A 70592-nucleotide genomic window follows, 5' to 3' on the forward strand; every position below is an offset into this window, starting at 1 on the left:
CTACAGCTTTCATGACCATCGATTCCCATCCCTTGTGATTAACGAAATCTGTTCACGCCAAAAGGGCGTTTAATTTCAGGAGGCAGTGTCGAGCCGCAGTTTTATCCAGATTTCTATATCTCGCGCGCTCGCACTGCCGTCCGCTCTCCCTCTCCATCTCTCCCCTAAGTCACCGCTCTGCTCTGGAGCGCTTAAGTTAAGTTAGGCTTAAGCAGTTCATGTTTCAAAGTGTACTAATAAACACCTACGCACGTCGCGTAAAAACCCAAAAGTACCCGCGTATTTTTATGCGTACCACTCGATCTTGGGGCTTCAATTATTTCATCGATCAAGCCGCACCGCCCCAACATTTTGGTCCTTCGAGCCGGATTTCAAAATCTTTGGACTTTCCTCTCCTGGAGTTTCCTTTGATTTTGTCCCAGCAGGCTTGAAACACTCCAGATAAGTTCCGCTCACTATAATTGCCGGTCATACAGCCAGTTTTTCGAACCCTATTTCGACTAACTTTCTGTATGATATATTGTCTAAATCCAAAAGAGATTAATCCGACGCAACGGCATTTAATATATGTATTTCAATTCCGTTACTTGTGCCCGACAATATTCCAGTTTCCTTTGCCCACAGTTGCACACTTGAAACAATTCCAGTAAATATTTCAGTGCTACTATTCAACGAAAATATTTGTCAAATATATTTTCAATTCCAATCGTGTGTAAAATATAACTCAGCCGCAGTAAAAAATTCCCGGTCATAAAATTTTCCCTTAAGATTTGCACTCTTTATTTTTTACTGTGTTCCAGCTGCATGTGTATATTTACAAAAACAATCTAATACAGTCCACTCCAACTACTTTTCTCGACCTACAAATACGGCTAAACTATTTCTAAAATTAAAAACAAAGTGACAATATCCACAAATTTACTCCAGCAAATCGTTTGCAATTTAGTTGTGCAGGTGACAAACAAACGCACCGACATACAAACATAAGCGAAGTCTTTCCCATTCCCGCAACGTTATTCTGCTATTCGCACCCCACATATATACATACGTACAGTGTACATACATACGTATACCGTATATCACCAGTGCACAGTGGGTCAAGAGCTCACAAAAAGTGTTCCTTTCAAACAAACAATATTAAAGTCCGTAATTCCTTACATATGTCCGACCATTCGATATAATAAATATTTATTGCCTATCCGACAGTGTGACCGTATATATTTACAATCTTAATTGGTTCCTAAATTCCAATTTGATTCCAATCCGTTTCCTTACATCTGAAGTAAAATTCTAAATTATTTAACGTCATGGCAACATCAGTAAAATCCGCTTTAACCCGATTTATGGTGACAGCTGACTGTCTGATCCACTTTGAGGCCACTGTGAACGCTCCAGGTGCTCCTACACCAACGTTATCCGCCTATAAAATCCGTCGCGATCACCTCAATTCCTTGTGGCAATCGGTAAAGGCAGCATACGACATATGCTCCGACTGCATTATAGCTGCAGGCGAGAGCGCCGCAGACACAAAATCCATACTAAAGTCCAAGTATTACCAAACGTACTCCACTTACGAAATATTTGCCGCGCAGCTGATGGAACAAATCCAAAAGGGCTCCTCCCAAATACCTCAAGCTCCAGTAACTCCGTCCCAAAATTCCACGTCTTATGGCTGTCGGCTCCCTCCTATCGACACAGAGGTTTTCTCTGGCGATTATCTTCGCTGGCCGACTTTCCGGGACCTTTTCACGGCAATATACATAGACAATCCGAGTCTAACGCCCGTTGAAAAATTATTCCATTTAAACTCAAAAACAAGTGGCGAAGCTCACTCCATAGTTTCGAGATCCCCACTCACCAATGATGGCTTTTGCTCAGCCTGGAATAACCTTACTGAGCGTTTTGAAAATAAGCGATTGCAGGTGAACAGTCACCTGAAAACACTTTTCAATGTACAATCCATAGCACAGGAGTCGGGAGCAGCCTTAAAGGAACTTCAACGCACTTTTCAAGGTTGCTTAACTTCCTTAAAATTTTCCGGTGTTAATATTGAGAATTGGGACCCTATCCTAGTTTATATGTGCTCGACAAAACTACCAAAGCTCACTCTCTCATTATGGGAGCAATCCATCCAAAATAAAGCCGAAATTCCTACGTGGCTTGAGCTTGATGCATATTTGACGGAGCGCCATCTAACTCTTGAGGCCGTCGATAGCTTCCGATCTGCCAATTTCCACCACGTTCAGTCCAAAGACACAAATCGAGAGGCAGAATTTCCAAAAATAAATTCCTTCAACACAAGGTTAGTTCCGATAACCAAAGGCTGCGATCTGTGTTCGAAGAAGAACCACCCCGTGCGTATATGTCCACGCTTCCTACAGATGACGGTAGAAGATCGCTTAGCCTATATCCAAAGGAAGCAGTTGTGCTCCAATTGCTTTGCAAGTAGCCATCAATTCCGGGATTGCACAAGCGCTCACAACTGTCTCACTTGCCAAGATCGGCATCACACATTGCTGCATCGAAACAGCGGTCCTACTACTCCGACGATTCCATCCGACCCTCCAAGGCTAGTATCCGCCTCAGTTCCACACATCATTTCGTCCTATTCAACGCAAGTTTCCGTACAAAAAGTTCCTCCTAAGAATACTCCATCCGAATATTGGGTTCCATACCCCGCCTTGGATGGCAGACGTACTCGAGGTATTAAATCCTACCAATGCCGAGTCTGCCAAAAGATCCATCCTCTACGGAAGTGCCACCACTTTCTACGGCTAAGCCCCCAGAATCGGCTTCAGGAAGTACATATCCAGAAGTACTGCTCCAATTGCTTGGCTCACAATCATTCCAAGGACTCCTGCCGCAGTGGTCATCTCTGCCACAAGTGTGGAAAGGCCCACCACACTCTCCTACATACGGACGACCGATCTACACCTCCAACATATTCCTGAGCCTACTATCCTGAGGTTCTTGCTACGGGTGTCCTCGCAAGGGGGGGGAGAATGTTCACGCCAAAAGGGCGTTTAATTTCAGGAGGCAGTGTCGAGCCGCAGTTTTATCCAGATTTCTATATCTCGCGCGCTCGCACTGCCGTCCGCTCTCCCTCTCCATCTCTCCCCTAAGTCACCGCTCTGCTCTGGAGCGCTTAAGTTAAGTTAGGCTTAAGCAGTTCATGTTTCAAAGTGTACTAATAAACACCTACGCACGTCGCGTAAAAACCCAAAAGTACCCGCGTACTTTTATGCGTACCACTCGATCTTGGGGCTTCAATTATTTCATCGATCAAGCCGCACCGCCCCAACAAAATCCATGTAGCCAATCTTTGGGGCTCTAACAGGAATGTGTGTTCCTAAATAATTTTTACAAAGCGTTTATAATTTGTAATTAATATTCTAAAAGGCATTTTACCATCAATAGCTCCAATCACGTTAGGAATGTGACACATTTTTTGAAATGCACCTGCATTTTGAAAGCATTCATCCAGTTTTGGCAATGAAATTAATACACTCGTAAGTTTCACCATTGCTTTAACAACAATATGAAAGTACTTGTACACAGTACTTTTATGTACTCAAAATACATCCCCAATCACTCGATACTCGGCACAGGTCGCCAGTTTGTATACGCAAATCGCAACTTGTTTCTCCAGAGGAACTGGAACGGTTAAAAACATGCTCTGCCCCGGACGTAGCAATTCGCACAGTTCGAAAAATGAACTCTTTGACATCCTTAAGTTCTCAAAAAACAAATTTTTCATTTTTAGGCTCTTGCATAAGTGACAAAAATTCATTGCTTCTTGGCCTGCTCCTGAATCTTCGCACTCTAGGTGTCCTCAGGCTGAGAGTCGCGGTTGCAGTCGGGTACACCTGCATCAGCATCCTGTGACTCCTAGCCACCAAAAACCGCCTCACTTTTAATAAAGCCATCGATCTTCTGTGCCTCCACACAGCGACTTTGGAAATTAATTTTCCGGTTCTTATTGCAAATGAAGAATTTAACGTTATCCATCGCGTTGTTTGGTTTGTTTACTTTTTGCGAAAGTGTGACCAGACTAAAATACCTAATTTTTTACGTCTGGCATCTCTACTGAAATCAAATCATGAATTGATATGTGTAGCATAAACAGGGATTGTTTTTATATCGCGCTTTAAAGAAATCGCGATTCCCATAGCATAAACATAGTAATAGAGCTCCTCGTGAATATAAAATAGGTGATTATGTGGCTATTCGTAATGTCGATACTACAGCAGATGTAAACAAGAAGTTTGCCCCAAAATATCGTGGGCCATATATGAGAAGCCGTGTTTTTGATAATGATTGATATGAAGTTGTTGATATTGATGATTGTCAATTAACTCAATTGCCATTTAAAAGCATGTTGGATCTGTAGTCATGTTGGCCGAATGTAAATAGTGAAAATATCTTATTTTAATAGACGTAAGAGAATGCCCCATGTAAATATCGATAACAAGCGTTGAATAATTCGATGAAGCACGAGAGGGAAAGTGCGATCACTAAGAAGAGGACGAGGATATTGACAAGACACGAGAACCGGGAATAAGTTAACATAAAGTGAAATTAAAAGCTTTACATATCGGGTGCGGAGTTGAAAGGCCGTAAAAGCGGTAACAACTCGGCTATGAGATACAAGGACATAATAAAGAGTTCGAAATCTGAGTTTAAAGCTATCCAAGACCGAAACAGCGTGTTAGCTGTGAAGGCCATTATGGACCGTCTGGAATCAGCAAAACTGGAGGGGCTGAACCAGGGGGAATCGGGGCTGAGTGAAATCTCGCCTGGGGAGCCAACATTTTCGAGCCCGGGAGATGACGCTTGTGTTGGTAGTGAAAACAAACATGAGCAATAAAGGGACGACCATAGTATACCGGCAAAAGGCGACAAAGTAGTGGCGTCTGAAGAATATCTGGAAGTTTCTGGCGTGGCGGCTGCGGTCGTGCAGCGGCGTGATCAAGTGGTGGCGTCTGAAGAATTTTTGAAAGCTTCTGGCATGGCGGCTGCGGACGTGCAGCGGCGTGATCAAGTGGCGGAAAACGTTGAGGCAGAAATCCAACATTTGCAACAAATCGAGAAGCTGTATGTTGCGCGTAAATGGGTGGCTGACTTAGAAAATTCGTTGAGCCAAAATGAATCCGCTCGAGGATATGGCATCGACATGAATAATTTGGGTGCGTTAATTCAACCTTTTTCGGGAGACAGCGGATACCCTGTGATGCGTTGGATTGATGACATTGTTAATATCATGGATACATACAGTGTATCGGAGAAACAATGATTTATTTTCGCCATACCTTTGCTTAGGAGATCTGCGAGGTCGTTCATGATTGAGACGGCAGCCCTAACTTGGCCAGCACTGCGAACCGAATTGATAGCTGTATTCGACCTCAAGGTTAAGGTTTAAAACTGGTTAGAGAAATTATCATCCGATTCATCATGGAAGGCTTGGAAGAAAATTCGGGAGCCGCGTTTGCAATGGCTAACTGTAGTTCTTTGGACGACTTGCGGAAGAAATTATGATCTACGATAAATCAAAGTAGACGCTTGGAAAGATTTCAAAGTTGGAGAAGCAAACTAAACGGAAGTCCAATTTCCAGTCGACCAGAAGGCAGGATTCTGAAGCCTCTCGCTGCTACAACTGTCGGCATATGGGACATTTTGATAGATTGTAGACAACCCAAAATGCCGGAAGGGGTCTGCTTTAACTGCTACAGCACAAAGTATCAGTAACGCCCCAAGCGGAAGACGAAAACTATGGTGGCAGCCGTGCAGGAGAACGCGGGATCTGGTTCGTAGGAGTTGGCAGCAATTCAAGCAATTGAATTATGACGATTGCGAGGTGAAAAGGGAAAATACATACGCATTGCCAGCACAGTGAAGTGCTTTGATCATTTTTGTTCAACAACGTACTAGATCTTGTTAAAAATAGTCGATGATAATATTCTGCCATTACCTGTGTTATTAGATAGAGACTCGCTAAAGATAATCGAAGTTCAATTAGTTCATAAAAAAACAAGGAAGAACGCTAAAGTCGAGTATCTCGACTATCAGATACCCGTTACTCAGCTAAAGGGACCAAAGGGAAATGGAGATATGCAAGCAGCAAAGCGAGATTAAAATACGCCACCCACCGGCGGTAGACAGATTTAAGCGTTATGGGCGTTAGAGTTGGCGTGGATCAATCTATAGGTATTGACGAGACCAATACATTTCAGTTAAAATTTTTTATCTAGCATGAAAATTGTAAGCGTCACAGGCTTGGGCGGTTTGTGGGTGTTAAATCGATGGCTTCGATGACCTGGCCAATGAAGTCTTCTACTGTTGATGAACCTGAACTCCTGGTAGAGACATCTATGCCTAGGAGCCGCCAAACTTCAAGTAAGCATATTAATTATCATTAACGGTAACACGATGGTAATTTTTAATGATTTCACTTCATTTTTAAATAAGGCAATCGTCGTGCAGATGGTTCAGAAGATGTCAAACGACAACAAGGAGGCGTTGGACATGCTGGAGGTGCAGAACCAGGAGTTCCTTGAGGCTCAACGGGAAATCGACGCCACCTTTGTGCAGAGCATGCGCGATGTTCTTGCGGAGGATCGGGCCGAGACCCAAAGATTCATGCGAGTGTTCTTCAACTCCAATTAAAGCTGAAATGTTTCGAAACAAAACTAAAAGTGCAATTTTCTTTTATATTGAACTGCTTCGCAAAGGAAAGTTAGATACAATGTATTCCTTAATGTGTTCCCTAAGATCAGATGGATCTCATTCAGGAGATTCCAATACTTGGTTACAATGCCAGTCTGGTGGTTGCTGGTTACTTTCATATTCGTTGATTGGCGTAAACTTCTGCTTTCTTATTTCCACGAAGTTATGAAGTACATATCATGTTTATAATCGGTATCTACTCTTTTGGCCAGGCACCTCCAGCGTCCTATCAATCGACCAAAGGCATTCACCACTACAATTCTGCCCGAGCTAAGGTAGCAGTTGAACGACTCTTCCTGTTAGGTATCCAGTATATGGTTTTAGAAGCCACGGTAGCAATGGGTATGCAGGATCTCTTAGGATAATGAAGGGAATCTTTTTGTTGCCCATCAGTTTTACAAATTCCGAAATAATTCGGCTATGGTTCTTGAAAATTCCAGATTCTTTAAAGACCGTCGCGTCGTGGACACTTCCTGGCAATTTCATGCTGACGTCTCTAAACCTAAAAATAAATAATATTTGGAAAAAAAACCAATACCTAAATATGGTTTTACTTACAAGTAATTGTTGTCAACTACAGCTTTCATGACCATCGATTCCCATCCCTTGTGATTAACGAAATCCATGTAGCCAATCTTTGGGGCTTTAACAGGAATGTGTGTTCCTAAATAATTTTTACAAAGCGTTTATAATTTGTAATTAATATTCTAAAAGGCATTTTACCATCAATAGCTCCAATCACGTTAGGAATGTGACACATTTTTTGAAATGCACCTGCATTTTGAATGCATTCATCCAGTTTTGGCAATGAAATTAATACACTCGTAAGTTTCACCATTGCTTTAACAACAATATGAAAGTACTTGTACACAGTACTTTTATGTACTCAAAATACATCCCCAATCACTCGATACTCGGCACAGGTCGCCAGTTTGTATACGCAAATCGCAACTTGTTTCTCCAGAGGAACTGGAACGGTTAAAAACATGCTCTGCCCCGGACGTAGCAATTCGCACAGTTCGAAAAATGAACTCTTTGACATCCTTAAGTTCTCAAAAAACAAATTTTTCATTTTTAGGCTCTTGCATAAGTGACAAAAATTCATTGCTTCTTGGCCTGCTCCTGAATCTTCGCACTCTAGGTGTCCTCAGGCTGAGAGTCGCGGTTGCAGACGGGTACACCTGCATCAGCATCCTGTGACTCCTAGCCACCAAAAACCGCCTCACTTTTAATAAAGCCATCGATCTTCTGTGCCTCCACACAGCAACTTTGGAAATTAATTTTCCGGTTCTTATTGCAAATGAAGAATTTAACGTTATCCATCGCGTTGTTTGGTTTGTTTACTTTTTGCGAAAGTGTGACCAGACTAAAATACCTAATTTTTTACGTCTGGCATCTCTACTGAAATCAAATCATGAATTGATATGTGTAGCATAAACAGGGATTGTTTTTATATCGCGCTTTAAAGAAATCGCGATTCCCATAGCATAAACATAGTAATAGAGCTCCTCGTGAATATAAAATAGGTGATTATGTGGCTATTCGTAATGTCGATACTACAGCAGATGTAAACAAGAAGTTTGCCCCAAAATATCGTGGGCCATATATGAGAAGCCGTGTTTTTGATAATGATCGATATGAAGTTGTTGATATTGATGATTGTCAATTAACTCAATTGCCATTTAAAAGCATGTTGGATCTGTAGTCATGTTGGCCGAATGTAAATAGTGAAAATATCTTATTTTAATAGACGTAAGAGAATGCCCCATGTAAATATCGATAACAAGCGTTGAATAATTCGATGAAGCACGAGAGGGAAAGTGCGATCACTAAGAAGAGGACGAGGATATTGACAAGACACGAGAACCGGGAATAAGTTAACATAAAGTGAAATTAAAAGCTTTACATATCGGGTGCGGAGTTGAAAGGCCGTAAAAGCTGTAATAACTCGGCTATGAGATACAAGGACATAATAAAGAGTTCGAAATCTGAGTTTAAAGCTATCCAAGACCGAAACAGCGTGTTAGCTGTGAAGGCCATTATGGACCGTCTGGAATCAGCAAAACTGGAGGGGCTGAACCAGGGGGAATCGGGGCTGAGTGAAATCTCGCCTGGGGAGCCAACATTTTCGAGCCCGGGAGATGACGCTTGTGTTGGTAGTGAAAACAAACATGAGCAAGAAAGGGACGACCATAGTATACCGGCAAAAGGCGACAAAGTAGTGGCGTCTGAAGAATATCTGGAAGTTTCTGGCGTGGCGGCTGCGGTCGTGCAGCGGCGTGATCAACTGGTGGCGTCTGAAGAATTTTTGGAAGCTTCTGGCATGGCGGCTGCGGACGTGCAGCGGCGTGATCAAGTGGCGGAAAACGATGAGGCAGAAATCCAACATTTGCAACAAATCGAGAAGCTGTATGTTGCGCGTAAATGGGTGGCTGACTTAGAAAATTCGTTGAGCCAAAATGAACCCGCTCGAGGACATGGCATCGACATGAATGATTTGGGTGCGTTAATTACAGTGTATCGGAGAAACAATGATTTATTTTCGCCATACGTTTGCTTAGGAGATCTGCGAGGTCGTTCATGATTGAGACGGCAGCCCTAACTTGGCCAGCACTGCGAACCGAATTGATAGCTGTATTCGACCTCAAGGTTAAGGTTTAAAACTGGTTAGAGAAATTATCATCCGATTCATCATGGAAGGCTTGGAAGAAAATTCGGGAGCCGCGTTTGCAATGGCTAACTGTAGTTCTTTGGACGACTTGCGGAAGAAATTATGATCTACGATAAATCAAAGTAGACGCTTGGAAAGATTTCAAAGTTGGAGAAGCAAACTAAACGGAAGTCCAATTTCCAGTCGACCAGAAGGCAGGATTCTGAAGCCTCTCGCTGCTACAACTGTCGGCAAATGGGACATTTTGATAGATTGTAGACAACCCAAAATGCCGGAAGGGGTCTGCTTTAACTGCTACAGCACAAAGTATCAGTAACGCCCCAAGCGGAAGACGAAAACTATGGTGGCAGCCGTGCAGGAGAACGCGGGATCTGGTTCGTAGGAGTTGGCAGCAATTCAAGCAATTGAATTATGACGATTGCGAGGTGAAAAGGGAAAATACATACGCATTGCCAGCACAGTGAAGTGCTTTGATCATTTTTGTTCAACAACGTACTAGATCTTGTTAAAAATAGTCGATGATAATATTCTGCCATTACCTGTGTTATTAGATAGAGACTCGCTAAAGATAATCGAAGTTCAATTAGTTCATAAAAAAACAAGAACGCTAAAGTCGAGTATCTCGACTATCAGATAACCGTTACTCAGCTAAAGGGACCAAAGGGAAATGGAGATATGCAAGCAGCAAAGCGAGATTAAAATACGCCACCCACCGGCGGTAGACAGATTTAAGCGTTATGGGCGTTAGAGTTGGCGTGGATCAATCTATAGGTATTGACGAGACCAATACATTTCAGTTAAAATTTTTTATCTAGCATGAAAATTGTAAGCGTCACAGGCTTGGGCGGTTTGTGGGTGTTAAATCGATGGCTTCGATGACCTGGCCAATGAAGTCTTCTACTGTTGATGCACCTGAACTCCTGGTAGAGACATCTATGCCTAGGAGCCGCCAAACTTCAAGTAAGCATATTAATTATCATTAACGGTAACACGATGGTAATTTTTAATGATTTCACTTCATTTTTAAATAAGGCAATCGTCGTGCAGATGGTTCAGAAGATGTCAAACGACAACAAGGAGGCGTTGGACATGCTGGAGGTGCAGAACCAGGAGTTCCTTGAGGCTCAACGGGAAATCGACGCCACCTTTGTGCAGAGCATGCGCGATGTTCTTGCGGAGGATCGGGCCGAGACCCAAAGATTCATGCGAGTGTTCTTCAACTCCAATTAAAGCTGAAATGTTTCGAAACAAAACTAAAAGTGCAATTTTCTTTTATATTGAACTGCTTCGCAAAGGAAAGTTAGATACAATGTATTCCTTAATGTGTTCCCTAAGATCAGATGGATCTCATTCAGGAGATTCCAATACTTTGCTGGTTACTTTCATATTCGTTGATTGGCGTAAACTTCTGCTTTCTTATTTCCACGAAGTTATGAAGTACATATCATGTTTATAATCGGTATCTACTCTTTTGGCCAGGCACCTCCAGCGTCCTATCAATCGACCAAAGGCATTCACCACTACAATTCTGCCCGAGCTAAGGTAGCAGTTGAACGACTCTTCCTGTTAGGTATCCAGTATATGGTTTTAGAAGCCACGGTAGCAATGGGTATGCAGGATCTCTTAGGATAATGAAGGGAATCTTTTTGTTGCCCATCAGTTTTACAAATTCCGAAATAATTCGGCTATGGTTCTTGAAAATTCCAGATTCTTTAAAGACCGTCGCGTCGTGGACACTTCCTGGCAATTTCATGCTGACGTCTCTAAACCTAAAAATAAATAATATTTGGAAAAAAAACCAATACCTAAATATGGTTTTACTTACAAGTAATTGTTGTCAACTACAGCTTTCATGACCATCGATTCCCATCCCTTGTGATTAACGAAATCCATGTAGCCAATCTTTGGGGCTTTAACAGGAATGTGTGTTCCTAAATAATTTTTACAAAGCGTTTATAATTTGTAATTAATATTCTAAAAGGCATTTTACCATCAATAGCTCCAATCACGTTAGGAATGTGACACATTTTTTGAAATGCACCTGCATTTTGAATGCATTCATCCAGTTTTGGCAATGAAATTAATACACTCGTAAGTTTCACCATTGCTTTAACAACAATATGAAAGTACTTGTACACAGTACTTTTATGTACTCAAAATACATCCCCAATCACTCGATACTCGGCACAGGTCGCCAGTTTGTATACGCAAATCGCAACTTGTTTCTCCAGAGGAACTGGAACGGTTAAAAACATGCTCTGCCCCGGACGTAGCAATTCGCACAGTTCGAAAAATGAACTCTTTGACATCCTTAAGTTCTCAAAAAACAAATTTTTCATTTTTAGGCTCTTGCATAAGTGACAAAAATTCATTGCTTCTTGGCCTGCTCCTGAATCTTCGCACTCTAGGTGTCCTCAGGCTGAGAGTCGCGGTTGCAGACGGGTACACCTGCATCAGCATCCTGTGACTCCTAGCCACCAAAAACCGCCTCACTTTTAATAAAGCCATCGATCTTCTGTGCCTCCACACAGCAACTTTGGAAATTAATTTTCCGGTTCTTATTGCAAATGAAGAATTTAACGTTATCCATCGCGTTGTTTGGTTTGTTTACTTTTTGCGAAAGTGTGACCAGACTAAAATACCTAATTTTTTACGTCTGGCATCTCTACTGAAATCAAATCATGAATTGATATGTGTAGCATAAACAGGGATTGTTTTTATATCGCGCTTTAAAGAAATCGCGATTCCCATAGCATAAACATAGTAATAGAGCTCCTCGTGAATATAAAATAGGTGATTATGTGGCTATTCGTAATGTCGATACTACAGCAGATGTAAACAAGAAGTTTGCCCCAAAATATCGTGGGCCATATATGAGAAGCCGTGTTTTTGATAATGATTGATATGAAGTTGTTGATATTGATGATTGTCAATTAACTCAATTGCCATTTAAAAGCATGTTGGATCTGTAGTCATGTTGGCCGAATGTAAATAGTGAAAATATCTTATTTTAATAGACGTAAGAGAATGCCCCATGTAAATATCGATAACAAGCGTTGAATAATTCGATGAAGCACGAGAGGGAAAGTGCGATCACTAAGAAGAGGACGAGGATATTGACAAGACACGAGAACCGGGAATAAGTTAACATAAAGTGAAATTAAAAGCTTTACATATCGGGTGCGGAGTTGAAAGGCCGTAAAAGCTGTAATAACTCGGCTATGAGATACAAGGACATAATAAAGAGTTCGAAATCTGAGTTTAAAGCTATCCAAGACCGAAACAGCGTGTTAGCTGTGAAGGCCATTATGGACCGTCTGGAATCAGCAAAACTGGAGGGGCTGAACCAGGGGGAATCGGGGCTGAGTGAAATCTCGCCTGGGGAGCCAACATTTTCGAGCCCGGGAGATGACGCTTGTGTTGGTAGTGAAAACAAACATGAGCAAGAAAGGGACGACCATAGTATACCGGCAAAAGGCGACAAAGTAGTGGCGTCTGAAGAATATCTGGAAGTTTCTGGCGTGGCGGCTGCGGTCGTGCAGCGGCGTGATCAACTGGTGGCGTCTGAAGAATTTTTGGAAGCTTCTGGCATGGCGGCTGCGGACGTGCAGCGGCGTGATCAAGTGGCGGAAAACGATGAGGCAGAAATCCAACATTTGCAACAAATCGAGAAGCTGTATGTTGCGCGTAAATGGGTGGCTGACTTAGAAAATTCGTTGAGCCAAAATGAACCCGCTCGAGGACATGGCATCGACATGAATGATTTGGGTGCGTTAATTACAGTGTATCGGAGAAACAATGATTTATTTTCGCCATACGTTTGCTTAGGAGATCTGCGAGGTCGTTCATGATTGAGACGGCAGCCCTAACTTGGCCAGCACTGCGAACCGAATTGATAGCTGTATTCGACCTCAAGGTTAAGGTTTAAAACTGGTTAGAGAAATTATCATCCGATTCATCATGGAAGGCTTGGAAGAAAATTCGGGAGCCGCGTTTGCAATGGCTAACTGTAGTTCTTTGGACGACTTGCGGAAGAAATTATGATCTACGATAAATCAAAGTAGACGCTTGGAAAGATTTCAAAGTTGGAGAAGCAAACTAAACGGAAGTCCAATTTCCAGTCGACCAGAAGGCAGGATTCTGAAGCCTCTCGCTGCTACAACTGTCGGCAAATGGGACATTTTGATAGATTGTAGACAACCCAAAATGCCGGAAGGGGTCTGCTTTAACTGCTACAGCACAAAGTATCAGTAACGCCCCAAGCGGAAGACGAAAACTATGGTGGCAGCCGTGCAGGAGAACGCGGGATCTGGTTCGTAGGAGTTGGCAGCAATTCAAGCAATTGAATTATGACGATTGCGAGGTGAAAAGGGAAAATACATACGCATTGCCAGCACAGTGAAGTGCTTTGATCATTTTTGTTCAACAACGTACTAGATCTTGTTAAAAATAGTCGATGATAATATTCTGCCATTACCTGTGTTATTAGATAGAGACTCGCTAAAGATAATCGAAGTTCAATTAGTTCATAAAAAAACAAGGAAGAACGCTAAAGTCGAGTATCTCGACTATCAGATACCCGTTACTCAGCTAAAGGGACCAAAGGGAAATGGAGATATGCAAGCAGCAAAGCGAGATTAAAATACGCCACCCACCGGCGGTAGACAGATTTAAGCGTTATGGGCGTTAGAGTTGGCGTGGATCAATCTATAGGTATTGACGAGACCAATACATTTCAGTCAAAATTTTTTATCTAGCATGAAAATAGTAAGCGTCACAGGCTTGGGCGGTTTGTGGGTGTTAAATCGATGGCTTCGATGACCTGGCCAATGAAGTCTTCTACTGTTGATGCACCTGAACTCCTGGTAGAGACATCTATGCCTAGGAGCCGCCAAACTTCAAGTAAGCATATTAATTATCATTAACGGTAACACGATGGTAATTTTTAATGATTTCACTTCATTTTTAAATAAGGCAATCGTCGTGCAGATGGTTCAGAAGATGTCAAACGACAACAAGGAGGCGTTGGACATGCTGGAGGTGCAGAACCAGGAGTTCCTTGAGGCTCAACGGGAAATCGACGCCACCTTTGTGCAGAGCATGCGCGATGTTCTTGCGGAGGATCGGGCCGAGACCCAAAGATTCATGCGAGTGTTCTTCAACTCCAATTAAAGCTGAAATGTTTCGAAACAAAACTAAAAGTGCAATTTTCTTTTATATTGAACTGCTTCGCAAAGGAAAGTTAGATACAATGTATTCCTTAATGTGTTCCCTAAGATCAGATGGATCTCATTCAGGAGATTCCAATACTTGGTTACAATGCCAGTCTGGTGGTTGCTGGTTACTTTCATATTCGTTGATTGGCGTAAACTTCTGCTTTCTTATTTCCACGAAGTTATGAAGTACATATCATGTTTATAATCGGTATCTACTCTTTTGGCCAGGCACCTCCAGCGTCCTATCAATCGACCAAAGGCATTCACCACTACAATTCTGCCCGAGCTAAGGTAGCAGTTGAACGACTCTTCCTGTTAGGTATCCAGTATATGGTTTTAGAAGCCACGGTAGCAATGGGTATGCAGGATCTCTTAGGATAATGAAGGGAATCTTTTTGTTGCCCATCAGTTTTACAAATTCCGAAATAATTCGGCTATGGTTCTTGAAAATTCCAGATTCTTTAAAGACCGTCGCGTCGTGGACACTTCCTGGCAATTTCATGCTGACGTCTCTAAACCTAAAAATAAATAATATTTGGAAAAAAAACCAATACCTAAATATGGTTTTACTTACAAGTAATTGTTGTCAACTACAGCTTTCATGACCATCGATTCCCATCCCTTGTGATTAACGAAATCCATGTAGCCAATCTTTGGGGCTTTAACAGGAATGTGTGTTCCTAAATAATTTTTACAAAGCGTTTATAATTTGTAATTAATATTCTAAAAGGCATTTTACCATCAATAGCTCCAATCACGTTAGGAATGTGACACATTTTTTGAAATGCACCTGCATTTTGAATGCATTCATCCAGTTTTGGCAATGAAATTAATACACTCGTAAGTTTCACCATTGCTTTAACAACAATATGAAAGTACTTGTACACAGTACTTTTATGTACTCAAAATACATCCCCAATCACTCGATACTCGGCACAGGTCGCCAGTTTGTATACGCAAATCGCAACTTGTTTCTCCAGAGGAACTGGAACGGTTAAAAACATGCTCTGCCCCGGACGTAGCAATTCGCACAGTTCGAAAAATGAACTCTTTGACATCCTTAAGTTCTCAAAAAACAAATTTTTCATTTTTAGGCTCTTGCATAAGTGACAAAAATTCATTGCTTCTTGGCCTGCTCCTGAATCTTCGCACTCTAGGTGTCCTCAGGCTGAGAGTCGCGGTTGCAGACGGGTACACCTGCATCAGCATCCTGTGACTCCTAGCCACCAAAAACCGCCTCACTTTTAATAAAGCCATCGATCTTCTGTGCCTCCACACAGCAACTTTGGAAATTAATTTTCCGGTTCTTATTGCAAATGAAGAATTTAACGTTATCCATCGCGTTGTTTGGTTTGTTTACTTTTTGCGAAAGTGTGACCAGACTAAAATACCTAATTTTTTACGTCTGGCATCTCTACTGAAATCAAATCATGAATTGATATGTGTAGCATAAACAGGGATTGTTTTTATATCGCGCTTTAAAGAAATCGCGATTCCCATAGCATAAACATAGTAATAGAGCTCCTCGTGAATATAAAATAGGTGATTATGTGGCTATTCGTAATGTCGATACTACAGCAGATGTAAACAAGAAGTTTGCCCCAAAATATCGTGGGCCATATATGAGAAGCCGTGTTTTTGATAATGATTGATATGAAGTTGTTGATATTGATGATTGTCAATTAACTCAATTGCCATTTAAAAGCATGTTGGATCTGTAGTCATGTTGGCCGAATGTAAATAGTGAAAATATCTTATTTTAATAGACGTAAGAGAATGCCCCATGTAAATATCGATAACAAGCGTTGAATAATTCGATGAAGCACGAGAGGGAAAGTGCGATCACTAAGAAGAGGACGAGGATATTGACAAGACACGAGAACCGGGAATAAGTTAACATAAAGTGAAATTAAAAGCTTTACATATCGGGTGCGGAGTTGAAAGGCCGTAAAAGCTGTAATAACTCGGCTATGAGATACAAGGACATAATAAAGAGTTCGAAATCTGAGTTTAAAGCTATCCAAGACCGAAACAGCGTGTTAGCTGTGAAGGCCATTATGGACCGTCTGGAATCAGCAAAACTGGAGGGGCTGAACCAGGGGGAATCGGGGCTGAGTGAAATCTCGCCTGGGGAGCCAACATTTTCGAGCCCGGGAGATGACGCTTGTGTTGGTAGTGAAAACAAACATGAGCAAGAAAGGGACGACCATAGTATACCGGCAAAAGGCGACAAAGTAGTGGCGTCTGAAGAATATCTGGAAGTTTCTGGCGTGGCGGCTGCGGTCGTGCAGCGGCGTGATCAACTGGTGGCGTCTGAAGAATTTTTGGAAGCTTCTGGCATGGCGGCTGCGGACGTGCAGCGGCGTGATCAAGTGGCGGAAAACGATGAGGCAGAAATCCAACATTTGCAACAAATCGAGAAGCTGTATGTTGCGCGTAAATGGGTGGCTGACTTAGAAAATTCGTTGAGCCAAAATGAACCCGCTCGAGGACATGGCATCGACATGAATGATTTGGGTGCGTTAATTACAGTGTATCGGAGAAACAATGATTTATTTTCGCCATACGTTTGCTTAGGAGATCTGCGAGGTCGTTCATGATTGAGACGGCAGCCCTAACTTGGCCAGCACTGCGAACCGAATTGATAGCTGTATTCGACCTCAAGGTTAAGGTTTAAAACTGGTTAGAGAAATTATCATCCGATTCATCATGGAAGGCTTGGAAGAAAATTCGGGAGCCGCGTTTGCAATGGCTACAGTTCTTTGGACGACTTGCGGAAGAAATTATGAACTACGATAAATCAAAGTAGACGCTTGGAAAGATTTCAAAGTTGGAGAAGCAAACTAAACGGAAGTCCAATTTCAAGTCGACCAGAAGGCAGGATTCTGAAGCCTCTCGCTGCTACAACTGTCGGCAAATGGGACATTTTGATAGATTGTAGACAACCCAAAATGCCGGAAGGGGTCTGCTTTAACTGCTACAGCACAAAGTATCAGTAACGCCCCAAGCGGAAGACGAAAACTATGGTGGCAGCCGTGCAGGAGAACGCGGGATCTGGTTCGTAGGAGTTGGCAGCAATTCAAGCAATTGAATTATGACGATTGCGAGGTGAAAAGGGAAAATACATACGCATTGCCAGCACAGTGAAGTGCTTTGATCATTTTTGTTCAACAACGTACTAGATCTTGTTAAAAATAGTCGATGATAATATTCTGCCATTACCTGTGTTATTAGATAGAGACTCGCTAAAGATAATCGAAGTTCAATTAGTTCATAAAAAAACAAGGAAGAACGCTAAAGTCGAGTATCTCGACTATCAGATACCCGTTACTCAGCTAAAGGGACCAAAGGGAAATGGAGATATGCAAGCAGCAAAGCGAGATTAAAATACGCCACCCACCGGCGGTAGACAGATTTAAGCGTTATGGGCGTTAGAGTTGGCGTGGATCAATCTATAGGTATTGACGAGACCAATACATTTCAGTTAAAATTTTTTATCTAGCATGAAAATTGTAAGCGTCACAGGCTTGGGCGGTTTGTGGGTGTTAAATCGATGGCTTCGATGACCTGGCCAATGAAGTCTTCTACTGTTGATGAACCTGAACTCCTGGTAGAGACATCTATGCCTAGGAGCCGCCAAACTTCAAGTAAGCATATTAATTATCATTAACGGTAACACGATGGTAATTTTTAATGATTTCACTTCATTTTTAAATAAGGCAATCGTCGTGCAGATGGTTCAGAAGATGTCAAACGACAACAAGGAGGCGTTGGACATGCTGGAGGTGCAGAACCAGGAGTTCCTTGAGGCTCAACGGGAAATCGACGCCACCTTTGTGCAGAGCATGCGCGATGTTCTTGCGGAGGATCGGGCCGAGACCCAAAGATTCATGCGAGTGTTCTTCAACTCCAATTAAAGCTGAAATGTTTCGAAACAAAACTAAAAGTGCAATTTTCTTTTATATTGAACTGCTTCGCAAAGGAAAGTTAGATACAATGTATTCCTTAATGTGTTCCCTAAGATCAGATGGATCTCATTCAGGAGATTCCAATACTTGGTTACAATGCCAGTCTGGTGGTTGCTGGTTACTTTCATATTCGTTGATTGGCGTAAACTTCTGCTTTCTTATTTCCACGAAGTTATGAAGTACATATCATGTTTATAATCGGTATCTACTCTTTTGGCCAGGCACCTCCAGCGTCCTATCAATCGACCAAAGGCATTCACCACTACAATTCTGCCCGAGCTAAGGTAGCAGTTGAACGACTCTTCCTGTTAGGTATCCAGTATATGGTTTTAGAAGCCACGGTAGCAATGGGTATGCAGGATCTCTTAGGATAATGAAGGGAATCTTTTTGTTGCCCATCAGTTTTACAAATTCCGAAATAATTCGGCTATGGTTCTTGAAAATTCCAGATTCTTTAAAGACCGTCGCGTCGTGGACACTTCCTGGCAATTTCATGCTGACGTCTCTAAACCTAAAAATAAATAATATTTGGAAAAAAAACCAATACCTAAATATGGTTTTACTTACAAGTAATTGTTGTCAACTACAGCTTTCATGACCATCGATTCCCATCCCTTGTGATTAACGAAATCCATGTAGCCAATCTTTGGGGCTTTAACAGGAATGTGTGTTCCTAAATAATTTTTACAAAGCGTTTATAATTTGTAATTAATATTCTAAAAGGCATTTTACCATCAATAGCTCCAATCACGTTAGGAATGTGACACATTTTTTGAAATGCACCTGCATTTTGAATGCATTCATCCAGTTTTGGCAATGAAATTAATACACTCGTAAGTTTCACCATTGCTTTAACAACAATATGAAAGTACTTGTACACAGTACTTTTATGTACTCAAAATACATCCCCAATCACTCGATACTCGGCACAGGTCGCCAGTTTGTATACGCAAATCGCAACTTGTTTCTCCAGAGGAACTGGAACGGTTAAAAACATGCTCTGCCCCGGACGTAGCAATTCGCACAGTTCGAAAAATGAACTCTTTGACATCCTTAAGTTCTCAAAAAACAAATTTTTCATTTTTAGGCTCTTGCATAAGTGACAAAAATTCATTGCTTCTTGGCCTGCTCCTGAATCTTCGCACTCTAGGTGTCCTCAGGCTGAGAGTCGCGGTTGCAGACGGGTACACCTGCATCAGCATCCTGTGACTCCTAGCCACCAAAAACCGCCTCACTTTTAATAAAGCCATCGATCTTCTGTGCCTCCACACAGCAACTTTGGAAATTAATTTTCCGGTTCTTATTGCAAATGAAGAATTTAACGTTATCCATCGCGTTGTTTGGTTTGTTTACTTTTTGCGAAAGTGTGACCAGACTAAAATACCTAATTTTTTACGTCTGGCATCTCTACTGAAATCAAATCATGAATTGATATGTGTAGCATAAACAGGGATTGTTTTTATATCGCGCTTTAAAGAAATCGCGATTCCCATAGCATAAACATAGTAATAGAGCTCCTCGTGAATATAAAATAGGTGATTATGTGGCTATTCGTAATGTCGATACTACAGCAGATGTAAACAAGAAGTTTGCCCCAAAATATCGTGGGCCATATATGAGAAGCCGTGTTTTTGATAATGATTGATATGAAGTTGTTGATATTGATGATTGTCAATTAACTCAATTGCCATTTAAAAGCATGTTGGATCTGTAGTCATGTTGGCCGAATGTAAATAGTGAAAATATCTTATTTTAATAGACGTAAGAGAATGCCCCATGTAAATATCGATAACAAGCGTTGAATAATTCGATGAAGCACGAGAGGGAAAGTGCGATCACTAAGAAGAGGACGAGGATATTGACAAGACACGAGAACCGGGAATAAGTTAACATAAAGTGAAATTAAAAGCTTTACATATCGGGTGCGGAGTTGAAAGGCCGTAAAAGCTGTAATAACTCGGCTATGAGATACAAGGACATAATAAAGAGTTCGAAATCTGAGTTTAAAGCTATCCAAGACCGAAACAGCGTGTTAGCTGTGAAGGCCATTATGGACCGTCTGGAATCAGCAAAACTGGAGGGGCTGAACCAGGGGGAATCGGGGCTGAGTGAAATCTCGCCTGGGGAGCCAACATTTTCGAGCCCGGGAGATGACGCTTGTGTTGGTAGTGAAAACAAACATGAGCAAGAAAGGGACGACCATAGTATACCGGCAAAAGGCGACAAAGTAGTGGCGTCTGAAGAATATCTGGAAGTTTCTGGCGTGGCGGCTGCGGTCGTGCAGCGGCGTGATCAACTGGTGGCGTCTGAAGAATTTTTGGAAGCTTCTGGCATGGCGGCTGCGGACGTGCAGCGGCGTGATCAAGTGGCGGAAAACGATGAGGCAGAAATCCAACATTTGCAACAAATCGAGAAGCTGTATGTTGCGCGTAAATGGGTGGCTGACTTAGAAAATTCGTTGAGCCAAAATGAACCCGCTCGAGGACATGGCATCGACATGAATGATTTGGGTGCGTTAATTACAGTGTATCGGAGAAACAATGATTTATTTTCGCCATACGTTTGCTTAGGAGATCTGCGAGGTCGTTCATGATTGAGACGGCAGCCCTAACTTGGCCAGCACTGCGAACCGAATTGATAGCTGTATTCGACCTCAAGGTTAAGGTTTAAAACTGGTTAGAGAAATTATCATCCGATTCATCATGGAAGGCTTGGAAGAAAATTCGGGAGCCGCGTTTGCAATGGCTACAGTTCTTTGGACGACTTGCGGAAGAAATTATGAACTACGATAAATCAAAGTAGACGCTTGGAAAGATTTCAAAGTTGGAGAAGCAAACTAAACGGAAGTCCAATTTCAAGTCGACCAGAAGGCAGGATTCTGAAGCCTCTCGCTGCTACAACTGTCGGCAAATGGGACATTTTGATAGATTGTAGACAACCCAAAATGCCGGAAGGGGTCTGCTTTAACTGCTACAGCACAAAGTATCAGTAACGCCCCAAGCGGAAGACGAAAACTATGGTGGCAGCCGTGCAGGAGAACGCGGGATCTGGTTCGTAGGAGTTGGCAGCAATTCAAGCAATTGAATTATGACGATTGCGAGGTGAAAAGGGAAAATACATACGCATTGCCAGCACAGTGAAGTGCTTTGATCATTTTTGTTCAACAACGTACTAGATCTTGTTAAAAATAGTCGATGATAATATTCTGCCATTACCTGTGTTATTAGATAGAGACTCGCTAAAGATAATCGAAGTTCAATTAGTTCATAAAAAAACAAGGAAGAACGCTAAAGTCGAGTATCTCGACTATCAGATACCCGTTACTCAGCTAAAGGGACCAAAGGGAAATGGAGATATGCAAGCAGCAAAGCGAGATTAAAATACGCCACCCACCGGCGGTAGACAGATTTAAGCGTTATGGGCGTTAGAGTTGGCGTGGATCAATCTATAGGTATTGACGAGACCAATACATTTCAGTTAAAATTTTTTATCTAGCATGAAAATTGTAAGCGTCACAGGCTTGGGCGGTTTGTGGGTGTTAAATCGATGGCTTCGATGACCTGGCCAATGAAGTCTTCTACTGTTGATGAACCTGAACTCCTGGTAGAGACATCTATGCCTAGGAGCCGCCAAACTTCAAGTAAGCATATTAATTATCATTAACGGTAACACGATGGTAATTTTTAATGATTTCACTTCATTTTTAAATAAGGCAATCGTCGTGCAGATGGTTCAGAAGATGTCAAACGACAACAAGGAGGCGTTGGACATGCTGGAGGTGCAGAACCAGGAGTTCCTTGAGGCTCAACGGGAAATCGACGCCACCTTTGTGCAGAGCATGCGCGATGTTCTTGCGGAGGATCGGGCCGAGACCCAAAGATTCATGCGAGTGTTCTTCAACTCCAATTAAAGCTGAAATGTTTCGAAACAAAACTAAAAGTGCAATTTTCTTTTATATTGAACTGCTTCGCAAAGGAAAGTTAGATACAATGTATTCCTTAATGTGTTCCCTAAGATCAGATGGATCTCATTCAGGAGATTCCAATACTTTGCTGGTTACTTTCATATTCGTTGATTGGCGTAAACTTCTGCTTTCTTATTTCCACGAAGTTATGAAGTACATATCATGTTTATAATCGGTATCTACTCTTTTGGCCAGGCACCTCCAGCGTCCTATCAATCGACCAAAGGCATTCACCACTACAATTCTGCCCGAGCTAAGGTAGCAGTTGAACGACTCTTCCTGTTAGGTATCCAGTATATGGTTTTAGAAGCCACGGTAGCAATGGGTATGCAGGATCTTTTAGGATAATGAAGGGAATCTTTTTGTTGCCCATCAGTTTTACAAATTCCGAAATAATTCGGCTATGGTTCTTGAAAATTCCAGATTCTTTAAAGACCGTCGCGTCGTGGACACTTCCTGGCAATTTCATGCTGACGTCTCTAAACCTAAAAATAAATAATATTTGGAAAAAAAACCAATACCTAAATATGGTTTTACTTACAAGTAATTGTTGTCAACTACAGCTTTCATGACCATCGATTCCCAACCCTTGCGATTAACGAAATCCATGTAGCCAATCTTTGGGGCTTTAACAGGAATGTGTGTTCCTAAATAATTTTTACAAAGCGTTTATAATTTGTAATTAATATTCTAAAAGGCATTTTACCATCAATAGCTCCAATCACGTTAGGAATGTGACACATTTTTTGAAATGCACCTGCATTTTGAATGCATTCATCCAGTTTTGGCAATGAAATTAATACACTCGTAAGTTTCACCATTGCTTTAACAACAATATGAAAGTACTTGTACACAGTACTTTTATGTACTCAAAATACATCCGCAATCACTCGATACTCGGCACAGGTCGCCAGTTTGTATACGCAAATCGCAACTTGTTTCTCCAGAGGAACTGGAACGGTTAAAAACATGCTCTGCCCCGGACGTAGCAATTCGCACAGTTCGAAAAATGAACTCTTTGACATCCTTAAGTTCTCAAAAAACAAATTTTTCATTTTTAGGCTCTTGCATAAGTGACAAAAATTCATTGCTTCTTGGCCTGCTCCTGAATCTTCGCACTCTAGGTGTCCTCAGGCTGAGAGTCGCGGTTGCAGACGGGTACACCTGCATCAGCATCCTGTGACTCCTAGCCACCAAAAACCGCCTCACTTTTAATAAAGCCATCGATCTTCTGTGCCTCCACACAGCAACTTTGGAAATTAATTTTCCGGTTCTTATTGCAAATGAAGAATTTAACGTTATCCATCGCGTTGTTTGGTTTGTTTACTTTTTGCGAAAGTGTGACCAGACTAAAATACCTAATTTTTTACGTCTGGCATCTCTACTGAAATCAAATCATGAATTGATATGTGTAGCATAAACAGGGATTGTTTTTATATCGCGCTTTAAAGAAATCGCGATTCCCATAGCATAAACATAGTAATAGAGCTCCTCGTGAATATAAAATAGGTGATTATGTGGCTATTCGTAATGTCGATACTACAGCAGATGTAAACAAGAAGTTTGCCCCAAAATATCGTGGGCCATATATGAGAAGCCGTGTTTTTGATAATGATTGATATGAAGTTGTTGATATTGATGATTGTCAATTAACTCAATTGCCATTTAAAAGCATGTTGGATCTGTAGTCATGTTGGCCGAATGTAAATAGTGAAAATATCTTATTTTAATAGACGTAAGAGAATGCCCCATGTAAATATCGATAACAAGCGTTGAATAATTCGATGAAGCACGAGAGGGAAAGTGCGATCACTAAGAAGAGGACGAGGATATTGACAAGACACGAGAACCGGGAATAAGTTAACATAAAGTGAAATTAAAAGCTATGCATATCGGGTGCGGAGTTGAAAGGCCGTAAAAGCGGTAATAACTCGGCTATGAGATACAAGGACATAATAAAGAGTTCGAAATCTGAGTTTAAAGCTATCCAAGACTGAAACAGCGTGTTAGCTGTGAAGGCCATTATGGACCGTCTGGAATCAGCAAAACTGGAGGGGCTGAACCAGGGGGAATCGGGGCTGAGTGAAATCTCGCCTGGGGAGCCAACATATTCGAGCCCGGGAGATGACGCTTGTGTTGGTAGTGAAAACAAACATGAGCAAGAAAGGGACGACCATAGTATACAGGCAAAAGGCGACAAAGTAGTGGCGTCTGAAGAATATCTGGAAGTTTCTGGCGTGGCGGCTGCGGTCGTGCAGCGGCGTGATCAAGTGGTGGCGTCTGAAGAATTTTTGGAAGCTTCTGGCATGGCGGCTGCGGACGTGCAGCGGCGTGATCAAGTGGCGGAAAACGTTGAGGCAGAAATCCAACATTTGCAACAAATCGAGAAGCTGTATGTTGCGCGTAAATGGGTGGCTGACTTAGAAAATTCGTTGAGCCAAAATGAACCCGCTCGAGGACATGGCATCGACATGAATGATTTGGGTGCGTTAATTACAGTGTATCGGAGAAACAATGATTTATTTTCGCCATACGATTGCTTAGGAGATCTGCGAGGTCGTTCATGATTGAGACGGCAGCCCTAACTTGGCCAGCACTGCGAACCGAATTGATAGCTGTATTCGATCTCAAGGTTAAGGTTAAAAACTGGTTAGAGAAATTATCATCCGATTCATCATGGAAGGCTTAGAAGAAAATTCGGGAGCCGCGTTTGCAATGGCTAACTGTAGTTCTTTGGACGACTTGCGGAAGAAATTATGATCTACGATAAATCAAAGTAGACGCTTGGAAAGATTTCAAAGTTGGAGAAGCAAACTAAACGGAAGTCCAATTTCCAGTCGACCAGAAGGCAGGATCCTGAAGCCTCTCGCTGCTACAACTGTCGGCAAATGGGACATTTTGATAGATTGTAGACAACCCAAAATGTCGGAAGGGGTCTGCTTTAACTGCTACAGCACAAAGTATCAGTAACGCCCCAAGCGGAAGACGAAAACTATGGTGGCTGCCGTGCAGGAGAACGCGGGATCTGGTTCGTAGGAGTTGGCAGCAATTCAAGCAATTGAATTATGACGATTGCGAGGTGAAAAGGAAAAATACATACGCATTGCCAGCACAGTGAAGTGCCTTGATCATTTTTGTTCAACAACGTACTAGATCTTGTTAAAAATAGTCGATGATAATATTCTGCCATTACCTGTGTTATTAGATAGAGACTCGCTTAAGATAATCGAAGTTCAATTAGTTCATAAAAAAACAAGGAAGAACGCTAAAGTCGAGTATCTCGACTATCAGATACCCGTTACTCAGCTAAAGGGAAATGGAGATATGCAGCAAAGCGAGTTGGTGTTAGAGTTGGTGTGGCAAATTTTTATACTACATTCGTCGGAAAGTATGTAACAGGCAGAAGGAAGCGTTTCCGACCCCATAAAGTATATATATTCTTGATCAGGATCACTAGCCGAGTCGATCTAGCCATGTCCGTCTGTCCGGATGAACGCTGAGATCTCGGAAACTATGGGAGCTAGGCTATTGAGATTTGGCGTGCAGATTCCTGAGCTTCTTACGCAGCGCAAGTTTGTTTCAGCACAGTGCCACGCCCACTCTAACGCCCACAAACCGCCCAAAACTGTGGCTCCTACAGTTTTGATGCTAGAATAAAAATGTTAACTGAAATGTATTGTTCTCATCAATACCTATCGATTGACTCAAAAAAAAGTTTGCCACGCCCACTCTAACGCCCACAAACCGCCCAAAACTGTGGCTCCTACAATTTTGATGCTAGAATAAAAATTTTAACTCAAATGTATTGTTCTCATCAATACCTATCGATTGACCCAAAAAAAAGTTTGCCACGCCCACTTTAACGCCCACAAACCGCGAAAACCTGTGACGCCCACAATTTTCATGCTAGATAAAAAAATTTTAACTGAAATGTATTGATCTCGTCAATACCTATCGATTGGTTAAAAAAAAAAATTTACCACGCCCACTCTAACGCCCATAACGCTTAAATCTGTATACCGCCGGTAGGTGGCGCATTTTAATCTCGCTTTGCTGCTTGCATATCTCTATTTAGCTGAGTAACGGGTATCTGATAGTCGAGGTACTCGACTATAGCGTTCTTCCTTGTTTTTTTTGGATCAGTCGATAGGTATTGACGAGACCAATACATTTCAGTTAAAATTTTTTATCTAGCATGAAAATTGTAAGCGTCACAGGCTTGGGCGGTTTGTGGGTGTTAAATCGATGGCTTCGATGAACTGGCCAATGAAGTCTTCTACTGTTGATGCACCTGAACTCCTGGTAGAGACATCTATGCCTAGGAGCCGCCAAACTTTAAGTAAGCATATTAATTATCATTAACGGTAACACGATGGTAATTTTAAATGATTTCACTTCATTTTTAAATAAGGAAATCGTCGTGCAGATGGTTCAGAAGATGTCAAACGACAACAAGGAGGCGTTGGACATGCTGGAGGTGCAGAACAAGGAGTTCCTTGAGGCTCAACGGGAAATCGACGCCACCTTTGTGCACAGCATGCGCGATGTTCTTGCGGAGGATCGGGCCGAGACCCAAAGATTCATGCGAGTGTTCTTCAACTCCAATTAAAGCTGAAATGTTTCGAAACAAAACTAAAAGTGCAATTTTCTTTTATATTGAACTGCTTCGCAAAGGAAAGTTAGATGGAATGTATTCCTTAATGTGTTCCCTAAGATCAGATGGATCTCATTCAGGAGATTCCAATACTTGGTTACAATGCCAGTCTGGTGGTTGCTGGTTACTTTCATATTCGTTGATTGGCGTAAACTTCTGCTTTCTTATTTCCACGAAGTTATGAAGTACATATCATGTTTATAATCGGTATCTACTCTTTTGGCCAGGCACCTCCAGCGTCCTATCAATCGACCAAAGGCATTCACCACTACAATTCTGCCCGAGCTAAGGTAGCAGTTGAACGACTCTTCCTGTTAGGTATCCAGTATATGGTTTTAGAAGCCACGGTAGCAATGGGTATGCAGGATCTCTTAGGATAATGAAGGGAATCTTTTTGTTGCCCACCAGTTTTACAAATTCCGAAATAATTCGGCTATGGTTCTTGAAAATTCCAGATTCTTTAAAGACCGTCGCGTCGTGGACACTTCCTGGCAATTTCATGCTGACGTCTCTAAACCTAAAAATAAATAATATTTGGAATAAAAATCAATACCTAAATATGGTTTTACTTACAAGTAATTGTTGTCAACTACAGCTTGCATGACCATCGATGTCCATCCCTTGCGATTAACGAAATCCATGTAGCCAATCTTTGGGGCTTTAACAGGAATGTGTGTTCCTAAATAATTTTTACAAAGCGTTTATAATTTGTAATTAATATTCTAAAAGGCATTTTACCATCAATAGCTCCAATCACGTTAGGAATGTGACACATTTTTTGAAATGCACCTGCATTTTGAATGCATTCATCCAGTTTTGGGAATGAAATTAATACACTCGTAAGTTTCACCATTGCTTTAACAACAATATGAAAGTACTTGTACACAGTACTTTTATGTACTCAAAATACATCCCCAATCACTCGATACTCGGCACAGGTCGCCAGTTTGTATACGCAAATCGCAACTTGTTTCTCCAGAGGAACTGGAACGGTTAAAAACATGCTCTGCACCGGACGTAGCAATTCGCACAGTTCGAAAAATGAACTCTTTGACATCCTTAAGTTCTCAAAAAACAAATTTTTCATTTTTAGGCTCTTGCATAAGTGACCAAAATTCATTGCTTCTTGGCCTGCTCCTGAATCTTCGCACTCTAGGTGTCCTCAGTCTGAGAGTCGCGGTTGCAGACGGGTACACCTGCATCAGCATCCTGTGACTCCTAGCCACCAAAAACCGCCTCACTTTTAATAAAGCCATCGATCTTCTGTGCCTCCACACAGCGACTTTGGAAATTAATTTTCCGGTTCTTATTGCAAATGAAGAATTTAACGTTATCCATCGCGTTGTTTGGTTTGTTTACTTTTTGCGAAAGTGTGACCAGACTAAAATACCTAATTTTTTACGTCTGGCATCTCTACTGAAATCAAATCATGAATTGATATAGGTAGCATAAACAGGGATTGTTTTTATATCGCGCTTTCAAGAAATCGCGATTCCCATAGCATAAACATAGTAATAGAGCTCCTCGTGAATATAAAATAGGTGATTATGTGGCTATTCGTAATGTCGATACTACAGCAGATGTAAACAAGAAGTTTGCCCCAAAATATCGTGGGCCATATATGAGAAGCCGTGTTTTTGATAATGATCGATATGAAGTTGTTGATATTGATGATTGTCAATTAACTCAATTGCCATTTAAAAGCATGTTGGATCTGTAGTCATGTTGGCCGAATGTAAATAGTGAAAATATCTTATTTTAATAGACGTAACGTAAATATCGATAACAAGCGTTGAATAATTCGATGAAGCACGAGAGGGAAAGTGCGATCACTAAGAAGAGGACGAGGATATTGACAAGACACGAGAACCGGGAATAAGTTAACATAAAGTGAAATTAAAAGCTATACATATCGGGTGCGGAGTTGAAAGGCCGTAAAAGCGGTAATAACTCGGCTATGAGATACAAGGACATAATAAAGAGTTCGAAATCTGAGTTTAAAGCTATCCAAGACTGAAACAGCGTGTTAGCTGTGAAGGCCATTATGGACCGTCTGGAATCAGCAAAATTGGAGTGGCTGAACCAGGGGGAATCGGGGCTGAGTGAAATCTCGCCTGGGGAGCCAACATTTTCGAGCCCGGGAGATGACGCTTGTGTTGGTAGTGAAAACAAACATGAGCAAGAAAGGGACGACCATAGTATACAGGCAAAAGGCGACAAAGTAGTGGCGTCTGAAGAATATCTGGAAGTTTCTGGCGTGGCGGCTGCGGTCGTGCAGCGGCGTGATCAAGTGGTGGCGTCTGAAGAATTTTTGGAAGCTTCTGGCATGGCGGCTGCGGACGTGCAGCGGCGTGATCAAGTGACGGAAAACGTTGATGCAGAAATCCAACATTTGCAACAAATCGAGAAGCTGTATGTTGCGCGTAAATGGGTGGCTGACTTAGAAAATTCGTTGAGCCAAAATGAACCCGCTCGAGGACATGGCATCGACATGAATGATTTGGGTGCGTTAATTACAGTGTATCGGAGAAACAATGATTTATTTTCGCCATACGATTGCTTAGGAGATCTGCGAGGTCGTTCATGATTGAGACGGCAGCCCTAACTTGGCCAGCACTGCGAACCGAATTGATAGCTGTATTCGATCTCAAGGTTAAGGTTAAAAACTGGTTAGAGAAATTATCATCCGATTCATCATGGAAGGCTTAGAAGAAAATTCGGGAGCCGCGTTTGCAATGGCTAACTGTAGTTCTTTGGACGACTTGCGGAAGAAATTATGATCTACGATAAATCAAAGTAGACGCTTGGAAAGATTTCAAAGTTGGAGAAGCAAACTAAACGGAAGTCCAATTTCCAGTCGACCAGAAGGCAGGATCCTGAAGCCTCTCGCTGCTACAACTGTCGGCAAATGGGACATTTTGATAGATTGTAGACAACCCAAAATGTCGGAAGGGGTCTGCTTTAACTGCTACAGCACAAAGTATCAGTAACGCCCCAAGCGGAAGACGAAAACTATGGTGGCTGCCGTGCAGGAGAACGCGGGATCTGGTTCGTAGGAGTTGGCAGCAATTCAAGCAATTGAATTATGACGATTGCGAGGTGAAAAGGAAAAATACATACGCATTGCCAGCACAGTGAAGTGCTTTGATCATTTTTGTTCAACAACGTACTAGATCTTGTTAAAAATAGTCGATGATAATATTCTGCCATTACCTGTGTTATTAGATAGAGACTCGCTTAAGATAATCGAAGTTCAATTAGTTCATAAAAAAACAAGGAAGAACGCTAAAGTCGAGTATCTCGACTATCAGATACCCGTTACTCAGCTAAAGGGAAATGGAGATATGCAGCAAAGCGAGTTGGTGTTAGAGTTGGTGTGGCAAATTTTTATACTACATTCGTCGGAAAGTATGTAACAGGCAAAAGGAAGCGTTTCCGACCCCATAAAGTATATATATTCTTGATCAGGATCACTAGCCGAGTCGATCTAGCCATGTCCGTCTGTCCGGATGAACGCTGAGATCTCGGAAACTATGGGAGCTAGGCTATTGAGATTTGGCGTGCAGATTCCTGAGCTTCTTACGCAGCGCAAGTTTGTTTCAGCACAGTGCCACGCCCACTCTAACGCCCACAAACCGCCCAAAACTGTGGCTCCTACAGTTTTGATGCTAGAATAAAAATGTTAACTGAAATGTATTGTTCTCATCAATACCTATCGATTGACTCAAAAAAAAGTTTGCCACGCCCACTCTAACGCCCACAAACCGCCCAAAACTGTGGCTCCTACAATTTTGATGCTAGAATAAAAATTTTAACTCAAATGTATTGTTCTCATCAATACCTATCGATTGACCCAAAAAAAAGTTTGCCACGCCCACTTTAACGCCCACAAACCGCGAAAACCTGTGACGCCCACAATTTTCATGCTAGATAAAAAAATTTTAACGGAAATGTATTGATCTCGTCAATACCTATCGATTGGTTAAAAAAAAAAATTTACCACGCCCACTCTAACGCCCATAACGCTTAAATCTGTATACCGCCGGTAGGTGGCGCATTTTAATCTCGCTTTGCTGCTTGCATATCTCTATTTAGCTGAGTAACGGGTATCTGATAGTCGAGGTACTCGACTATAGCGTTCTTCCTTGTTTTTTTTGGATCAGTCGATAGGTATTGACGAGACCAATACATTTCAGATAAAATTTTTTATCTAGCATGAAAATTGTAAGCGTCACAGGCTTGGGCGGTTTGTGGGTGGTAAAATGGGCGTAGCAAACTTTTTTTGGGTCCATCGATAAGTATTGATGAGAACAATACACTTCAGTTAACATTTTTATTCTAGCATCAAAACTGTAGGAGCCACAGTTTTGGGCGGCTTGTGGGCGTAAGAGTGGGCGTGGTTCATTGCTGAGAGAAACTTGCGCTGCGTAAGAAGCTCAGGAATCTACACGCCAAATCTCAATAGCCTAGCTCTTATAGTTTCCGAGATCTCAGCGTTCATCCAGACAGACGGACATGGCTAGATCGACTCGGCTAGTGATCCTGATCAAGAATATATATTCTTTATGGGGTCGGAAACGCTTCCTTCTGCCTGTTACATACTTTCCGACGAATCTAGTATACCCTTTTACTCTACGAGTAACTGGTATAAACATCAATCAATACTGATAAATCAAAATTTGCTTCTCTTTTCACCGCTCATATAAATTCTACACGTAATATAAGTAAAAATACTTATAAACCTGTTAATGTTAGTTCTAATCACAACTTTGACAATGCGAATTCTGAAGAATTTTTGGATATTGAAGGCGATGCGCAAAAATTAGAGAGGATTTATTTGAAATAGGAACTGAGTTTGGGCTCGAAGTAGCAGATAGGTGTCAGAAGCATATCAAACCTCATTATTTTAATGGCCCATATAACTTTAATACCAGACCTTGATATCGTGCAGCGGCGTGATCAAGTGGTGGCGTCTGAAGAATTTTTGGAAGCTTCTGGCATGGCGGCTGCGGACGTGCAGCGGCGTGATCAAGTGGCGGAAAACGTTGAGGCAGAAATCCAACATTTGCAACAAATCGAGAAGCTGTATGTTGCGCGTAAATGGGTGGCTGACTTAGAAAATTCGTTGAGCCAAAATGAACCCGCTCGAGGACATGGCATCGACATGAATGATTTGGGTGCGTTAATTACAGTGTATCGGAGAAACAATGATTTATTTTCGCCATACGATTGCTTAGGAGATCTGCGAGGTCGTTCATGATTGAGACGGCAGCCCTAACTTGGCCAGCACTGCGAACGGAATTGATAGCTGTATTCGATCTCAAGGTTAAGGTTAAAAACTGGTCAGAGAAATTATCATCCGATTCATCATGGAAGGCTTAGAAGAAAATTCGGGAGCCGCGTTTGCAATGGCTAACTGTAGTTCTTTGGACGACTTGCGGAAGAAATTATGATCTACGATAAATCAAAGTAGACGCTTGGAAAGATTTCAAAGTTGGAGAAGCAAACTAAACGGAAGTCCAATTTCCAGTCGACCAGAAGGCAGGATCCTGAAGCCTCTCGCTGCTACAACTGTCGGCAAATGGGACATTTTGATAGATTGTAGACAACCCAAAATGTCGGAAGGGGTCTGCTTTAACTGCTACAGCACAAAGTATCAGTAACGCCCCAAGCGGAAGACGAAAACTATGGTGGCTGCCGTGCAGGAGAACGCGGGATCTGGTTCGTAGGAGTTGGCAGCAATTCAAGCAATTGAATTATGACGATTGCGAGGTGAAAAGGAAAAATACATACGCATTGCCAGCACAGTGAAGTGCTTTGATCATTTTTGTTCAACAACGTACTAGATCTTGTTAAAAATAGTCGATGATAATATTCTGCCATTACCTGTGTTATTAGATAGAGACTCGCTTAAGATAATCGAAGTTCAATTAGTTCATAAAAAAACAAGGAAGAACGCTAAAGTCGAGTATCTCGACTATCAGATACCCGTTACTCAGCTAAAGGGAAATGGAGATATGCAGCAAAGCGAGTTGGTGTTAGAGTTGGTGTGGCAAATTTTTATACTACATTCGTCGGAAAGTATGTAACAGGCAGAAGGAAGCGTTTCCGACCCCATAAAGTATATATATTCTTGATCAGGATCACTAGCCGAGTCGATCTAGCCATGTCCGTCTGTCCGGATGAACGCTGAGATCTCGGAAACTATGGGAGCTAGGCTATTGAGATTTGGCGTGCAGATTCCTGAGCTTCTTACGCAGCGCAAGTTTGTTTCAGCACAGTGCCACGCCCACTCTAACGCCCACAAACCGCCCAAAACTGTGGCTCCTACAGTTTTGATGCTAGAATAAAAATGTTAACTGAAATGTATTGTTCTCATCAATACCTATCGATTGACTCAAAAAAAAGTTTGCCACGCCCACTCTAACGCCCACAAACCGCCCAAAACTGTGGCTCCTACAATTTTGATGCTAGAATAAAAATTTTAACTCAAATGTATTGTTCTCATCAATACCTATCGATTGACCCAAAAAAAAGTTTGCCACGCCCACTTTAACGCCCACAAACCGCGAAAACCTGTGACGCCCACAATTTTCATGCTAGATAAAAAAATTTTAACTGAAATGTATTGATCTCGTCAATACCTATCGATTGGTTAAAAAAAAAATTTACCACGCCCACTCTAACGCCCATAACGCTTAAATCTGTATACCGCCGGTAGGTGGCGCATTTTAATCTCGCTTTGCTGCTTGCATATCTCTATTTAGCTGAGTAACGGGTATCTGATAGTCGAGGTACTCGACTATAGCGTTCTTCCTTGTTTTTTTTGGATCAGTCGATAGGTATTGACGAGACCAATACATTTCAGATAAAATTTTTTATCTAGCATGAAAATTGTAAGCGTCACAGGCTTGGGCGGTTTGTGGGTGGTAAGTCGATAAGTATTGATGAGAACAATACACTTCAGTTAACATTTTTATTCTAGCATCAAAACTGTAGGAGCCACAGTTTTGGGCGGCTTGTGGGCGTAAGAGTGGGCGTGGTTCATTGCTGAGAGAAACTTGCGCTGCGTAAGAAGCTCAGGAATCTACACGCCAAATCTCAATAGCCTAGCTCTTATAGTTTCCGAGATCTCAGCGTTCATCCAGACAGACGGACATGGCTAGATCGACTCGGCTAGTGATCCTGATCAAGAATATATATACTTTATGGGGTCGGAAACGCTTCCTTCTGCCTGTTACATACTTTCCGACGAATCTAGTATACCCTTTTACTCTACGAGTAACTGGTATAAACATCAATCAATACTGATAAATCAAAATTTGCTTCTCTTTTCACCGCTCATATAAATTCTACACGTAATATAAGTAAAAATACTTATAAACCTGTTAATGTTAGTTCTAATCACAACTTTGACAATGCGAATTCTGAAGAATTTTTGGATATTGAAGGCGATGCGCAAAAATTAGAGAGGATTTATTTGAAATAGGAACTGAGTTTGGGCTCGAAGTAGCAGATAGGTGTCAGAAGCATATCAAACCTCATTATTTTAATGGCCCATATAACTTTAATACCAGACCTTGATATCGTGCAGCGGCGTGATCAAGTGGTGGCGTCTGAAGAATTTTTGGAAGCTTCTGGCATGGCGGCTGCGGACGTGCAGCGGCGTGATCAAGTGGCGGAAAACGTTGAGGCAGAAATCCAACATTTGCAACAAATCGAGAAGCTGTATGTTGCGCGTAAATGGGTGGCTGACTTAGAAAATTCGTTGAGCCAAAATGAACCCGCTCGAGGACATGGCATCGACATGAATGATTTGGGTGCGTTAATTACAGTGTATCGGAGAAACAATGATTTATTTTCGCCATACGATTGCTTAGGAGATCTGCGAGGTCGTTCATGATTGAGACGGCAGCCCTAACTTGGCCAGCACTGCGAACGGAATTGATAGCTGTATTCGATCTCAAGGTTAAGGTTAAAAACTGGTCAGAGAAATTATCATCCGATTCATCATGGAAGGCTTAGAAGAAAATTCGGGAGCCGCGTTTGCAATGGCTAACTGTAGTTCTTTGGACGACTTGCGGAAGAAATTATGATCTACGATAAATCAAAGTAGACGCTTGGAAAGATTTCAAAGTTGGAGAAGCAAACTAAACGGAAGTCCAATTTCCAGTCGACCAGAAGGCAGGATCCTGAAGCCTCTCGCTGCTACAACTGTCGGCAAATGGGACATTTTGATAGATTGTAGACAACCCAAAATGTCGGAAGGGGTCTGCTTTAACTGCTACAGCACAAAGTATCAGTAACGCCCCAAGCGGAAGACGAAAACTATGGTGGCTGCCGTGCAGGAGAACGCGGGATCTGGTTCGTAGGAGTTGGCAGCAATTCAAGCAATTGAATTATGACGATTGCGAGGTGAAAAGGAAAAATACATACGCATTGCCAGCACAGTGAAGTGCTTTGATCATTTTTGTTCAACAACGTACTAGATCTTGTTAAAAATAGTCGATGATAATATTCTGCCATTACCTGTGTTATTAGATAGAGACTCGCTAAAGATAATCGAAGTTCAATTAGTTCATAAAAAAACAAGGAAGAACGCTAAAGTCGAGTATCTCGACTATCAGATACCCGTTACTCAGCTAAAGGGAAATGGAGATATGCAGCAAAGCGAGTTGGTGTTAGAGTTGGTGTGGCAAATTTTTTTTTTTGGATCAGTCGATAGGTATTGACGAGACCAATACATTTCAGATAAAATTTTTTATCTAGCATGAAAATTGTAAGCGTCACAGGCTTGGGCGGTTTGTGGGTGGTAAAATGGGCGTAGCAAACTTTTTTTGGGTCCATCGATAAGTATTGATGAGAACAATACACTTCAGTTAACATTTTTATTCTAGCATCAAAACTGTAGGAGCCACAGTTTTGGGCGGCTTGTGGGCGTAAGAGTGGGCGTGGTTCATTGCTGAGAGAAACTTGCGCTGCGTAAGAAGCTCAGGAATCTACACGCCAAATCTCAATAGCCTAGCTCTTATAGTTTCCGAGATCTCAGCGTTCATCCAGACAGACGGACATGGCTAGATCGACTCGGCTAGTGATCCTGATCAAGAATATATATACTTTATGGGGTCGGAAACGCTTCCTTCTGCCTGTTACATACTTTCCGACGAATCTAGTATACCCTTTTACTCTACGAGTAACTGGTATAAACATCAATCAATACTGATAAATCAAAATTTGCTTCTCTTTTCACCGCTCATATAAATTCTACACGTAATATAAGTAAAAATACTTATAAACCTGTTAATGTTAGTTCTAATCACAACTTTGACAATGCGAATTCTGAAGAATTTTTGGATATTGAAGGCGATGCGCAAAAATTAGAGAGGATTTATTTGAAATAGGAACTGAGTTTGGGCTCGAAGTAGCAGATAGGTGTCAGAAGCATATCAAACCTCATTATTTTAATGGCCCATATAACTTTAATACCAGACCTTGATATCGTGCAGCGGCGTGATCAAGTGGTGGCGTCTGAAGAATTTTTGGAAGCTTCTGGCATGGCGGCTGCGGACGTGCAGCGGCGTGATCAAGTGGCGGAAAACGTTGAGGCAGAAATCCAACATTTGCAACAAATCGAGAAGCTGTATGTTGCGCGTAAATGGGTGGCTGACTTAGAAAATTCGTTGAGCCAAAATGAACCCGCTCGAGGACATGGCATCGACATGAATGATTTGGGTGCGTTAATTACAGTGTATCGGAGAAACAATGATTTATTTTCGCCATACGATTGCTTAGGAGATCTGCGAGGTCGTTCATGATTGAGACGGCAGCCCTAACTTGGCCAGCACTGCGAACGGAATTGATAGCTGTATTCGATCTCAAGGTTAAGGTTAAAAACTGGTCAGAGAAATTATCATCCGATTCATCATGGAAGGCTTAGAAGAAAATTCGGGAGCCGCGTTTGCAATGGCTAACTGTAGTTCTTTGGACGACTTGCGGAAGAAATTATGATCTACGATAAATCAAAGTAGACGCTTGGAAAGATTTCAAAGTTGGAGAAGCAAACTAAACGGAAGTCCAATTTCCAGTCGACCAGAAGGCAGGATCCTGAAGCCTCTCGCTGCTACAACTGTCGGCAAATGGGACATTTTGATAGATTGTAGACAACCCAAAATGTCGGAAGGGGTCTGCTTTAACTGCTACAGCACAAAGTATCAGTAACGCCCCAAGCGGAAGACGAAAACTATGGTGGCTGCCGTGCAGGAGAACGCGGGATCTGGTTCGTAGGAGTTGGCAGCAATTCAAGCAATTGAATTATGACGATTGCGAGGTGAAAAGGAAAAATACATACGCATTGCCAGCACAGTGAAGTGCTTTGATCATTTTTGTTCAACAACGTACTAGATCTTGTTAAAAATAGTCGATGATAATATTCTGCCATTACCTGTGTTATTAGATAGAGACTCGCTAAAGGTAATCGAAGTTCAATTAGTTCATAAAAAAACAAGGAAGAACGCTAAAGTCGAGTATCTCGACTATCAGATACCCGTTACTCAGCTAAAGGGAAATGGAGATATGCAGCAAAGCGAGTTGGTGTTAGAGTTGGTGTGGCAAATTTTTTTTTTTGGATCAGTCGATAGGTATTGACGAGACCAATACATTTCAGATAAAATTTTTTATCTAGCATGAAAATTGTAAGCGTCACAGGCTTGGGCGGTTTGTGGGTGGTAAAATGGGCGTAGCAAACTTTTTTTGGGTCCATCGATAAGTATTGATGAGAACAATACACTTCAGTTAACATTTTTATTCTAGCATCAAAACTGTAGGAGCCACAGTTTTGGGCGGCTTGTGGGCGTAAGAGTGGGCGTGGTTCATTGCTGAGAGAAACTTGCGCTGCGTAAGAAGCTCAGGAATCTACACGCCAAATCTCAATAGCCTAGCTCTTATAGTTTCCGAGATCTCAGCGTTCATCCAGACAGACGGACATGGCTAGATCGACTCGGCTAGTGATCCTGATCAAGAATATATATACTTTATGGGGTCGGAAACGCTTCCTTCTGCCTGTTACATACTTTCCGACGAATCTAGTATACCCTTTTACTCTACGAGTAACTGGTATAAACATCAATCAATACTGATAAATCAAAATTTGCTTCTCTTTTCACCGCTCATATAAATTCTACACGTAATATAAGTAAAAATACTTATAAACCTGTTAATGTTAGTTCTAATCACAACTTTGACAATGCGAATTCTGAAGAATTTTTGGATATTGAAGGCGATGCGCAAAAATTAGAGAGGATTTATTTGAAATAGGAACTGAGTTTGGGCTCGAAGTAGCAGATAGGTGTCAGAAGCATATCAAACCTCATTATTTTAATGGCCCATATAACTTTAATACCAGACCTTGATATCGTGCAGCGGCGTGATCAAGTGGTGGCGTCTGAAGAATTTTTGGAAGCTTCTGGCATGGCGGCTGCGGACGTGCAGCGGCGTGATCAAGTGGCGGAAAACGTTGAGGCAGAAATCCAACATTTGCAACAAATCGAGAAGCTGTATGTTGCGCGTAAATGGGTGGCTGACTTAGAAAATTCGTTGAGCCAAAATGAACCCGCTCGAGGACATGGCATCGACATGAATGATTTGGGTGCGTTAATTACAGTGTATCGGAGAAACAATGATTTATTTTCGCCATACGATTGCTTAGGAGATCTGCGAGGTCGTTCATGATTGAGACGGCAGCCCTAACTTGGCCAGCACTGCGAACGGAATTGATAGCTGTATTCGATCTCAAGGTTAAGGTTAAAAACTGGTCAGAGAAATTATCATCCGATTCATCATGGAAGGCTTAGAAGAAAATTCGGGAGCCGCGTTTGCAATGGCTAACTGTAGTTCTTTGGACGACTTGCGGAAGAAATTATGATCTACGATAAATCAAAGTAGACGCTTGGAAAGATTTCAAAGTTGGAGAAGCAAACTAAACGGAAGTCCAATTTCCAGTCGACCAGAAGGCAGGATCCTGAAGCCTCTCGCTGCTACAACTGTCGGCAAATGGGACATTTTGATAGATTGTAGACAACCCAAAATGTCGGAAGGGGTCTGCTTTAACTGCTACAGCACAAAGTATCAGTAACGCCCCAAGCGGAAGACGAAAACTATGGTGGCTGCCGTGCAGGAGAACGCGGGATCTGGTTCGTAGGAGTTGGCAGCAATTCAAGCAATTGAATTATGACGATTGCGAGGTGAAAAGGAAAAATACATACGCATTGCCAGCACAGTGAAGTGCTTTGATCATTTTTGTTCAACAACGTACTAGATCTTGTTAAAAATAGTCGATGATAATATTCTGCCATTACCTGTGTTATTAGATAGAGACTCGCTAAAGATAATCGAAGTTCAATTAGTTCATAAAAAAACAAGGAAGAACGCTAAAGTCGAGTATCTCGACTATCAGATACCCGTTACTCAGCTAAAGGGAAATGGAGATATGCAGCAAAGCGAGTTGGTGTTAGAGTTGGTGTGGCAAATTTTTTTTTTTGGATCAGTCGATAGGTATTGACGAGACCAATACATTTCAGATAAAATTTTTTATCTAGCATGAAAATTGTAAGCGTCACAGGCTTGGGCGGTCTGTGGGTGGTAAAATGGGCGTAGCAAACTTTTTTTGGGTCCATCGATAAGTATTGATGAGAACAATACACTTCAGTTAACATTTTTATTCTAGCATCAAAACTGTAGGAGCCACAGTTTTGGGCGGCTTGTGGGCGTAAGAGTGGGCGTGGTTCATTGCTGAGAGAAACTTGCGCTGCGTAAGAAGCTCAGGAATCTACACGCCAAATCTCAATAGCCTAGCTCTTATAGTTTCCGAGATCTCAGCGTTCATCCAGACAGACGGACATGGCTAGATCGACTCGGCTAGTGATCCTGATCAAGAATATATATACTTTATGGGGTCGGAAACGCTTCCTTCTGCCTGTTACATACTTTCCGACGAATCTAGTATACCCTTTTACTCTACGAGTAACTGGTATAAACATCAATCAATACTGATAAATCAAAATTTGCTTCTCTTTTCACCGCTCATATAAATTCTACACGTAATATAAGTAAAAATACTTATAAACCTGTTAATGTTAGTTCTAATCACAACTTTGACAATGCGAATTCTGAAGAATTTTTGGATATTGAAGGCGATGCGCAAAAATTAGAGAGGATTTATTTGAAATAGGAACTGAGTTTGGGCTCGAAGTAGCAGATAGGTGTCAGAAGCATATCAAATCTCATTATTTTAATGGCCCATATAACTTTAATACCAGACCTTGATATCGGATGTCCACTAGACTAACAGATACTACTCCGTTTTATTGTTCTCTAAGGCGCTTATCTAAATTTGAGAGAGAGAGAAAGTTGCGAAAACTATTGATGTTACTTAAAAATAACGTAATACGACCTAGCGTCTCACCTTATGCGTAACCTTTAGTCCTTCTGAAGAAAAAGTCTGCCGAAATTCGAATGTACGTTGACTACCGTGGTTTAAACAAACGTATAGTTAAATATAATTTTCCTTTGCCCGTTATTGAAGATTGCCTGGAGTATCTTGAGGGAAAATGGATTTCATCAAATAGAAGTGGAAGAAAAATCGGTACCACATACATCTTTTGTTACTCCTCAAGAACCTGAGAATGCCTTTTGGATTAAAGAATGGCCCTGCCGTGTTCCAATGATTCATCTCAGAAACGTTTTCAGATTTTATAAGAACGAAGAGTGTAGTGATCTATATGGATGAAATAGTTATTGCGACAAAAACCGTACAGGAGCATGTATAAATCTTGGGAAAACTTTTAGATCGCATTAGTGAAAACCATTTAGAGATAAATAAGAAATGTGTATTTGTAAAGAAAGAATGCGAGTTCCTAATGTACAGCGTTAATAATCTGAATGTTCATGCCCTTCACTCCAGTTTGGGAGTCTTTTTATATTTTAGACGTTTGGTTTTTTCATTTGCGCGGAAAGCTAGGTCATTGACAGATTTATTGACTGAGTGCGTTTAACAACTTGAAAAATGCTTTAGCTAACCCAACTGGTTTAGCCATTTATAGTCCCGGAACGGAAACTGAGCTTCATACTGATGCGAGTACCCATGGGTTTGGAGCTTTACCGTTACAGCGACAAGAAAATAGTTTAACGAACTGATTTTTGTTGGTCTGCTCGCTGCGAGATTCCTGCCGCTAGCACAGAAGATTGTGTGTTCGTCCCACCAAATTTATATGATGCGACTGCCCCGTAGATCAGTAAGAAAACACGCGGTTCGAATGGTAACAGTGGGTTTTATTCTCGTGTTATTAATACAGCGGGTGTGTGGCTGGGCTGGCCTCGGTATCTCCTTGCTCTGGTTCCACAGGCTGCTGATGTTCCTCGTCCTGGCTTGTCGACGCGTTGACTTGATGACCGCTGGCTCCCGTGTCTCGGGATGCTCGTAGTGGCCGCCTCTGCTCGCTTGTCGACACGCTGCCTCGTGGTCGCACATCGATGTTTCGATGATTTTCAGAAAAAAACATCAATGTGAATCGATACATCGAATTTTTTTTTTGGGTGTAATTTTGAAAAACGTTTTTACTCCATATAACATTATAAACGAATACCACAAATAATCCCAATGTGTAAGATAATTATAAAAAATTATGCTTTATTTGAAATGAGTTTTCTGTTTTGAATTCCTGCACATTCAAAGTGAAACTTAAGCTACTCGTTCAACACAAAAATTTAAATTAAATCACAATTCAATTAAAAATATAATAAACAAGGAAGAACGCTATAGTCGAGTACCTCGACTATCAGATACCCGTTACTCAAAGGGAAATGGAGATATGCAAGCAGCAAAGCGAAATTAAAATGCGCCACCTACCGGCGGTAGACAGATTTAAGCGTTATGGGCGTTAGAGTGGGCGTGGCAAATTTATTTTTGGATCAATCGATAGGTATTGACGACACCAATACATTTCAGTTCAAATTTTTCATCTAGCATCCAAATTGTGGGCGTCACAGGTTTTCGCGGTTTGTGGGCGTTTAAGTGGGCGTTAGAGTTGGCGTGGATCAATCGATAGGTATTGACGAGACCAATACATTTCAGTTAAAATTTTTTATCTAGCATGAAAATTGTAAGCGTCACAGGCTTGGGCGGTTTGTGGGTGTTAAATCGATGGCTTCGATGAACTGGCCAATGAAGTCTTCTACTGTTGATGCACCTGAACTCCTGGTAGAGACATCTATGCCTAGGAGCCGCCAAACTTCAAGTAAGCATATTAATTATCATTAACGGTAACACGATGGTAATTTTAAATGATTTCACTTCATTTTTAAATAAGGAAATCGTCGTGCAGATGGTTCAGAAGATGTCAAACGACAACAAGGAGGCGTTGGACATGCTGGAGGTGCAGAACAAGGAGTTCCTTGAGGCTCAACGGGAAATCGACGCCACCTTTGTGCACAGCATGCGCGAAGTTCTTGCGGAGGATCGGGCCGAGACCCAAAGATTCATGCGAGTGTTCTTCAACTCCAATTAAAGCTGAAATGTTTCGAAACAAAACTAAAAGTGCAAGGAATCTTTTTGTTGCCCACCAGTTTTACAAATTCCGAAATAATTCGGCTATGGTTCTTGAAAATTCCAGATTCTTTAAAGACCGTCGCGTCGTGGACACTTCCTGGCAATTTCATGCTGACGTCTCTAAACCTAAAAATAAATAATATTTGGAAAAAAAACCAATACCTAAATATGGTTTTACTTACAAGTAATTGTTGTCAACTACAGCTTGCATGACCATCGATGTCCATCCCTTGCGATTAACGAAATCCATGTAGCCAATCTTTGGGGCTTTAACAGGAATGTGTGTTCCTAAATAATTTTTACAAAGCGTTTATAATTTGTAATTAATATTCTAAAAGGCATTTTACCATCAATAGCTCCAATCACGTTAGGAATGTGACACATTTTTTGAAATGCACCTGCATTTTGAATGCATTCATCCAGTTTTGGGAATGAAATTAATACACTCGTAAGTTTCACCATTGCTTTAACAACAATATGAAAGTACTTGTACACAGTACTTTTATGTACTCAAAATACATCCCCAATCACTCGATACTCGGCACAGGTCGCCAGTTTGTATACGCAAATCGCAACTTGTTTCTCCAGAGGAACTGGAACGGTTAAAAACATGCTCTGCCCCGGACGTAGCAATTCGCACAGTTCGAAAAATGAACTCTTTGACATCCTTAAGTTCTCAAAAAACAAATTTTTCATTTTTAGGCTCTTGCATAAGTGACAAAAATTCATTGCTTCTTGGCCTGCTCCTGAATCTTCGCACTCTAGGTGTCCTCAGGCTGAGAGTCGCGGTTGCAGACGGGTACACCTTCATCAGCATCCTGTGACTCCTAGCCACCAAAAACCGCCTCACTTTTAATAAAGCCATCGATCTTCTGTGCCTCCACACAGCGACTTTGGAAATTAATTTTCCGGTTCTTATTGCAAATGAAGAATTTAACGTTATCCATCGCGTTGTTTGGTTTGTTTACTTTTTGCGAAAGTGTGACCAGACTAAAATACCTAATTTTTTACCTCTGGCATCTCTACTGAAATCAAATCATGAATTGATATGTGTAGCATAAACAGGGATTGTTTTTATATCGCGCTTTAAAGAAATCGCGATTCCCATAGCATAAACATAGTAATAGAGCTCCTCGTGAATATAAAATAGGTGATTATGTGGCTATTCGTAATGTCGATACTACAGCAGATGTAAACAAGAAGTTTGCCCCAAAATATCGTGGGCCATATATGAGAAGCCGTGTTTTTGATAATGATCGATATGAAGTTGTTGATATTGATGATTGTCAATTAACTCAATTGCCATTTAAAAGCATGTTGGATCTGTAGTCATGTTGGCCGAATGTAAATAGTGAAAATATCTTATTTTAATAGACGTAAGAGAATGCCCCATGTAAATATCGATAACAAGCGTTGAATAATTCGATGAAGCACGAGAGGGAAAGTGCGATCACTAAGAAGAGGACGAGGATATTGACAAGACACGAGAACCGGGAATAAGTTAACATAAAGTGAAATTAAAAGCTTTACATATCGGGTGCGGAGTTGAAAGGCCGTAAAAGCTGTAATAACTCGGCTATGAGATACAAGGACATAATAAAGAGTTCGAAATCTGAGTTTAAAGCTATCCAAGACCGAAACAGCGTGTTAGCTGTGAAGGCCATTATGGACCGTCTGGAATCAGCAAAACTGGAGGGGCTGAACCAGGGGGAATCGGGGCTGAGTGAAATCTCGCCTGGGGAGCCAACATTTTCGAGCCCGGGAGATGACGCTTGTGTTGGTAGTGAAAACAAACATGAGCAAGAAAGGGACGACCATAGTATACCGGCAAAAGGCGACAAAGTAGTGGCGTCTGAAGAATATCTGGAAGTTTCTGGCGTGGCGGCTGCGGTCTTGCAGCGGCGTGATCAACTGGTGGCGTCTGAAGAATTTTTGGAAGCTTCTGGCATGGCGGCTGCGGACGTGCAGCGGCGTGATCAAGTGGCGGAAAACGATGAGGCAGAAATCCAACATTTGCAACAAATCGAGAAGCTGTATGTTGCGCGTAAATGGGTGGCTGACTTAGAAAATTCGTTGAGCCAAAATGAACCCGCTCGAGGACATGGCATCGACATGAATGATTTGGGTGCGTTAATTACAGTGTATCGGAGAAACAATGATTTATTTTCGCCATACGTTTGCTTAGGAGATCTGCGAGGTCGTTCATGATTGAGACGGCAGCCCTAACTTGGCCAGCACTGCGAACCGAATTGATAGCTGTATTCGACCTCAAGGTTAAGGTTTAAAACTGGTTAGAGAAATTATCATCCGATTCATCATGGAAGGCTTGGAAGAAAATTCGGGAGCCGCGTTTGCAATGGCTAACTGTAGTTCTTTGGACGACTTGCGGAAGAAATTATGATCTACGATAAATCAAAGTAGACGCTTGGAAAGATTTCAAAGTTGGAGAAGCAAACTAAACGGAAGTCCAATTTCCAGTCGACCAGAAGGCAGGATTCTGAAGCCTCTCGCTGCTACAACTGTCGGCAAATGGGACATTTTGATAGATTGTAGACAACCCAAAATGCCGGAAGGGGTCTGCTTTAACTGCTACAGCACAAAGTATCAGTAACGCCCCAAGCGGAAGACGAAAACTATGGTGGCAGCCGTGCAGGAGTTCGTAGGTTCGTAGGAGTTGGCAGCAATTCAAGCAATTGAATTATGACGATTGCGAGGTGAAAAGGGAAAATACATACGCATTGCCAGCACAGTGAAGTGCTTTGATCATTTTTGTTCAACAACGTACTAGATCTTGTTAAAAATAGTCGATGATAATATTCTGCCATTACCTGTGTTATTAGATAGAGACTCGCTAAAGATAATCGAAGTTCAATTAGTTCATAAAAAAACAAGGAAGAACGCTAAAGTCGAGTATCTCGACTATCAGATACCCGTTACTCAGCTAAAGGGACCAAAGGGAAATGGAGATATGCAAGCAGCAAAGCGAGATTAAAATACGCCACCCACCGGCGGTAGACAGATTTAAGCGTTATGGGCGTTAGAGTTGGCGTGGATCAATCTATAGGTATTGACGAGACCAATACATTTCAGTTAAAATTTTTTATCTAGCATGAAAATTGTAAGCGTCACAGGCTTGGGCGGTTTGTGGGTGTTAAATCGATGGCTTCGATGACCTGGCCAATGAAGTCTTCTACTGTTGATGCACCTGAACTCCTGGTAGAGACATCTATGCCTAGGAGCCGCCAAACTTCAAGTAAGCATATTAATTATCATTAACGGTAACACGATGGTAATTTTTAATGATTTCACTTCATTTTTAAATAAGGCAATCGTCGTGCAGATGGTTCAGAAGATGTCAAACGACAACAAGGAGGCGTTGGACATGCTGGAGGTGCAGAACAAGGAGTTCCTTGAGGCTCAACGGGAAATCGACGCCACCTTTGTGCACAGCATGCGCGAAGTTCTTGCGGAGGATCGGGCCGAGACCCAAAGATTCATGCGAGTGTTCTTCAACTCCAATTAAAGCTGAAATGTTTCGAAACAAAACTAAAAGTGCAATTTTCTTTTATATTGAACTGCTTCGCAAAGGAAAGTTAGATACAATGTATTCCTTAATGTGTTCCCTAAGATCAGATGGATCTCATTCAGGAGATTCCAATACTTTGCTGGTTACTTTCATATTCGTTGATTGGCGTAAACTTCTGCTTTCTTATTTCCACGAAGTTATGAAGTACATATCATGTTTATAATCGGTATCTACTCTTTTGGCCAGGCACCTCCAGCGTCCTATCAATCGACCAAAGGCATTCACCACTACAATTCTGCCCGAGCTAAGGTAGCAGTTGAACGACTCTTCCTGTTAGGTATCCAGTATATGGTTTTAGAAGCCACGGTAGCAATGGGTATGCAGGATCTCTTATGATAATGAAGGGAATCTTTTTGTTGCCCACCAGTTTTACAAGTTCCGAAATAATTCGGCTATGGTTCTTGAAAATTCCAGATTCTTTAAAGACCGTCGCGTCGTGGACACTTCCTGGCAATTTCATGCTGACGTCTCTAAACCTAAAAATAAATAATATTTGGAATAAAAACCAATACCTAAATATGGTTTTACTTACAAGTAATTGTTGTCAACTACAGCTTGCATGACCATCGATGTCCATCCCTTGCGATTAACGAAATCCATGTAGCCAATCTTTGGGGCTTTAACAGGAATGTGTGTTCCTAAATAATTTTTACAAAGCGTTTATAATTTGTAATTAATATTCTAAAAGGCATTTTACCATCAATAGCTCCAATCACGTTAGGAATGTGACACATTTTTTGAAATGCACCTGCATTTTGAATGCATTCATCCAGTTTTGGGAATGAAATTAATACACTCGTAAGTTTCACCATTGCTTTAACAACAATATGAAAGTACTTGTACACAGTACTTTTATGTACTCAAAATACATCCCCAATCACTCGATACTCGGCACAGGTCGCCAGTTTGTATACGCAAATCGCAACTTGTTTCTCCAGAGGAACTGGAACGGTTAAAAACATGCTCTGCACCGGACGTAGCAATTCGCACAGTTCGAAAAATGAACTCTTTGACATCCTTAAGTTCTCAAAAAACAAATTTTTCATTTTTAGGCTCTTGCATAAGTGACCAAAATTCATTGCTTCTTGGCCTGCTCCTGAATCTTCGCACTCTAGGTGTCCTCAGGCTGAGAGTCGCGGTTGCAGACGGGTACACCTGCATCAGCATCCTGTGACTCCTAGCCACCAAAAACCGCCTCACTTTTAATAAAGCCATCGATCTTCTGTGCCTCCACACAGCGACTTTGGAAATTAATTTTCCGGTTCTTATTGCAAATGAAGAATTTAACGTTATCCATCGCGTTGTTTGGTTTGTTTACTTTTTGCGAAAGTGTGACCAGACTAAAATACCTAATTTTTTACGTCTGGCATCTCTACTGAAATCAAATCATGAATTGATATGTGTAGCATAAACAGGGATTGTTTTTATATCGCGCTTTCAAGAAATCGCGATTCCCATAGCATAAACATAGTAATAGAGCTCCTCGTGAATATAAAATAGGTGATTATGTGGCTATTCGTAATGTCGATACTACAGCAGATGTAAACAAGAAGTTTGCCCCAAAATATCGTGGGCCATATATGAGAAGCCGTGTTTTTGATAATGATCGATATGAAGTTGTTGATATTGATGATTGTCAATTAACTCAATTGCCATTTAAAAGCATGTTGGATCTGTAGTCATGTTGGCCGAATGTAAATAGTGAAAATATCTTATTTTAATAGACGTAAGAGAATGCCCCATGTAAATATCGATAACAAGCGTTGAATAATTCGATGAAGCACGAGAGGGAAAGTGCGATCACTAAGAAGAGGACGAGGATATTGACAAGACACGAGAACCGGGAATAAGTTAACATAAAGTGAAATTAAAAGCTTTACATATCGGGTGCGGAGTTGAAAGGCCGTAAAAGCTGTAATAACTCGGCTATGAGATACAAGGACATAATAAAGAGTTCGAAATCTGAGTTTAAAGCTATCCAAGACCGAAACAGCGTGTTAGCTGTGAAGGCCATTATGGACCGTCTGGAATCAGCAAAACTGGAGGGGCTGAACCAGGGGGAATCGGGGCTGAGTGAAATCTCGCCTGGGGAGCCAACATTTTCGAGCCCGGGAGATGACGCTTGTGTTGGTAGTGAAAACAAACATGAGCAAGAAAGGGACGACCATAGTATACCGGCAAAAGGCGACAAAGTAGTGGCGTCTGAAGAATATCTGGAAGTTTCTGGCGTGGCGGCTGCGGTCGTGCACCGGCGTGATCAAGTGGTGGCGTCTGAAGAATTTTTGGAAGCTTCTGGCATGGCGGCTGCGGACGTGCAGCGGCGTGATCAAGTGGCGGAAAACGTTGAGGCAGAAATCCAACATTTGCAACAAATCGAGAAGCTGTATGTTGCGCGTAAATGGGTGGCTGACTTAGAAAATTCGTTGAGCCAAAATGAACCCGCTCGAGGACATGGCATCGACATGAATGATTTGGGTGCGTTAATTACAGTGTATCGGAGAAACAATGATTTATTTTCGCCATACGATTGCTTAGGAGATCTGCGAGGTCGTTCATGATTGAGACGGCAGCCCTAACTTGGCCAGCACTGCGAACCGAATTGATAGCTGTACTCGACCTCAAGGTTAAGGTTAAAAACTGGTTAGAGAAATTATCATCCGATTCATCATGGAAGGCTTGGAAGAAAATTCGGGAGCCGCGTTTGCAATGGCTAACTGTAGTTCTTTGGACGACTTGCGGAAGAAATTATGATCTACGATAAATCAAAGTAGACGCTTGGAAAGATTTCAAAGTTGGAGAAGCAAACTAAACGGAAGTCCAATTTCCAGTCGACCAGAAGGCAGGATCCTGAAGCCTCTCGCTGCTACAACTGTCGGCAAATGGGACATTTTGATAAATTGTAGACAACCCAAAATGTCGGAAGGGGTCTGCTTTAACTGCTACAGCACAAAGTATCAGTAACGCCCCAAGCGGAAGACGAAAACTATGGTGGCTGCCGTGCAGGAGAACGCGGGATCTGGTTCGTAGGAGTTGGCAGCAATTCAAGCAATTGAATTATGACGATTGCGAGGTGAAAAGGAAAAATACATACGCATTGCCAGCACAGTGAAGTGCTTTGATCATTTTTGTTCAACAACGTACTAGATCTTGTTAAAAATAGTCGATGATAATATTCTGCCATTACCTGTGTTATTAGATAGAGACTCGCTAAAGATAATCGAAGTTCAATTAGTTCATAAAAAAACAAGGAAGAACGCTAAAGTCGAGTATCTCGACTATCAGATACCCGTTACTCAGCTAAAGGGAAATGGAGATATGCAGCAAAGCGAGTTGGTGTTAGAGTTGGTGTGGCAAATTTTTTTTTTTGGATCAGTCGATAGGTATTGACGAGACCAATACATTTCAGATAAAATTTTTTATCTAGCATGAAAATTGTAAGCGTCACAGGCTTGGGCGGTTTGTGGGTGGTAAAATGGGCGTAGCAAACTTTTTTTGGGTCCATCGATAAGTATTGATGAGAACAATACACTTCAGTTAACATTTTTATTCTAGCATCAAAACTGTAGGAGCCACAGTTTTGGGCGGCTTGTGGGCGTAAGAGTGGGCGTGGTTCATTGCTGAGAGAAACTTGCGCTGCGTAAGAAGCTCAGGAATCTACACGCCAAATCTCAATAGCCTAGCTCTTATAGTTTCCGAGATCTCTGCGTTCATCCAGACAGACGGACATGGCTAGATCGACTCGGCTAGTGATCCTGATCAAGAATATATATACTTTATGGGGTCGGAAACGCTTCCTTCTGCCTGTTACATACTTTCCGACGAATCTAGTATACCCTTTTACTCTACGAGTAACTGTTATAAACATCAATCAATACTGATAAATCAAAATTTGCTTCTCTTTTCACCGCTCATATAAATTCTACACGTAATATAAGTAAAAATACTTATAAACCTGTTAATGTTAGTTCTAATCACAACTTTGACAATGCGAATTCTGAAGAATTTTTGGATATTGAAGGCGATGCGCAAAAATTAGAGAGGATTTATTTGAAATAGGAACTGAGTTTGGGCTCGAAGTAGCAGTTAGGTGTCAGAAGCATATCAAATCTCATTATTTTAATGGCCCATATAACTTTAATACCAGACCTTGATATCGGATGTCCACTAGACTAACAGATACTACTCCGTTTTATTGTTCTCTAAGGCGCTTATCTTAATTTGAGAGAGAGAGAAAGTTGCGAAAACTATTGATGTTACTTAAAAATAACGTAATACGACCTAGCGTCTCACCTTATGCGTAACCTTTAGTCCTTCTGAAGAAAAAGTCTGCCGAAATTCGAATGTACGTTGACTACCGTGGTTTAAACAAACGTATAGTTAAATATAATTTTCCTTTGCCCGTTATTGAAGATTGCCTGGAGTATCTTGAGGGAAAATGGATTTCATCAAATAGAAGTGGAAGAAAAATCGGTACCACATACATCTTTTGTTACTCCTCAAGGACCTGAGAATGCCTTTTGGATTAAAGAATGGCCCTGCCGTGTTCCAATGATTCATCTCAGAAACGTTTTCAGATTTTATAAGAACGAAGAGTGTAGTGATCTATATGGATGAAATAGTTATTGCGACAAAAACCGTACAGGAGCATGTATAAATCTTGGGAAAACTTTTAGATCGCATTAGTGAAAACCATTTAGAGATAAATAAGAAATGTGTATTTGTAAAGAAAGAATGCGAGTTCCTAATGTACAGCGTTAATAATCTGAATGTTCATGCCCTTCACTCCAGTTTGGGAGTCTTTTTATATTTTAGACGTTTGGTTTTTTCATTTGCGCGGAAAGCTAGGTCATTGACAGATTTATTGACTGAGTGCGTTTAACAACTTGAAAAATGCTTTAGCTAACCCAACTGGTTTAGCCATTTATAGTCCCGGAACGGAAACTGAGCTTCATACTGATGCGAGTACCCATGGGTTTGGAGCTTTACCGTTACAGCGACAAGAAAATAGTTTAACGAACTGATTTTTGTTGGTCTGCTCGCTGCGAGATTCCTGCCGCTAGCACAGAAGATTGTGTGTTCGTCCCACCAAATTTATATGATGCGACTGCCCCGTAGATCAGTAAGAAAACACGCGGTTCGAATGGTAACAGTGGGTTTTATTCTCGTGTTATTAATACAGCGGGTGTGTGGCTGGGCTGGCCTCGGTATCTCCTTGCTCTGGTTCCACAGGCTGCTGATGTTCCTCGTCCTGGCTTGTCGACGCGTTGACTTGATGACCGCTGGCTCCCGTGTCTCGGGATGCTCGTAGTGGCCGCCTCTGCTCGCTTGTCGACACGCTGCCTCGTGGTCGCACATCGATGTTTCGATGATTTTCAGAAAAAAACATCAATGTGAATCGATACATCGAATTTTTTTTTTGGGTGTAATTTTGAAAAACGTTTTTACTCCATATAACATTATAAACGAATACCACAAATAATCCCAATGTGTAAGATAATTATAAAAAATTATGCTTTATTTGAAATGAGTTTTCTGTTTTGAATTCCTGCACATTCAAAGTGAAACTTAAGCTACTCGTTCAACACAAAAATTTAAATTAAATCACAATTCAATTAAAAATATAATAAACAAGGAAGAACGCTATAGTCGAGTACCTCGACTATCAGATACCCGTTACTCAAAGGGAAATGGAGATATGCAAGCAGCAAAGCGAAATTAAAATGCGCCACCTACCGGCGGTAGACAGATTTAAGCGTTATGGGCGTTAGAGTGGGCGTGGCAAATTTATTTTTGGATCAATCGATAGGTATTGACGACACCAATACATTTCAGTTCAAATTTTTCATCTAGCATCCAAATTGTGGGCGTCACAGGTTTTCGCGGTTTGTGGGCGTTTAAGTGGGCGTTAGAGTTGGCGTGGATCAATCGATAGGTATTGACGAGACCAATACATTTCAGTTAAAATTTTTTATCTAGCATGAAAATTGTAAGCGTCACAGGCTTGGGCGGTTTGTGGGTGTTAAATCGATGGCTTCGATGAACTGGCCAATGAAGTCTTCTACTGTTGATGCACCTGAACTCCTGGTAGAGACATCTATGCCTAGGAGCCGCCAAACTTCAAGTAAGCATATTAATTATCATTAACGGTAACACGATGGTAATTTTAAATGATTTCACTTCATTTTTAAATAAGGAAATCGTCGTGCAGATGGTTCAGAAGATGTCAAACGACAACAAGGAGGCGTTGGACATGCTGGAGGTGCAGAACAAGGAGTTCCTTGAGGCTCAACGGGAAATCGACGCCACCTTTGTGCACAGCATGCGCGAAGTTCTTGCGGAGGATCGGGCCGAGACCCAAAGATTCATGCGAGTGTTCTTCAACTCCAATTAAAGCTGAAATGTTTCGAAACAAAACTAAAAGTGCAATTTTCTTTTATATTGAACTGCTTCGCAAAGGAAAGTTAGATGCAATGTATTCCTTAATGTGTTCCCTAAGATCAGATGGATCTCATTCAGGAGATTCCAATACTTGGTTACAATGCCAGTCTGGTGGTTGCTGGTTACTTTCATATTCGTTGATTGGCGTAAACTTCTGCTTTCTTATTTCCACGAAGTTATGAAGTACATATCATGTTTATAATCGGTATCTACTCTTTTGGCCAGGCACCTCCAGCGTCCTATCAATCGACCAAAGGCATTCACCACTACAATTCTGCCCGAGCTAAGGTAGCAGTTGAACGACTCTTCCTGTTAGGTATCCAGTATATGGTTTTAGAAGCCACGGTAGCAATGGGTATGCAGGATCTCTTAGGATAATGAAGGGAATCTTTTTGTTGCCCATCAGTTTTACAAATTCCGAAATAATTCGGCTATGGTTCTTGAAAATTCCAGATTCTTTAAAGACCGTCGCGTCGTGGACACTTCCTGGCAATTTCATGCTGACGTCTCTAAACCTAAAAATAAATAATATTTGGAAAAAAAACCAATACCTAAATATGGTTTTACTTACAAGTAATTGTTGTCAACTACAGCTTGCATGACCATCGATGTCCATCCCTTGCGATTAACGAAATCCATGTAGCCAATCTTTGGGGCTTTAACAGGAATGTGTGTTCCTAAATAATTTTTACAAAGCGTTTATAATTTGTAATTAGGAATGTGACACATTTTTTGAAATGCGCCTGCATTTTGAATGCATTCATCCAGTTTTGGGAATGAAATTAATACACTCGTAAGTTTCACCATTGCTTTAACAACAATATGAAAGTACTTGTACACAGTACTTTTATGTACTCAAAATACATCCCCAATCACTCGATACTCGGCACAGGTCGCCAGTTTGTATACGCAAATCGCAACTTGTTTCTCCAGAGGAACTGGAACGGTTAAAAACATGCTCTGCCCCGGACGTAGCAATTCGCACAGTTCGAAAAATGAACTCTTTGACATCCTTAAGTTCTCAAAAAACAAATTTTTCATTTTTAGGCTCTTGCATAAGTGACCAAAATTCATTGCTTCTTGGCCTGCTCCTGAATCTTCGCACTCTAGGTGTCCTCAGGCTGAGAGTCGCGGTTGCAGACGGGTACACCTTCATCAGCATCCTGTGACTCCTAGCCACCAAAAACCGCCTCACTTTTAATAAAGCCATCGATCTTCTGTGCCTCCACACAGCGACTTTGGAAATTAATTTTCCGGTTCTTATTGCAAATGAAGAATTTAACGTTATCCATCGCGTTGTTTGGTTTGTTTACTTTTTGCGAAAGTGTGACCAGACTAAAATACCTAATTTTTTACCTCTGGCATCTCTACTGAAATCAAATCATGAATTGATATGTGTAGCATAAACAGGGATTGTTTTTATATCGCGCTTTCAAGAAATCGCGATTCCCATAGCATAAACATAGTAATAGAGCTCCTCGTGAATATAAAATAGGTGATTATGTGGCTATTCGTAATGTCGATACTACAGCAGATGTAAACAAGAAGTTTGCCCCAAAATATCGTGGGCCATATATGAGAAGCCGTGTTTTTGATAATGATCGATATGAAGTTGTTGATATTGATGATTGTCAATTAACTCAATTGCCATTTAAAAGCATGTTGGATCTGTAGTCATGTTGGCCGAATGTAAATAGTGAAAATATCTTATTTTAATAGACGTAAGAGAATGCCCCATGTAAATATCGATAACAAGCGTTGAATAATTCGATGAAGCACGAGAGGGAAAGTGCGATCACTAAGAAGAGGACGAGGATATTGACAAGACACGAGAACCGGGAATAAGTTAACATAAAGTGAAATTAAAAGCTTTACATATCGGGTGCGGAGTTGAAAGGCCGTAAAAGCTGTAATAACTCGGCTATGAGATACAAGGACATAATAAAGAGTTCGAAATCTGAGTTTAAAGCTATCCAAGACCGAAACAGCGTGTTAGCTGTGAAGGCCATTATGGACCGTCTGGAATCAGCAAAACTGGAGGGGCTGAACCAGGGGGAATCGGGGCTGAGTGAAATCTCGCCTGGGGAGCCAACATTTTCGAGCCCGGGAGATGACGCTTGTGTTGGTAGTGAAAACAAACATGAGCAAGAAAGGGACGACCATAGTATACCGGCAAAAGGCGACAAAGTAGTGGCGTCTGAAGAATATCTGGAAGTTTCTGGCGTGGCGGCTGCGGTCGTGCACCGGCGTGATCAAGTGGTGGCGTCTGAAGAATTTTTGGAAGCTTCTGGCATGGCGGCTGCGGACGTGCAGCGGCGTGATCAAGTGGCGGAAAACGTTGAGGCAGAAATCCAACATTTGCAACAAATCGAGAAGCTGTATGTTGCGCGTAAATGGGTGGCTGACTTAGAAAATTCGTTGAGCCAAAATGAACCCACTCGAGGACATGGCATCGACATGAATGATTTGGGTGCGTTAATTACAGTGTATCGGAGAAACAATGATTTATTTTCGCCATACGATTGCTTAGGAGATCTGCGAGGTCGTTCATGATTGAGACGGCAGCCCTAACTTGGCCAGCACTGCGAACCGAATTGATAGCTGTACTCGACCTCAAGGTTAAGGTTAAAAACTGGTTAGAGAAATTATCATCCGATTCATCATGGAAGGCTTGGAAGAAAATTCGGGAGCCGCGTTTGCAATGGCTAACTGTAGTTCTTTGGACGACTTGCGGAAGAAATTATGATCTACGATAAATCAAAGTAGACGCTTGGAAAGATTTCAAAGTTGGAGAAGCAAACTAAACGGAAGTCCAATTTCCAGTCGACCAGAAGGCAGGATCCTGAAGCCTCTCGCTGCTACAACTGTCGGCAAATGGGACATTTTGATAGATTGTAGACAACCCAAAATGTCGGAAGGGGTCTGCTTTAACTGCTACAGCACAAAGTATCAGTAACGCCCCAAGCGGAAGACGAAAACTATGGTGGCTGCCGTGCAGGAGAACGCGGGATCTGGTTCGTAGGAGTTGGCAGCAATTCAAGCAATTGAATTATGACGATTGCGAGGTGAAAAGGAAAAATACATACGCATTGCCAGCACAGTGAAGTGCTTTGATCATTTTTGTTCAACAACGTACTAGGTCTTGTTAAAAATAGTCGATGATAATATTCTGCCATTACCTGTGTTATTAGATAGAGACTCGCTAAAGATAATCGAAGTTCAATTAGTTCATAAAAAAACAACGAAGAACGCTAAAGTCGAGTATCTCGACTATCAGATACCCGTTACTCAGCTAAAGGGAAATGAAGATATGCAGCAAAGCGAGTTGGTGTTAGAGTTGGTGTGGCAAATTTTTTTTTTTGGATCAGTCGATAGGTATTGACGAGACCAATACATTTCAGATAAAATTTTGTATCTAGCATGAAAATTGTAAGCGTCACAGGCTTGGGCGGTTTGTGGGTGGTAAAATGGGCGTAGCAAACTTTTTTTGGGTCCATCGATAAGTATTGATGAGAACAATACACTTCAGTTAACATTTTTATTCTAGCATCAAAACTGTAGGAGCCACAGTTTTGGGCGGCTTGTGGGCGTAAGAGTGGGCGTGGTTCATTGCTGAGAGAAACTTGCGCTGCGTAAGAAGCTCAGGAATCTACACGCCAAATCTCAATAGCCTAGCTCTTATAGTTTCCGAAATCTCAGCGTTCATCCAGACAGACGGACATGGCTAGATCGACTCGGCTAGTGATCCTGATCAAGAATATATATACTTTATGGGGTCGGAAACGCTTCCTTCTGCCTGTTACATACTTTCCGACGAATCTAGTATACCCTTTTACTCTACGAGTAACTGGTATAAACATCAATCAATACTGATAAATCAAAATTTGCTTCTCTTTTCACCGCTCATATAAATTCTACACGTAATATAAGTAAAAATACTTATAAACCTGTTAATGTTAGTTCTAATCACAACTTTGACAATGCGAATTCTGAAGAATTTTTGGATATTGAAGGCGATGCGCAAAAATTAGAGAGGATTTATTTGAAATAGGAACTGAGTTTGGGCTCGAAGTAGCAGATAGGTGTCAGAAGCATATCAAATCTCATTATTTTAATGGCCCATATAACTTTAATACCAGACCTTGATATCGGATGTCCACTAGACTAACAGATACTACTCCGTTTTATTGTTCTCTAAGGCGCTTATCTTAATTTGAGAGAGAGAGAAAGTTGCGAAAACTATTGATGTTACTTAAAAATAACGTAATACGACCTAGCGTCTCACCTTATGCGTAACCTTTAGTCCTTCTGAAGAAAAAGTCTGCCGAAATTCGAATGTACGTTGACTACCGTGGTTTAAACAAACGTATAGTTAAATATAATTTTCCTTTGCCCGTTATTGAAGATTGCCTGGAGTATCTTGAGGGAAAATGGATTTCATCAAATAGAAGTGGAAGAAAAATCGGTACCACATACATCTTTTGTTACTCCTCAAGGACCTGAGAATGCCTTTTGGATTAAAGAATGGCCCTGCCGTGTTCCAATGATTCATCTCAGAAACGTTTTCAGATTTTATAAGAACGAAGAGTGTAGTGATCTATATGGATGAAATAGTTATTGCGACAAAAACCGTACAGGAGCATGTATAAATCTTGGGAAAACTTTTAGATCGCATTAGTGAAAACCATTTAGAGATAAATAAGAAATGTGTATTTGTAAAGAAAGAATGCGAGTTCCTAATGTACAGCGTTAATAATCTGAATGTTCATGCCCTTCACTCCAGTTTGGGAGTCTTTTTATATTTTAGACGTTTGGTTTTTTCATTTGCGCGGAAAGCTAGGTCATTGACAGATTTATTGACTGAGTGCGTTTAACAACTTGAAAAATGCTTTAGCTAACCCAACTGGTTTAGCCATTTATAGTCCCGGAACGGAAACTGAGCTTCATACTGATGCGAGTACCCATGGGTTTGGAGCTTTACCGTTACAGCGACAAGAAAATAGTTTAACGAACTGATTTTTGTTGGTCTGCTCGCTGCGAGATTCCTGCCGCTAGCACAGAAGATTGTGTGTTCGTCCCACCAAATTTATATGATGCGACTGCCCCGTAGATCAGTAAGAAAACACGCGGTTCGAATGGTAACAGTGGGTTTTATTCTCGTGTTATTAATACAGCGGGTGTGTGGCTGGGCTGGCCTCGGTATCTCCTTGCTCTGGTTCCACAGGCTGCTGATGTTCCTCGTCCTGGCTTGTCGACGCGTTGACTTGATGACCTCTGGCTCCCGTGTCTCGGGATGCTCGTAGTGGCCGCCTCTGCTCGCTTGTCGACACGCTGCCTCGTGGTCGCACATCGATGTTTCGATGATTTTCAGAAAAAAACATCAATGTGAATCGATACATCGAATTTTTTTTTTGGGTGTAATTTTGAAAAACGTTTTTACTCCATATAACATTATAAACGAATACCACAAATAATCCCAATGTGTAAGATAATTATAAAAAATTATGCTTTATTTGAAATGAGTTTTCTGTTTTGAATTCCTTCACATTCAAAGTGAAACTTAAGCTACTCGTTCAACACAAAAATTTAAATTAAATCACAATTCAATTAAAAATATAATAAACAAGGAAGAACGCTATAGTCGAGTACCTCGACTATCAGATACCCGTTACTCAAAGGGAAATGGAGATATGCAAGCAGCAAAGCGAAATTAAAATGCGCCACCTACCGGCGGTAGACAGATTTAAGCGTTATGGGCGTTAGAGTGGGCGTGGCAAATTTATTTTTGGATCAATCGATAGGTATTGACGACACCAATACATTTCAGTTCAAATTTTTCATCTAGCATCCAAATTGTGGGCGTCACAGGTTTTCGCGGTTTGTGGGCGTTTAAGTGGGCGTGGCAAACTTTTTTTTAGGTCAATCGATAGGTATTGATGAGAACAATACATTTCAGTTAAAATTTTCTATCTAGCATCAAAACTGTAGGAGTTTCAGTTTTGGGCGGTTTGTGGGCGTTAGAGTGGGCGTGGCAGTCTACTGAAACAAACTTGCGCTGCGTAAGAAGCTCAGGAATCTGTACGCCAAATCTCAATAGCCTAACTCTCATAGTTTCCGAGATCTCAGCGTTCATCCGGACAGACAGACGGACAGACGGTCAGACGGACAGACGGACAGACGGACATGGCTAGATCGACTCGGCTAGTGATCCTGATCAAGAATATATATACTTTATGGGGTCGGAAACGCTTCCATCTGCCTGTTACATACTTTCCGACTAATCTAGTATACCCTTTTACTCTACGAGTAACGGGTATAAAAACAGTATTAGGTTCTACTCAAAAAAGGGCAAGACAAGTTTGTCATATTGCCACTTGTTTGGTAGGTTTTACCACATTTTATGCATTTGGCTGTCTGCCATCAGCCGATTTGTCAAGTTAGTTCTATACTGCAGATTACCCATATTTCTTCCGCTTATTTGGGACCGTACCTCCTTCCTCAAAAAACATTACAAATCATATACATTCATGTTCTAATTACTCTAGTTACCATTGCCGTTCTGCTCTTTCAAAGTCTTCTCCATATCGAAGCGCCGCCAACACAAATATTTGTCGAAATCTATAGCAATTTGAACGTATATTTTAGTTTAATTTACTTAATTAATCAAAAATGTGCTTAGCTTACCGAGATTCTTTCCTGCCAAGTAGTGATAGGTAAAGAGGAAACATCGAAAGCATCAATGTTTCCCAAGTTTTGGAAAACATCGATGTATCGATACATCGCCGATGTTATTTTCAGCTCTAGCTTGATGTCCGCGACGTTCCTGCGCTCCCCACTCAGCTCCGCGCGACGATGGGGACGTGGCTGCCGGCTATGTCTGCTGGCGTCGCTGCCGTTTTCCTCTGCGGGGACAACGGGACAACGCCTCTTGAATGCCTCAACGGGTCGATCGTTTACCCTTCCTGTCTGGTAGTTTGGCGTTCTGGCACTCGGGGTTCTGGGCAGCGGGTCGATTATCTGTTCGTCCTTCGCGCCAGGTCCTGCTTGGTCGGGCAAGGAACGCTGGCTCTTAGACAACTTTCCCCCGAGCTCACGGTTCCTCGTCGCAGGTCTCTTTCGCTTGACTCTGACAGACCCGCCGGGCGACTCTCAAGAGTGAGGTCGTGACAAAGTTGGAAACCAAACGCCTTGATGTCCCGATCCCAAACGTCTCGACCTTACGATCTTGCTCCTTACGTAAGGTCGTAACTAGGCTTGCGGATAAGGCGGGAAGGGTGTCCACACGCAAATCCCAAAAACTACTGAGGTAGGAAAAATAGGCTTGCGGATAAGGCGGGAAGGGTGTCCACGCACAAATCCCAAAACCTGCAGAGGTAGGAAAACTACCGGACCGAACGGGAAGGGGGTCCACATTCAGGTCCGAAGTAGCAATGTGAACGGGGTAAGGTTAGGTTAGACTGGGTGCCTGACTACGAGAAGGAAACACACGATCAAGAGGTGCAATTATATATTCTTTTCCGTTTATTCAATTTATCCTCACTCAGGTCCGCTACACCGTTTTGAGCACACGAGAATCTGGTCGTACTAATCTTAGCTGACTTGTTTAGATATAAATGTGTGTCTTGAAATCGCCCGCGAAACTACCGCATAAAACTTGCTCGCCTTCGGTTGTCGAACTCGAGGAGCACACGCGACTTCCGAAACCTCGCTAAGCCGTGTCCAAATCACACGTCTTACCCGTTCCGCGATCGCGAGAGAAGAGTCACGCCACGATCGCTGCGTGACCCTCTTCCATTTTCCGCCCTTTTCCTGTATTCGGGATTTCTAGTATTTTCCTACTACTGGTATTTTAGCTGCTTTGCTTTTCTAGTATTTAACATGTCTTGATGAACTATCGGTTGGCGTTGCCACCCCGGGTTCTGAACTTAGCTATAACTTATTTATTCTTAATTTGACTTAATATTTATTGTAAATCACTGTATTTCTCTTAAAGCTATTATAAAGAAAGTAATAATGATTGTGGCGTAACAATATTGTCAACAACTCCGATCTAAGCGGAACATTCTTACTAATATTTAATGGTACAACCACAATTAATAACGTTTCATATACCAATTTAGAGAACAAAATTCTTAACTATATAACAACGAACCACTTTAAAAATTATGAAATATCCGATTATATATTATCAAATAACTCGGAACTCTTTTTGGATAATATAAAAATTTTAAGTCCATTCATTAAAATTAATAATATCAAAATACCTATGTTGTTGTGACGATTTGCACCCGATCGTCAAAGTTGAGCAGAAGTCTACTCTGGGGGTCTTTCACACACTTTGTAATAAAAACTCAGAAACTTGTTGAACTTCACCAGTTGTATTCATTTGTATACTTTCAATCTTTGACTTAATGCTAACTTTGATTTACAAACTAGGAAATATAAAAGCTCGGTTATAAACGCGACCAGCTTCTCCTTATGTCTTCTTCGTAGTGTAGTGCTGCTAACATTAGCAGCAGAAATCTAACATTCGCTGTTAAAACTGCTGTTGTCCACTGCATCTCAGAGTCGCCAGAAAACAGCTGTCCAGCTTCTCCTAATCGACAGAAACACCCGTTCATGCCGCCCCCAATACTGGACCCAGTATTCAAAGCCTTAAACCATGCTTAACTCTGAAAAGGTTGAAGTGTGTTATGGAGTGAATGCGGGTATATTCAAAGGTGCATGGGTTGTGTACTTGGGCTAGACTCTTCAGTAAATCTTGGCAAGGGCAAACGACAAATCTTTGACACAGACCTCTTGTAAATACCCGTTGAGGTCTTAATTGTAGCTACTCGAACGAGCCCATCGGCCCCAGGATGTAAGTCGATGATTCGCCCTAATTTCCAGTCAGAAGGACCAGTTCGATCATCCTTGATGATGATCATGTCGTTACGCTGAAGATTGTCAGTTTCGTGGCGCCACTTGGGGCGCGCCTGCAGATGAGATATCCAATCTGCACTCCATTTTCTCCAAAAGAGGCGAAACATCCTTTGACCATTCAGAAACTCTGTGTTTAATGAAGAATCCTTAAGACTAGGCTCAGGGAGTGACATCATCGAATCCCCGATTAAAAAATGTGCATGGGTGAGTGCTTGCAAATCATCTAAGTCAGACGTTAAGGGGCATAATGGCCGAGAGTTCAAGCACGCTTCTATCTGGACAAGAATGGTAGACAGCTGCTCGTACGTCATTCGAATCCCATTAAACGATCGATAAAGATGGGCTTTAACAGCTTTTACGTTGGATTCCCAGAGTCCTCCAAAATTTGGACTATATGGAGGATTGAAATGCCATTGAATGTTTCGACGAGTAAGTTCAGGAACTACTGTCTCTTCAATTCCTTTATAGAATTCATTGGTCCATAGCTTTAGAGACTTGTCGGATGAGATAAAGTTGGTTCCACAGTCGCTGTATAGATGTTGACAAAAACCCCTACGTCTGATAAAGCGCTGCAGCGCCCACAGAAAATGCTGTGCCGACATTCCCGTGACTGCTTCCAAATGAATCGCTTTGCTCGCTAAGCAAATGAAAACTAGCAAGTGTGACCTCTGAATCTGGATGACTTTATCTCAATCGCACCAGTGTAATCAACTCCAGTTGCTTCGAACGCCCGTTTGGGCGGATTGACACGGTGCGCTGGTAAATCTCCCATCAGTTGGCTTGATGGTGAAGGCCGGTGTTTGAAACAGGTTACGCACTGTCGCAGAATCCTTTTTACTGCCTGTTTACCGTTGACGATCCAGAAAACTTGATGAATTGTAGATAAAGTTAATTGCACACCGCCATGTAAGGTGTTGTGATGAGCGTTCCTTATAACCAAAATCGTCAGGTGGTGGGCCTTTGGAAGGATTATTGGTATGCGTTGAGACATGGAGAGCTGCAAAGCATTCTTAAGTCTGCCTTTAACTCTCATGAGCCCCTCATCGTCGAGAAACGGTGATAGCTGGCTGAGTTTGTTGTGTTTGGATAGAAATTTGTTGGATCGTAGTCTTGATAATTCTTCCGAATAGACTTCTTGTTGAACCATCCGCACCAGTGCGAACAAAGCCTGTTGAAATTCAGATACCTGAATAGGGCCGGTGAGTCTATCCGCTTTTTTGTGACGAGTATTATAAATGAATCGTTTGACGTAGGCTGTAACGAATAAGAGTTTATTATAGGAGGAATATGATTCGATAAATGGTTGCACTTCTATACAAATGTGGGCTCCGATGTGCTTTAAGGATTGCTCTCCTGAAATAAGTTCTGATTTTGGGGACTGAACTGGATTGACTGGCCAATGCTCCTCTGAAAGATGCAGCCAATGTGGTCCGTTCCACCAAAGCGTGTGGTGTTTCAGCTGGGAAGGGGTGAGTCCGCGTGTAGCACAATCTGCTGGGTTTTCTTGCGTAAGAACATGTCTCCACTGCGATGGCGAGCTTGCCTCCAGGATTGCTCCAGTTCTATTCGACACAAATGTCTTCCAACGCCTAGGGTCACCGCTGATCCAATACAGCACTATCATTGCATCCGACCAGTAGTGTACGGATATGGTGTGATGTGATGCTCGAAGTTGATTGACAATCCAATCGGCTAATTGTGTACACAGCAGGGCTCCGGATAACTCAACTCTCGGAATTGTTAGCGGCTTAACAGGTGTGACTCGACTGCGGGCGGCTACTAAGTTAACCTGCACGGAACCATCCGTACAACTAGCTCGAAGATAAGCACATGCTGCATACGCCATGGATGATCCGTCACAAAACATGTGTAGTTGCAACGTCGAGACATGCCTTAAATCGAAGCCTAACCAACGAGGGATGTGTATCTCTTCAATGTCGGGGAGGTCTTGAATGAGCTGTCGCCATTGCTCGGCGAGTTGATCTGGCAGGTCGTCCCAATCTAATGATGCGGGGGGCTCGTCCTTGCGCTCGATACGAAAACTCCAAACTTCCTTCAACAGAATTTTCGCAGCGATGATCACTGGTGCCAGGTATCCCAACGGATCGAATAAGAGTGCTACTGTGGATAGTATAGAACGTTTGGTGAATATAGGATTGAGAGAAAACTTAAGATTAAAACCAAAACCATCTTTGTTTGGATGCCAATACAACCCTAAAGTTTTAATGGAGTCCTTATTGTCTATCTCAAAAATGCTACTGTTAGAGAGATCTGTAGTTGGGATGCTTTCTAAGATATCTGGATGGTTGGATGCCCACTTCTTGAGCTCCATGCCTGCTGATTGCAGAGCTGCGATGACATCATTGCGAATTTTTAGAGCTCCGTCGATGGTCTCGTGTCCTGTTTGAACATCGTCCACATAGATTTCTTTTTTAAGGACGTGCTCGGCCAGAGGATAGCGTTCGCGCTCGTCGGACGCAATCTGATGTATGACTCGAATCGCTGTGAAGGGTGCCGAGGCAGTGCCAAACGTTACTGTAGTCAAAAAATATTCCTTGATGAGTCCCTTTTCATCGCGCCAGAAAATTCGCTGATACTGGGCATCTTCTTCATGCATATCTATGCAGCGATACATTTTCGTTATATCGGCTACGAAGACATACCGATGGAGACGCCAGTTGAGTATAACTCCTCCAAGATCGTTTTGTAGGGCGGGACCCGTGCATAAAATATCATTCAAAGACCTCCCGTTCGTCGTTTTGCACGAAGCGTCGTATACGACGCGCATCTTTGTAGTTAAACTTTCGTCTTTGATCACAGCATGATGTGGAACAGTGCACGCAGAGATTGAGAGTTGCCTTTGAGCGTTGATCCTAGTGTGTTCTTCCTCGCTACCTTTTACCTCTTTTATCTGCTTTAGATCAAAGTACTCTTGAATAGTGCTGGCATACTGTTGACTGAAATCTGGCCGATGATTAAGTTTCCTTTCCAGGGCGTGGAAACGGTTTAATGCGATTTGTCTTGACCGGCCGATCACCTGTGTGGGGTCAAACAACGTTTTTAAAGGCAAACGAACTAGATATTTCCCATTCGGCTGACGGATATGAGTTTGTTGAAAATGGTCTTCACACCATTTTTCCTCTGCGTTGCGTTGTCGTGTTGTGGAGACCTGATCCAATTCGAAAAACCTCTGTACCATGTTGTTTAGGTTTGCCAAATTACAACGGATGGAGTCCAAAAACTATCCAGCCCAGCTGTGTGTTTTGTGCAATTGGTTCTGCAACCGTCCCTTTGCGTATGTCCGGAAGCATTAATTGCGGGATAATGTCGACACCGATGAGTAGGTCAATGCGACCCGACTTGATGAAATTAGGATCTGCAAAGGATAACCCTTGGAGATGTTTACCGGACTTAATGTTTACATTTTGTTTTGGTAAATGACCTGTTAGTGACCGAAGGATGAAGGCTGAGGATACGTAGGCATTAAAATCCGATCCTGAACATGAGATTATGGTGAAGTCGGTGCTGTGCCTGCACTGATTATGCGAAGTATTACCAATTCCCGTGATCTCAGCTCGAACAGGATGCCGTTTGAGTCTAAGCGCTTGAACGATGTTTTCCGTGATGAGGGTGCCTTCCGAGCCATGGTCGATGAGAGCTCGAACTAAAGCTGACTGCCCAGTGGAGTTATTTACGATCCGAACCAGTGCAGTAGCAAGAAGGGTCGTTGAGTTCAGATGGGAGGCAACTGCGCTGAAGAGTTGCGTTGATGGTGCATTTTGTACAGCGGCTGCGCTCCGACCAGAGTCTGAAGCATGCTGTCGGGATACTTCAGGAGTCAATGAGGAACTTTGTTGAGCATTCGGGAAATGTAACAAAGTGTGGTGCCGTTGACCACATTGCGAGCAGTTTCGGTTGCTGCTGCATTGACTGAGAGAATGGGAAGCACTAAGGCAATTGATGCATGCCTTCGAGCGGTCGACTATAACCTTTCGCGCGAAACAATCCTTGGCAAGGAAGTCCGGGCACCGTCATAGAACGTGATTCTGTTGGCAGAGCGAGCACCTGATGGATCCAGACTCAAGAGTACTGTGGAAGCTGTGTCCCCTAACAGTGGAGTTTCTCGATGGTCTGGTTGTCTGGCGATGGTTGGTCGATTGTATAGATGATCTAACTGGAACGGCTGGTTTCCTACTCTCGATTAGGTCGATGCTGACCAATCGATTGTGAAGAAACACCTCCAGCTTTGTGAAGGTGGGGATTTCCACGTTGTTGCCCAGGGAATGTTCCCAGGCCTGTGTTGTGCCGATAGGCAGCTTTGTGAGTAAGTGATGTACCAACCAATGATCACAGGAATCAATGGCAATGTGTAGTCGTCGGAATTCACTAATACATACATTTGCCAAGTTTAACAAATTCCTAAGGTCCACCGCGATCTCCTTGGACAGTGGCTCGATTCCGTACAGTGCATTCATATTGTACATGAACTGCAGTCGAGGGTTATTGTATCGTTTTACCACAAGGTTCCATGCCACTGAATAGTTGGTTTCTGTTAATGCCATGTGGTTTATATCCTGGTCTCGTCCGTGCGGTAGTGCTTGCTTCAAGAAATGAAATTTTTGAATGTTTGAAAGAGATTGATTTTCATGTGTTAGCTGCGTAAAGCTGTCATAAAAAGATGGCCAATCTGCAAAATTTCCTGAAAAGTGGGGTACGGGCAATTTGGGCAGCTGAATTGTGGAAACAGGAATGGGCACAAGGGTGTTGTTTATGGATTGATCACCTGATACCTGTATTGGGACTGGAAACCTGGTTTCGTATTCATCGGCGAAAGAACAATAAATGTGGCTGTATGCTTGCTCAAAATTGTCTTCAACAGCATCCGCAAAATATGGATGCGATCGTTGACATTGCTGTAAAATGAGCGCTTGATGATATGTGTAAAATTGTTTTGAAAGCTCGTTGAGCTTGTTGAGGCGAAACTCATAGTAGGATTTAGTTTTCTTTATTTGACCGTCCTTTTTAGCATTTTTAATTAGTTGGGTCAACCTGGAAGATAAGTCCATCTGCATTGCGTACATGTCTGCAAAAGGCTCGACCACAGCCAAAGGTGTCGAGCTCTGTTGTGCCAAATCACTAACATTACTTTCATTTTTACCCATTTTAATGTTTTCATATTGCACTCTGCTTTGAAATACCACACACAAATACTCTCACAAACACACTCACCTGTTTCAGTCGCTCCGCTCGTGTTGCGATCAAACTTTGAAGGAAGGGGACGGCAAACTTCACGAGACTAGTGTGTCGCATGAGATGGCAATAGGCATGGGCTGAATCCGCTATTCTCCTTGACTTCTTGATTCTACCGCTCCCACTTCCTTAAATAGGGTAATATCTCCTTGCAAATTTAGAAGACTCTCATGGAGGAGTACATATAAATCTTGATTTTGGATTGTTATTCTTATCTGATCATTTGCTTTAAATGATTGTTGATACAGTGAATAACTGTCATTTTCTTGCTTTGATATACTATCATACTGCCAATATTTCATTCAACCCCATAACTTTAGTTAAACTTAGTTAGTAAGTTAGTTAAACCCATTGATTTAAGAATTAACTTATTTTTTTATGTGTGTGTCTTTTGGTTTCTTCCTATAACTTTATGTTTTATAGTGTGCTGATGATGGTAAGTATCACCTCTTTTATTGTACATAATCACTGTATTAAATGTAAACGAATTGTATAGTTTTCACAGCGTAAATTTATTAGTTCACCGTTCTGATCAGTTATGTGTATAGAGAGTGTACTTATTTCGGTGGAACATTAATTCCAAATTCGTATAATGAATAATCTGTCTACTATCAATATATGATCCGCTTACAATATTACATACTAAGGGTATTGTGTTTATTTTTAAAATGTTGACAGGTTGATCAGATATGTATGTTTTTTTCAAGTCGGGGTAAATTATTCTTTTATTGAAACAAAGCAATTGTCCAATGGAGTTCTTTCTATTAAAGTAAACAGGCTCCATGGTAGCTGTAATATGAACTGTGTGTTATTATTACCCTCCATTTGAAATGTTTTCTCAAGATCATAATCTTTTAGTTTATTTTTTAGAAAATCATAAATGTCATTGAGTTCATATGATCCTATTGGAAGTTGAATTACTTTATCACCAATATGAAATAGATTATTATTTATATCAACATTGGGTATAGAGTTGTACATATGAAGTCGATGAGTGCACACTCATATTCACCATTTGTCAGTTCAATGGGTGGGAAATAAGAAATGTTTGTAATGGGTTCATTGCCATTTAATGTAACAGCGAATGATGTACTCATTTTGGAATTTAATAATGTACTGTGAAAATATAGCTTACAGAATAAAACTTATATTCTCAAAAACTTATAAATTCATTAAAACCCTTCCTGTATCTTCCTTTTTCCATATCGTTATCTTTACTTATTATGAGGAATTCGTATTTATCACTCCAACACTTTTGACAAATTTTCATAAATGAATCATAGGACATATCAGTATTTACATGATCACGATATATATGACGCATATTTAAATCATCTTGTTTAAACATTATAATCATATTCGCGTTATCACGTATTGGAATATGAGTATATGTTTGACATAGGTAAAAAGAATCTATCTGATCAAACTTTGAAGGAAGGGGACGGCAAACTTCACGAGACTAGTGTGTCGCATGAGATGGCAATAGGCATGGGTTGAATCCGCTATTCTCCTCGACTTCTTGATTCCTCCGTTATTCGAGGCTCCGTTATGGCGATGTACGTGGCAAAGGTTGCGTAACTTTGCTGGTTTAAATTAATAATAGATTTGCATACAAGTAAGCACAAAGATTGAAGTATGTTTACAAATATTGGAAGCTGATGAAGTTATGAGTGTATGTTCCCCTCATGGGCCACCAAAATGTTGTGACGATTCGCACCCGATCGTCAAAGTTGAGCAGAAGTCTACTCTGGGTTTCTTTCACACACTTTGTAATAAAAACTCAGAGATTTGTTGAACTTCACCAGTTGTATTCATTTGTATACTTTCAATCTTTGACTTAATGCTAACTTTGATTTACAAACTAGGAAATATAAAAGCTCGGTTATAAACGCGACCAGCTTCTCCTTATGTCTTCTTCGTAGTGTAGTGCTGCTAACATTAGCAGCAGAAATCTAACATTCGCTGTTAAAACTGCTGTTGTCCACTGCATCTCAGAGTCGCCAGAAAACAGCTGTCCAGCTTCTCCTAATCGACAGAAACACCCGTTCATATGTCGTTTATATTATTAATTTTAATCAGTATTTATTTGATTGTTCTACCTATTATCAAATAAATTATTAGCGCAGAAATTTTTTTAACAGAATTAAGAGATCGCTTAAACGAAATTCATAATGAATCGGGACGATCCATTTGAGAAGGGGGGAGACATCTAACCCGTGAACCGGTTCCACTTATGGAATTTATGAACAAATTTTGGAATTCATTCTTGGCTATGTTGCCCTTGACTTCAGTGACATTGCCTTTTCCTTTGTTTAAGATTCTGCCTTTGCCTTTTCCATTAGCTTCGAGGGTCGCGCTTGACCATCCTGCTGAGATAAATAAATCAATCGAAAAGCAAACACAAGCTTCCGTTCAATGCCCAAACTATTTCCACAGTATTGCGTTCTAAGTTCAGATCATAATGCGTTCCGATTTTCAATCAAATTGCATCGATCAGCGTAATTTCATTTTACAACGAGAAGCGACAGTTTCTGCATAAGCTTTTTTTTAAATCAAAACTTAAAGTTCTAGAAGCTTAAGAAAGAAAAGCTTCTGGCCGAGGTTCGTTGGATAAATTTTTATACCCGTTACTCGTAGAGTAAAAGGGTATACTAGATTCGTCGGAAAGTATGTAACAGGCAGAAGGAAGCGTTTCCGACCCCATAAAGTATATATATTCTTGATCAGGATCACTAGCCGAGTCGATCTAGCCATGTCCGTCTGTCCGTCTGTCCGTCTGTCTGTCCGGATGAACGCTGAGATCTCGGAAACTATGAGAGCTAGGCTATTGAGATTTGGCGTACAGATTCCTGAGCTTCTTACGCAGCGCAAGTTTGTTTCAGTAGACTGCCACGCCCACTCTAACGCCCACAAACCGCCCAAAACTGTAACTCCTACAGTTTTGATGCTAGATAAGAAATTTTAACTGAAATGTATTGGTGTCGTCAATACCTATCGATTGATCCAAAAATAAATTTTCCACGCCCACTCTAACGCCCATAACGCTTAAATCTGTCTACCGCCGGTAGGTGGCGCATTTTAATCTCGCTTTGCTGCTTGCATATCTCCATTTCCCTTTGAGTAACGGGTATCTGATAGTCGAGGTACTCGACTATAGCGTTCTTCCTTGTTTGAATTAAGAAGTCAGTATTTGTCGGATTGAAGTCGCGATCGGTCATACCTAATAATTAATAGTAAAAGTGACTTGATGAAAAAATTATAGTTCAGGTCAAACAACAATAAAAAAAAAATTTTAAATACAAGAGTATATTTTTTTAAATCAACGACAAAAATTCATTAGCGCCTAACGTGGCGCTGCGTCTTCAAAACTTAAAAAAAACAAGGAAGAACGCTATAGTCGAGTACCTCGACTATTAGATACCCGTTATTCAGCTAATAGAGCCAAAGGGAAGTGTAGATATGCAAGCAGCAAAGCGAGATTGAAATGCGCCACCTACCCGTGATCTCAATATATGGTTATGAAGGCGGTAGACAGACTTAAGCGTTATGCGCGTTAGAGTGGGCGTGGCAAACTTTTTTTTAATCAGTCGATAGGTATA

General features: G+C 41.6%; 7 protein-coding genes and 3 long non-coding RNA genes across 10 annotated transcripts; 9 read left to right on the forward strand and 1 right to left on the reverse strand.

Annotated features, from left to right (window-relative positions):
* The first annotated feature begins 8677 nt into the window (after window positions 1-8677).
* On the forward strand, window positions 8678-10653 carry LOC139354548 (uncharacterized). The gene is made up of 3 exons (XM_070998802.1): window positions 8678-9224; window positions 9285-10354; window positions 10427-10653. The coding sequence occupies exons 1-2, from the start codon at window positions 8678-8680 to the stop codon at window positions 9305-9307; spliced, it is 570 nt and encodes a 189-aa protein (XP_070854903.1). The 3' UTR covers window positions 9308-10354; window positions 10427-10653.
* A 1962-nt stretch (window positions 10654-12615) lies between these two features.
* On the forward strand, window positions 12616-13968 carry LOC139354549 (uncharacterized). Its single transcript, XM_070998803.1, has 2 exons — window positions 12616-13162; window positions 13223-13968. Exons 1-2 carry the CDS (start codon window positions 12616-12618, stop codon window positions 13243-13245), a joined length of 570 nt encoding a protein of 189 aa, XP_070854904.1. The 3' UTR covers window positions 13246-13968.
* A 2612-nt stretch (window positions 13969-16580) lies between these two features.
* On the forward strand, window positions 16581-17929 carry LOC139354550 (uncharacterized). Its single transcript, XM_070998804.1, has 2 exons — window positions 16581-17127; window positions 17188-17929. The coding sequence occupies exons 1-2, from the start codon at window positions 16581-16583 to the stop codon at window positions 17208-17210; spliced, it is 570 nt and encodes a 189-aa protein (XP_070854905.1). The 3' UTR covers window positions 17211-17929.
* A 2612-nt stretch (window positions 17930-20541) lies between these two features.
* Window positions 20542-21890, forward strand: LOC139354551 (uncharacterized). Its single transcript, XM_070998805.1, has 2 exons — window positions 20542-21088; window positions 21149-21890. Exons 1-2 carry the CDS (start codon window positions 20542-20544, stop codon window positions 21169-21171), a joined length of 570 nt encoding a protein of 189 aa, XP_070854906.1. The 3' UTR covers window positions 21172-21890.
* Window positions 21891-24566: 2676 nt separating this feature from the next.
* On the forward strand, window positions 24567-25661 carry LOC139354554 (uncharacterized). The gene is made up of 2 exons (XM_070998808.1): window positions 24567-25026; window positions 25087-25661. The coding sequence occupies exons 1-2, from the start codon at window positions 24567-24569 to the stop codon at window positions 25107-25109; spliced, it is 483 nt and encodes a 160-aa protein (XP_070854909.1). The 3' UTR covers window positions 25110-25661.
* A 1674-nt stretch (window positions 25662-27335) lies between these two features.
* Window positions 27336-28585, reverse strand: LOC139354555 (uncharacterized). Its single transcript, XR_011605516.1, has 3 exons — window positions 27935-28585; window positions 27770-27875; window positions 27336-27713 (listed from the first exon to the last, which is right to left on the reverse strand). It is a non-coding gene; the product is annotated as an uncharacterized lncRNA (long non-coding RNA).
* Window positions 28586-29007: 422 nt separating this feature from the next.
* LOC139354553 (uncharacterized) lies at window positions 29008-35826 on the forward strand. Its single transcript, XM_070998807.1, has 2 exons — window positions 29008-29700; window positions 29761-35826. The coding sequence occupies exons 1-2, from the start codon at window positions 29241-29243 to the stop codon at window positions 29781-29783; spliced, it is 483 nt and encodes a 160-aa protein (XP_070854908.1). The 5' UTR covers window positions 29008-29240; the 3' UTR covers window positions 29784-35826.
* Window positions 35827-44375: 8549 nt separating this feature from the next.
* LOC139354552 (uncharacterized) lies at window positions 44376-45722 on the forward strand. Its single transcript, XM_070998806.1, has 2 exons — window positions 44376-44922; window positions 44983-45722. Exons 1-2 carry the CDS (start codon window positions 44376-44378, stop codon window positions 45003-45005), a joined length of 570 nt encoding a protein of 189 aa, XP_070854907.1. The 3' UTR covers window positions 45006-45722.
* A 9478-nt stretch (window positions 45723-55200) lies between these two features.
* Window positions 55201-55926, forward strand: LOC139354557 (uncharacterized). Its single transcript, XR_011605518.1, has 2 exons — window positions 55201-55291; window positions 55352-55926. It is a non-coding gene; the product is annotated as an uncharacterized lncRNA (long non-coding RNA).
* Window positions 55927-56568: 642 nt separating this feature from the next.
* On the forward strand, window positions 56569-57283 carry LOC139354556 (uncharacterized). Its single transcript, XR_011605517.1, has 2 exons — window positions 56569-57158; window positions 57227-57283. It is a non-coding gene; the product is annotated as an uncharacterized lncRNA (long non-coding RNA).
* The last annotated feature ends 13309 nt before the right edge of the window (window positions 57284-70592 follow it).

The sequence above is a fragment of the Drosophila suzukii genome (assembly GCF_043229965.1).
Source record: "Drosophila suzukii chromosome 2 unlocalized genomic scaffold, CBGP_Dsuzu_IsoJpt1.0 scf_2c, whole genome shotgun sequence".
NCBI classification, from domain to species: domain Eukaryota; kingdom Metazoa; phylum Arthropoda; class Insecta; order Diptera; family Drosophilidae; genus Drosophila; species Drosophila suzukii.

Bases quoted from the DNA above. Each gene is read 5' to 3' on its own strand.
- LOC139354548 (XM_070998802.1), top strand. From the start codon at position 8,678: ATGAGATACAAGGACATAATAAAGAGTTCGAAATCTGAGTTTAAAGCT. The intron at 9,225-9,284 runs GTGCGTTAATTA...ACGTTTGCTTAG, and splicing joins CATCGACATGAATGATTTGG to GAGATCTGCGAGGTCGTTCA.
- LOC139354549 (XM_070998803.1), top strand. From the start codon at position 12,616: ATGAGATACAAGGACATAATAAAGAGTTCGAAATCTGAGTTTAAAGCT. The intron at 13,163-13,222 runs GTGCGTTAATTA...ACGTTTGCTTAG, and splicing joins CATCGACATGAATGATTTGG to GAGATCTGCGAGGTCGTTCA.
- LOC139354550 (XM_070998804.1), top strand. From the start codon at position 16,581: ATGAGATACAAGGACATAATAAAGAGTTCGAAATCTGAGTTTAAAGCT. The intron at 17,128-17,187 runs GTGCGTTAATTA...ACGTTTGCTTAG, and splicing joins CATCGACATGAATGATTTGG to GAGATCTGCGAGGTCGTTCA.
- LOC139354551 (XM_070998805.1), top strand. From the start codon at position 20,542: ATGAGATACAAGGACATAATAAAGAGTTCGAAATCTGAGTTTAAAGCT. The intron at 21,089-21,148 runs GTGCGTTAATTA...ACGTTTGCTTAG, and splicing joins CATCGACATGAATGATTTGG to GAGATCTGCGAGGTCGTTCA.
- LOC139354554 (XM_070998808.1), top strand. From the start codon at position 24,567: ATGGACCGTCTGGAATCAGCAAAACTGGAGGGGCTGAACCAGGGGGAA. The intron at 25,027-25,086 runs GTGCGTTAATTA...ACGATTGCTTAG, and splicing joins CATCGACATGAATGATTTGG to GAGATCTGCGAGGTCGTTCA.
- LOC139354553 (XM_070998807.1), top strand. From the start codon at position 29,241: ATGGACCGTCTGGAATCAGCAAAATTGGAGTGGCTGAACCAGGGGGAA. The intron at 29,701-29,760 runs GTGCGTTAATTA...ACGATTGCTTAG, and splicing joins CATCGACATGAATGATTTGG to GAGATCTGCGAGGTCGTTCA.
- LOC139354552 (XM_070998806.1), top strand. From the start codon at position 44,376: ATGAGATACAAGGACATAATAAAGAGTTCGAAATCTGAGTTTAAAGCT. The intron at 44,923-44,982 runs GTGCGTTAATTA...ACGTTTGCTTAG, and splicing joins CATCGACATGAATGATTTGG to GAGATCTGCGAGGTCGTTCA.